Genomic DNA, 57,367 nt, shown 5'->3' with positions numbered 1-57,367 from the left:
CCTAGACTACTAATCTAAACCGTTGAATCATTCCAATCCAATGGTATAATTTTTTTTTTTTTTTTTGAAGTTTCCTTCAATCAAATATGAAATATGGTTCTAATTATGTTATTCAAAAATAATTGTAGGGACCGTACATGAAGGATCCAAAATTGCAATATATGGAATCACATATTAAAATAAATTGATACCATAGAAATACTAATTTTGTTTAGATGATATAAATTATAAAAATCTAAAACCAAATTTTTAAATAAAGCAAAAACAAAGTCTTCATAGCATTATAAAAAAATAGCTATACTTGATGTAGTTTTAACTATCCAAAAAATGAAAAGTGCAGATAATTAAGAATGCTATTGTTTGGAATGAAAGAGTCGTATTTTTCAAAACTCTAAAAAATCAAGTATATTAGGTTGTTTAAAAACAAAAATAATAGCTTAAGTAATCATAAATAATTTAGGAATATATCAAGTCTCAGCCATGACTTCTTCTTATTCCTCGCATCGAGGGTTGATATGTTGCTTCTTTTTTGTATGTTGCTCCAAGTACAACTGCTTTGACTGTGTAGAGTTTTGACTCGGGATTTGGTAGCAAACACATACTGTATAGAATCAACCAAAGCCAAGATTCTGCACCTCTTCATACTGCTTCTTTATAACAAAGCCAAGAATCTAGCAACAATATGTTCTCTTTCTAACAACAATAAATTCATCTCAACAATGGTGGAACAAAAAGAGTAGTAATAGAAACAACTGAAAATATAATCTCATACCAAACAACTTTTTCATTTATACAATGACATCATAACAAAAACGTAACTGTCACTGTGATTACAACCTTCGGAAGAGGATTCAGACACATGTTACTTACCAAAAAGATCATATGTTAGCTACATTCATGAGAGAACGATGGACTTTGCACAAAAAAACACACTTGGCTATTACACTAACATAGCCTTCTACGTCCCCTTGGACCAATTCCTTCACTCCTTCCACTTTCTGAGCCATAGATGGGGAGACCTCTTCCAATAGGTTCTTCATCTCCCGGTAAAAGAGGGACTTATTTTTGAAGCACCAAGAGCTGATAAATCAGATTTGGAAATATCAAGCATGTCTCCAAATCTGTTACACGGGCCATGTCGATAACTTGTTCATACACAAGCTGGCCAAAGTCGATTTCTTTGCGTTTAGACACAGCATACAGGAGGCGGAGACGCTTTTTCATCATCAAATCAGAATCCGGACCTGGAAGCCAGTTGCGCTCACACACACGGTACATAACTTGGAAGGGATTGAGCAGAGCATTTAAATTGAATCTTGTCCATCCAGAGCATTGACCCCTGGTGAGGTGTGTGATTGCCTGCTTCAGCACAACGTCTTTCCACTGAAAGGAGTGTTCAACAGACGGTGTCATCATCAATTGGTTGATCACCGTGGGGGAGAAACGGTACACAAATCCCCGAATAAGAGCTCCATCCTCGTTGAATGGTTTGTTAGAGATGAACTCTCTCACAACTCTAGGACAGAACGGGTTCACATGCAACACCGTGTAACACCACCCTATGTTATCAATAACCCTAAAGACATCCTCTAAAAGACGATTCCTAGGATCTAGAGAACCTTGAACCTTAAAACCTCAGAGACAAAGAGAGCGATACCCGATGGTGGCTTCGTGGCTGTGATGACGCCGAGAGTAACCCCCGATTGGCAGGACGTTCCCTGAGAATATGAATCGACTTTCTTGTAGACGTTCATCAAACGACTTGAACGGGGCTCGCGATCGGAATTAGAAGTGTTCGCCATATGCGTTATCAATCTCGATAAACCTCCGAATCCTAGTTCGAACAAAGGAAGAAGGATTTTGATCAGCCATGGCGAAGAGATTGGATTGAAAGGCAGTTGAAATATACAAGAGGAAGGGTCGAGTTTTCCCTCGTTAAAAAGGAAGAAGAAGCAATTAAATCTTCCCGAGCGGTTCATATATATGTTTAGTGTTTGTCATATATTAGCAATGTGTGTCTTTAGTCTATCGGTAGAGTAGCCTTTGCATAAGCTCTTGGCTAGGGTTCGAATCCTGATATCAACATGTGTTCTTATTTTCGGCAAAATTTCTATTTTTGGCTTATATAAAGAGTTAATGTATTTAATCATTCATGGGTGTCTACCTATAATTATAATTATTATGTTTTTGATGGAATGAGTTAAAGAACTTAGTCCTAAGCAATGCTAACTAATCATCTAATACATATTCTCAAATCACACGGCAAACTTGAGAAATTCTAAACTAATTCTACTATAATTAAATAAAAACCAGATGATCAATCCGGTATAGTAGTTGTAAATTGAATTCGGAATTTGAAATATTTTTGAATTGGTTTGTTATTTACCAATTGATGTGGTAAATATATAGATATTATCATTTTTTTGTTTCTATAAAGATTACAAAGATCACATTACATAGTTAGCCGTCATTATATTTTGATCTACACATATTCCAATAAGAAAAAATATTCAAATTCTTAAATTAAATTGATCAAATAAAGCGATTGCAAAATGTAAAATAGACCAAGAAATGAAAACCGGTTACACTTGTCTCATTTTTATTTATTTTTTAAATGTGTTTGCCTAGATTAAAATAACAACATAAACAATTATATTTTCATAACTAAATTTAAACTACATAGATCACAAATACAAATACGGCTTGATCCTTCTCTCCTGTCTCGACCACGGGTTCTGGGGGTTCGAGAGGAAGCACCTTTGTCACAGTTAAAGTCTGGGATTTGCCATTCAAATTGTGATCTGATACCTTCACAATGAACTTCCTTGTTTGCCCGAGGGTATCAATCATGGCTTGAGGCACTGGAACTATGTGATCCTCTCCCACATCCTCATTGGCCTAACATATATGTAGACATTATCAGAATACATTTCCAAAGTTTTAGTAATAATCTCTTTCTAAATCTTATAAATATACATGTTTCCAATTACCTGATAGTATCTTTCAACTAGCTCAGCAGCTTTCTTTCCAGTCAACTCCTCACCAGCATCCCCAAGAACAACAAATACGGCTTGATCCTTTTGGTCATAAACAGAGGGTTTAGACAGGTACCTGTAATAGAGAGACATTAATAAACGTTGCAGTCAAAGAATGTATATAACTATATATAAACCACTTACTGCGCCACACCATCAATCTCACTCTTCCCACATTTCTTACACATGAGGGTTGTAGGTCCCTTGGTCGCCTTGGTATGGCACACACCGCAGCCTGTATAATACCACCCAGAACCGTGCACAACATCATCAATAGTTGTTGTGCACTCAAACCAAGCAACCTGGAAACACGTTTGAAATTAAATGCGAGCATTAGATAATCTTATCAATGCATCAGAAACTGAGACTATAATTCCTTAGCGGCTGCCTGATTCATATAGGAAAAGAGGTCTCCCAAAGTCGCTAACTCAGGCTTGGTGACCACCTCTGCATTAACCATGTTGGCAACATCTAAGTTCGAGTCCAGCCTAGTGGAAAAAGTCAAATCAGAAATTATGATATCGTAATAACTGCACTGATATTCCAAATCATGAAACATAAACATTACCAGCTGAGATAAGACCAGGTTTCTTGGACATCACTATCCAGAAATACCCGTGAAGACGCCATAGAAGATAGAGAGAGGAATCCTACAACAGAAATATGACATGATATATAAGCAAAATTATGACATACCTAAAGTAAGAGAATATGTATATCAATACAGAATGTGTAATCAGTTCAGGCCTTGCTCAGTCTACTAATAAATATTCACATATATTTTAAATGCTTCATACCTAACAAACTCTAGAGTCAATTAAAAAACAGTTCTGTCAGCCTATATCAATAATTATGCACCACATAAAATAATGCCTATTATAAACCACCATGACATATACGATCCGAACCATAACTAACAGCTTAAACAACAATAAAAAGTTAGTATTACAAACCTCCAAACCGTTTCGGGTTTAAGGTGGTCACTAAGATAACACGGGCAGTGCCTACAGATGCCTTGAACTTCTTACAGAACTGGAAGGCAGCCTTGTCCCAGAGGTATAACTTCAGAATGGGGTCGCTGTAACAACACAAACCATTCGGTAAGATAAACCATATGTGTATGCTGAAGAAGTTAGATAACAACTCACTCATGTGTTTGAACATGAAGTTCAACTCGGCGGGATGCAGCTATCTCTGTTTCATCAAGAAGGGGACCGTCACTGAGAACTTGCCCATTCACAAGTTTGATATGGCCTATATAATCTGCAAAGAAGACAATAAAAATCAATGTTTTATATCTTATAAACCCAAGCAATAAAACCTAAATTTATGAGTCTGTATGAAAACACTATCCTAGGCAACACTCTAGAATCAATTAAAACATCTATGTGGATTAAAGCTGGTGAGAACTTACCATAAAGATCACCTCTTTGATCAGAGGCAGCCTCGAATTCTCTGTAACCATGGATCCGGAACCGATCCTCAGGGAAGTTAATGGAACTGTCCTCGAGATTATAGAGGACAGAGTTCCATGAGAAGCTAATGGTGACATCTGGTTCAGCTACCCGATAAATAGGCTTGCTCTTTGATCCAAAAAACTTGTTGAGTCGGTAAGTACCACCGGCCTTCATGTGACACAAGTGAGTCTCAATCCTTCCATTAGGGATGAAATCCTGGATAACATTTTCCTGTTACAAAAGAGAAGTAGTTAGAGAAGCTAGCCAAGATAACTTGAGTCGAAACAAAATTTACTTATACATCTAACCCACAAAAATATACTCATGATGATGCTAACAACAACTTAGTTATTAGGGTGCTGGATGTTGTTCAGATATAATAAGACATTTATAGCAAATATTTGGTTTAAACCGCTGATAAAGAAACAATTGCATAAACTATAATTGCAAAAAGATATCGGTTTCTACCTCTTCATCGATGAGGATCATCTCGAGGCCAATAAGCACCTTCGTCTGAACATTCCAAACCTCCCACAAATGGATCAGAAGAAACCGTATCTCGCCGTCATATGGCCCGAACGTCACGTCTCTGAAGGTGATCGCCTTCCCAACGATAGCCTTGCCTTTATCGCGGGAAGAGACAAAGGCTTTGTACTTAGCGCCGATGTTGAGGCCGGCAGAAACACCGGCTTTGCCGATTGACTTGCTCGGACCGGAGGAGGCCGCAGAGAGAACTTCTGATTTCACGGAACTGACATCGCCGGCTTTTTCATCGCCGGAAAAGACACTGGTTTGATTGACGGGTTTGACCGGAACAGAGGGAACCGTAGCTTCACCGCTCGCTTTCACTGACTCGGAAACATCGGATAACATCATCGCGGAGGGTATAGTATAATCGTGAGGAGGGAATAAGATTTGGTGAAGATAAGAGGTGTAGTGCGAGATCTAAATAGAACCTCAGATTGGGAAAGCCAAAAGGTTCCATTAATGAGATCAAATAGTGTATATAAATGGAGAGGGGATTGATTGCTGGGGACGGGATTGATTGCTAGTAAGCCAGAACGGTGAACACATGAAACAAAGACGACGGAGAAGACGAAGAGAAAGGGGCCGATACTCGATTTTGGACATCGCGTGTCTGATGTGGCGGAGAGCTGTTCTCCTATTAACCGATTTTTTAATCTGACGTGGACACTCTACTCCTCATATAACCCTTTTAGTATTAGTTAGATTAGATAGCCAGAAAACCATTATAACCATATCAGTAAACATTATCTGATTCTATTTATCTAGCTTGTATTAAGTTTATGTAAATTACTAGAAAATTCTAACATAATCCATATATATTAAGTAAAGATTAAAATCTTATAATTAATAAAAAAAGCTTTAATCAAAATAATAACTAGCGAAAGATATCCTCATGTCATACAAGAAACTACTGACGACAGATGATGTCCTATTATTTTTATTAAAACCTGCTGCCATAAGCGGACGCTTCATTTTTCACTATGGAGGGACGCCTCTGAGAACACCTTTGCTATTTTTCTTTTGTTCTGTAATAAATTTGTTTTAATCTTTGTATAATTTTTATCCTTCTCCTGAAAAGCCTTTTATTACAACACGTGGATAGTGTAGTACACATTAAAGCCTTTTATTACAAGTGGATAGTTTAGTGCAAAAAAATTATGTTACGTGCACGCAAGTGACTAACAAAACAACAAAAACTGAATTCATGAAATTTATTATTTATTATGATGGAGATGGGTTTTACATGGAAACAATTTAAAATCAGATCCTTGAGAGCAGATAGTAGATCTCGCCTTCTTTCAGCTTCTTCCTCAGTGGTGAACTGAAAGTATCCTTCAACATCTTCTCTGGTCCATAGATTAAATCCTCTGTTTTCAGAACAAAGAAAGGTCCAGCCGAGTGCCTTGTGTTTGTTAGTTGTTATCATCCTTGCCCACTCCTTGATTTCATATAGGAACCCGACCGTTAGAAATACCTATTAAACATATTTTAATGTCGGTACTATAAAAAATTGCATACTTTGTAACTTAAGCATGTATACTAAACCAAATCCAGTTTCTAATGTAGTATTGTAGTTTCCATCGAGCCTAAAGCTCTCCACTATCATTCTACGGGTCATGAAGCTATATCTGCTTTACTGAACAAGGCCACAAACCATCCTTAGTTTTCTAGATCTTTTTCGGACATTTCCTCTCACTGAGTCCCACTCGACAGTTCCCACCCACTGGGAGATGAAGAGCAAGTTTGGTGTCAAAACTCATCATTTCTTGCGTCACAAGCTTGTTCTAATTCAGATCTTTATCTCTTTGTTTTCTTATATCAGCTTTTGATGACCGCTAGGTTCGCTATTAAACATTAGTAACTAGGGTTACCATATCTTCATGTGATCTTAAACCTAGTCTTCACAATGAAATTTTATCTTCATTTTTTTTTTTGTCATTGAAAATTCATTAAAAGCTGAAAATAGAGATTAGGCCCAAAACGATGGCCCATCAGTGGAGATGGGTTTACGTAAAAAGTTTTAAACAGCAAATCAAACAAGTTTCTTTTTATTCTTTTTTTTTTTTTGAAGAAAGACGATATTATTGTATTCTCAAAGGCCACAATAACCCCCGAGTGCAGCTACATCTCTCCTTTCGGGCCCCTCAGTGGTGAACTGAAAGTATGCTTCAAAATCAAATGGCTTATACAAGCGAGGATGCTCAGCATCAACCAATTCCTCTGGTGCATATATCAAATCCTCTATTTTCGGAACCGAGAACAATCCAGCTGAGAATCTTGTGTTCGTTCCCATCCTCATCACTCGGTGAACACCAGTAAGCACCCGACCATTAAGAAGCACCTGAACACATACTTGTTACGTCACTAATATTGTTGGGGAAAGTCACACGGCGCAGCGGAAATACTAATGGTCGTGTTCCCCTGACCTTGTGTGAACCTGTGAAGAAAATACTTCGACGATGGTGGGATGTAATATGCAGAAAAACGTAAATGAGACACACAATTTTTACGTGGAAAACCTCCTCGATGTGAGAAGGAAAAACCACGGGACCGTAGTCCACTCAAAAATCCACTATATAAATGGTATGAGTACAACCACGTCCTCTCTGTTCAACAGCCTGAACAGAACAGAGAGTCTAGCTACAAAGAGCTATCTCCAACACAAACAACAACAACAAGAGAGCAACACAAAGCTTCAAAATCGGCAGCAACCAAACGACCTCAGTTCACAAGGATTCCGGCATCCAGAGACTAATCTAACCGTACAAATCCAAGATAAACAAGTCAAAAATACTTCCACCAAATTTCAGCTCAAGAAGAGAAGATCTCACCGTCGGTTTTACCAAACACCCAAGACTGTCCCGCTGAAGAACTGTGACGACCAGCTTCACTAAAACCCAGACAACAGAAGATCCAACCGTTGAAATCCAAATCCCTTCGGTGAATCTCTAACCCACTGACTGAAGAAGCTTCCCACAAAATATCAGTCCGGTCAAGTTCCGTTTGATCCTCCAAAACCAGTCTTGAAATAACCTGACGAGTTTTCTCCTCCTTCTCTCTTCTTTCTCTCTTTTGTCTCTCTCTCTAAACTCTATTATTGTGTGTCTACAGTGCAAAGGGTCATGAGAATTATTATTATGTCTCATGCCCACTTGGTTCTCTCCATCTAGGAGGGACCCAACAAACTCCCCTCCGACTAGATTGAAGAAACAACCATTCCGGCTATCTCTCGGTATACCTCAAGCTTCCCCCTCGGTAATGACTTCGTCATCATATCAGCTCCATTATCATCCGTATGAACTTTCTCAAGTTCCACTTCCTTAGAAGCAACCACATCACGTATCCAATGATACCTCCTCTGAATGTGTTTTGACTTCGAATGAAATGTAGAATTCTTCCCGAGACAAATAGCGCTTTGACTATCACAAAGCAACACATACTTTTCTTGCTTGAAACCGATCTCTTCACAGAATTTCTTCATCCACAACAGCTCTTTACAAGCTTCAACTGCAGCAATGAACTCTGCCTCAGTGGTAGATAGTGCAAAACACTTTTGCAACCTTGACTGCCATGCCACAACTCCACCCGCAAATGTTACCAAGTAACCCGAAGTAGATTTGCTAGAATCAGCATCTCCCGACATGTCAGAATCAGTGTAATTGACAAGCAATGACTTCTTACCTCCAAATGTAATCTTCAAATTAGAAGTCCCTCTGAGATATCTCAAAATCCACTTCACAACATTCCAATGTTCTCTTCCCGGATTGGAGAGAAACCTACTGACAACTCCAACGGCGTAGGCTAAATCTGGTCTTGTACAGACCATGGCATACATCAAACTACCCACTTACAGACCATGGCATACATCAAACTACCCACTGCAGAAGCATACGGAACCTTCGCCATATCTTCCTTCTCCGTATATGTCTTCGGACTTTGTTGACTGCTCAGTCTTAAGTGTGGAGCAAGAGGAGTACTCAACACTTTAGACTTGTCCATGTGAAACCGCTTAAGTACTTTTTCAATGTACTTTTCCTGAGATAAGTGAATCAGCTTCTCACCTCTATCCCGAATAATTCTCATACCAAGAATCTGTTTCGCTGGACCCATATCTTTCATGGCAAAGGACTCACTGAGCTGCTCTTTCAACTCCTTAATTCTGTCCATGTTCCTGCCCACAATCAACATATCATCGACATACAGCAACAAGATGATAAAATCATCCTCACTGAACACCTTCACAAATACACAATGGTCTGAATCAGTCTCTGCATAACCATGCTCCCCCATAACAGACTTGAACTTCATGTACCACTGCCTTGGTGCTTGCTTCAATCCATAAAGGCTTTTCTTCAAGCGGCAAACCAAATTTTCTTTGCCCTTTTGCACATAGCCTTCCGGTTGTTCCATGTAGATCTCTTCCTCCAAATTACCATGAAGGAAAGCAGTCTTCACGTCCATTTGCTCAACCTCTAGATCAAGGCTCGCTGCCAATCCAAGTACAACCCGAATGGATGACATCTTCACAACAGGAGAAAAGATTTCATCATAATCAATTCCCTTCTTTTGGCTGTAGCCTTTCACAACCAATCTAGCCTTGTGTCGAGGTGGCAAATTGTCATCCTCATGCTTAATTCTGTACACCCACTTATTAAGCAGAGCCTTCTTGCCCTTAGGCAATTCCACCAACTCAAAAGTATGGTTCTCCTCAAAAAAATCCATCTCCTCATCCATGGCTCCAAACCACTTATCCTTGTGTTCATCCTCCAAAGCTTCATCATAGCTTTCAGGCTCTCCCCCATCAGTAAGTAATACATACTCACTAGGATCATACCTTGTCGACGGTTTAAGACCTCTCTCGGATCTTCTAACAATAGTGGGTTGGTTCTCAGCAGCTGGTGTCTCACCATGATCGTCACCATGATCACCACTACCATCTTCATGTGCGGGAGCATCTGCACTGGGTGTATTATCCTGAACTTCAACCTCAACCTCACCGTCAACCGATGTAGAAGGAGTAGCCTCTGTATCGATCAAACCCTCAAAAATCTGAGTTGGCTTTTTGGACTTGTCAATGTCCTTAATCGTTTGATCTTCCATAAACACAACATCTCTGCTCCTTACGAGCTTCCTCTCAACGGGATCATAAAATCTGTACCCGAACTCATCATGACCATAACCGATGAACACACACTGCCGCGACTTCATCTCAAGCTTCGATCTATCAACCTTGGGAATATGAACAAATGCCTTACACCCAAAGACCCTCAAGTGACTGTAAGAAACATCCTTACCAGTCCAAACCCTCTCTGGAACATCACCATCCAATGGAGCACTTGGTGACAAATTCAGCACATGAACCACCGTGTTCAAAGCTTCTGCCCAGAAAGTCATCGATAAGCCTGACTGTGAGATCAAACATCTCATCCTCTCGACAATCGTCCGATTCATCCTTTCAGCCAACCCATTCAACTGTGGAGTATGAGGTGGCGTGAACTGATGCCTTATTCCATGCTCTTTGCAATAAGCATCAAATGGTCCAAGATACTCTCCACCATTATCACTGCGGATACACTTCAGCTTCTTCCCCGTTTGTCTCTCAACCAATGCCACAAAGTGCTTGAAATATCCCAGCACCTGATCCTTCGTCCTCATAGGAAATACCCACGACTTCCTTGAATGATCATCAATAAAAGTCACATAATATGATGCGCCACCAAGAGATCTTGTCTTCATTGGACCACACACATCTGAGTGTACCAAATCCAGTACCTCGGGTTTCCTAGAAGGTGCGGAAGACTTGAAAGATACCCTGTGTTGTTTTCCCGCAAAGCAATGCGAACACTTCTGTAGGTGCAAACCAGAGATTCCTGGAATCACCTCATTCTTAGACAACACAACCATTCCTTTCTCACTCATGTGACCGAGTCTCTTATGCCATAACTCCATGGCATTATCATTCTCCACCGCATTAACAACATCTTTGGAGACCTTAGCCTGCATCCAATAGAAAGATGAAGACTTCTCACCTCGAGCCACAATCAAAGAACCGCGAGAGAGCTTCCATTTACCACCACCGTGCAAACTGAAATAGCCCTCATCATCAAGTCTTCCCGTCGATATCAGATTCATCCTAATATCAGGAACATGCTTAACATCCTTAAGCACCAGCCTAGTACCAAGACTAGTCTCCAAGCAAACATCACCAATGCCAGCAACCTGAGCCATCGCATCATTCCCCATCTTCACAGAACCATAATTACCCGTAGTATAGGTAGAAAACAAATCCCGCTGTGATGTAGCATGAGTAGTAGCTCCACTGTCAATCACCCAACTGGTGTCCTGGCATGCGACATTAATGGCATCACCCTCAAGAAGAATGAGAAACTGATCTTCGGTGAGAGTCACCCGATCCACCTTTTCTTCTTGATTTCCTTGCTGCTTGTTTTTCAACTTCCAGCAATCCTTCTTCATGTGCCCTTTCTTATGACAGAAGTAGCACTCCATATTAGCAAATCTATTAGACTTGCTCCTGCTCCTGTTCTTGTCTCTCTTGGGATCTCTACTTGTACTTCTCCCCCTTGACTCAGTAACAAAGACATCTGAACGCGAACTGCTAGCATTCGACTGCCTTCTTGCTTCCTCATTAAGAACACTGTTCTTCACTGAATCCATCGAAATAACACCTTCCGACGCGGAGTTACAAAGAGACATCCTGAAAACCTCCCAAGAGTCCGGTAAAGTACCGAGAAGCCACAGACCGTGAATCTCATCATCAAACTTGATGCCCATATCAGACAACTTGTTGAGCAATCCCTGAAACGCATTCAAGTGATCTGTCATCGGAGTCCCCTCCTGATACCTCAGCTCAATCAACTTCTTGATCATGTACATCTTGTTGTTTCCGGTCTTCCTAGCATATAACTGCTCCAGCTTCTTCCACAAAGAACGAGCATCCGTCTCAGTCTCAATGTGATGCAACACATTATCATCTACCCACTGCCTTATCAACCCACACACTTGGCCATGCTGCAGCTTCCACTCTTCATCCGTCTTCTTCTCAGGTTTCTGCTCCTCGAAGACTGGAACATGGAATTCTTTAACAAAGAGCAAATCCTCCATCTTGCCCTTCCATAGATGATAGTTAACACCATTCAAGCTTATCATCCTGCTCATATTTTTCCATCTTTCACACAAGCAAATAACAACCCAAAGTTATCAAAACCAAAGCTCTAAAACCAGAAGCTCTGATACCACTCAGTTGGGAAAAGTCACACGGCGCAGCGGAAATACTAATGGTCGTGTTCCCCTGACCTTGTGTGAACCTGTGAAGAAAATACTTCGACGATGGCGGGATGTAATATGCAGAAAAACGTAAATGAGACACACAATTTTTACGTGGAAAACCTCCTCGATGTGAGAAGGAAAAACCACGGGATCGTAGTCCACTCAAAAATCCACTATATAAATGGTATGAGTACAACCACGTCCTCTATGTTCAACAGCCTGAACAGAACAGAGAGTCTAGCTACAAAGAGCTATCTCCAACACAAACAACAACAACAAGAGAGCAACACAAAGCTTCAAAACCGGCAGCAACCAAACGACCTCAGTTCACAAGGATTTCGGCATCCAGAGACTAATCTAACCGTACAAATCCAAGATAAACAAGTCAAAAATACTTCCGCCAAATTTCAGCTCAAGAAGAGAAGATCTCACCGTCGGATTTACCAAACACCCAAGACTGTCCCGCTGAAGAACTGTGACGACCAGCTTCACTAAAACCCAGACAACAGAAGATCCAACCTTTGAAATCCAAATCCCTTTGGTGAATCTCTAACCCACTGACTGAAGAAGCTTCCCACAAAATATCAGCCCGATCAAGTTCCGTTTGATCCTCCAAAACCAGTTTTGAAATAACCTGACGAGTTTTCTCCTCCTTCTCTCTTCTTTTTCTCTTTTGTCTCTCTCTCTAAACTCTATTATTGTGTGTCTACAGTGCAAAGGGTCATGAGAATTATTATTATGTCTCATGCCCACTTGGTTCTCTCCATCTAGGAGGGACCCAACAAATATCAAAATAAAAATCTTGGTTTTGAGCTTACGTGTAGTGTAGCTCCTCCAAGAACAATGAATGAAGAATCTTGGGAAGGATTGGCTTTGATCCATTGCTTATCATCACTAGTTCTCACTTCTAGTCCGTCTTTTACATCGTTCTGACAGAGTATGGTGAGCATGTTTCTGTCTGTATGAGCCTCCATACCTAACTCTTCTTCTTTTTCTTCAACTCCTTGGTACTTCATCATTCTCACAAGACATTTGGTCGAGTTCAAATGTTTCTCAATGTAGTTTTCATTGACCCCAAAACACTCCATTATCATTCTCCTGGTCATGAAGTCCAGTTCTGACACTTTCTTCGCAAATGACATGACCGCCTCACTGCAGAAACATAGTGATTTTAGAGTTTTTCAAATTAAGAAAGAGAATAAAAGGTTTTAAGAACCTAAACCTGAAACTTCCATTGCCTTGGGGCCAAAGCTTGTGAGTAAATTCATTGACTTTATCTTCATTTTCTGCAAAGTCAACACCCATGACTTCAAAAAGGGGCAAAGATGGAATCTGACCCACATATCCTCTATATTTTCTCTTTGACACAACTCTCTTTTTGATCTCTACAGGTAGCTGAAAAGCCTCCTCAGAAACATCAAAAACCGCCTTTCAAAGTTCGACAGGAACTTTGTCGAACAAGGCCTTAAAACATCCATACTCTTCTAAAGCTCTTCGGACATCGCCTCTCACTGAGTCCCATTCTACAGTTCCTGGTTTTAGGTTTGGACTTGTGAAGTCGATGACCGGGAGCTGAAGAGCAGGAGTGGTTTCCAAACTAACCATCTTTTTCTTTTAGAAACTTGTTGTGTGTTTAGATATGTCTCTATGTGTTCTTATATAAGGTTTTGAAGACCACCTGATGTTTAAAAAATATTATCATATTTTTAGGTTTCACTACAAATTTATGGTCCCTGGCAACACTTTTTTGTTTTAAATCGTTGTAATGTAGAAAAAAAACGTAATTTGACACTTATTGTTGTAATTTACAACTTTATAACGGTTTGATTGGCTCAAATAATATATAAATGATCTGAACTTTTTATCCTACCTTGTTGAAAATGAAACTTTGTAAGTACGGAGCCAATCAAGTAACATTCAGATATATAAAACATTATCATTTTGATCAATGGGATACCATTCAGATTCAACATTATCACTTTGCATCAAATTTTCTCCGTATAGATGCGTTTAAGATACCTCAATATGCTTTTTGGACTCACGGCTTTCTTTGGTTGCGTAGAATTTTATGAGAGCTATGCTCTCGAATGGCTTATACATATGAGGATGTTCATCATCCATAAGTTCTTCAGGAACCCGAAACCGTGCCCGTGACAAACGAGAAAACGGCTAACTTGTAGTGTGTCTTCTCACCAGCCATTGTCACTATGTTCACAAGAATGAATAATGCCGTTCCTCCAAACCGTGTTAAATCTATATGATTTTTTATAAACAAATCCAAAGTTCGTTGTAAGATATTAGAAAGGTACGTGGGGTATCATCTTAAAATCAATTGGGAGATGTCACCGGCCATGAAGACATATGAATTGGATGGGATTTTCAGTGAAATCCATTTACCGTTCTTTAGTTTAATTTCTAAACCATTCATATCAATATTCTTTATGGTGGAATTTCACTACATATGATATATGGTCATTTCTATATGAGCTGTGAGTTTCAGTTTAGTTACTCTTATTAGGCTCAAATTCGTGAGTCCAATTGTGATATATTCTTATATTTCTTGTGCTTTTGTAAGTTTTATATAATCTTAAATACCTTCAACTTCCAATGATAAACCCTCTCTCTTTTACTTGTAAATGTAACCACGTTAAATTTTTGTGTACGTTTACTTTATGAATCTCTACACTGTTTTCTTGCATCCGTTATAAAATTATATTGAAGTAAGTGTGCTCATGAAGAGATAGCGTGGAAGTAGATTCATGTGGAGTTAAAAGCATTTCCATCGGTAAATCTGTTAAAGAGTTTTTTTCAAATAAAAGTAAACTAAAAATATATTTTAAAATAGGGAATATAAAGAAAAGGACAACCTCTTCTTTAACACAAGTTGCTAATTTTTTTATAGAAATTCTCAACATTTGTCAATAATGCATTGGTTAATATTATTTTATTGTGAAAAACTTCCCCTCTTTCATGTCTCAATTATCCTACTTCTCTTCCCTCTCCTCTCCTTACCCCATCCCTCCATTTAACCCTTAAAATGATTAAGCTGCAAAATGATTTTTAAGACGAGAAGATTGGCACAGAGAAGCGTACTAATACAAAAAAAAACTCACTAAATATTAATTACCAGAAGCTGCTCAAGGAAACAGAAGTACGCAAGCATGAAAAACTTATAGATTATATAGACTAATGCTGATGGCCTAAGCCGGACGAACCTGAGCAGATGAAACTATGATTCAATGTGCTCTGAGCATCTTCTTTGTTCGTAACATAGCCAATTGCAAGACCTTCTAGAAGAGGGAACACGTGCGCTGTCTACTCTTGCCAACGTACGGCTTCTCGACACATTAATCTTCTCTGTCTCATTTGGTTTCAGGTGTTGGCTTGTGAGATCAAGAACTGGGACCTTAGAGCACCTCCATCAGAGGTTGCTAAGCAAGGGTTCTCTGAAAAAAAGTTCAAAAAATAAATCAAAAAGGAAAAAAGTGGTAGCAACCGGTTCCTAAAATACAGTTTTTAGGATTGGTAAAAACCCCTAACGTGTCCACCTTTTATTGGTTCTTGTGTCTCTCTCTCTCTCGCCTCTTTCTCTCTTTGTCCTCTCTTTCTCTCTTTGGTATTTTCTGGTAAATCAATTCTTCCCCATAGATTCCAAACCTTATTAATTTAAAGATTTTGATGTTCTGATTTGGAAATTTAGGTTTATTCAAAGGGCAAATCTCCAAAATAGCACATTTCTAAGTTTATATCACAAAAATAGCACTCAAAAACTAAAATGACCAAAATAGCACCTTTCTAAGTTTATCCTTTGAAAATTTTAATTTTTTTTATTTTTCAAAATTTGAAATCTTATCCCCAAAACCTCATTTCTCAACTCTAAACCCTAAACCCTAAACTCTAAACCCTAAACCCTAAACCATAAACCCTAAACCCTAAACTCTAAACCCTAAACCATAAACTCTAAACCCTAAACCCTAAAATCTAAACCCTAAACCCTAAACTCTAAACCCTAAACCCTAAACCCTAAATCCTAAACCCCACCCTTTAACTCTAAATCCTAAGTTTGTTACTTTTGATAAAACATTAAGTGCTATTTTTGTGACTTTTGACCTTGAGTGCTAGTTTGGGAACATAAACTTGATTTAGTGCTATTTTTGTCTTTTTCTCTTATTCAAATTTGGGAATCTGCAATCTAAGAAAAGAGACATTAACACTTGTCTTGAGAGAATCCTTGGTGGTTTCCCTGAAAATCTCTAGAAAAGAGACGTTACACTTGCCTCTGCAGGGTTAACTCTTTCGATCAAGGCACCAAGGTTCGTCTACTTCATTCGCTCTTTTTCTCTGTAATCAAAAATCAAAATTTGTCAGTTTTATTTTCTGAGAAAGTTAAGGAATTGTATTGAATCTGCAGAAGGTATGGATAGATAAAAGAACTAGTGGTGTTGTCTTTGTTTTTCTTTTGTTGAGTTTTTCGTTTCTTCTTTTGTTGTTGTCTTTGTTTTTGAGACAAAACCACGAGAGATTTCAAAACAATGTCATTACAATGCCACATATACACATACATATCTCTCGTATTCTTCTATTTTTCTCTTTGTAACTCATTCCAAACTTAAATTATTCTTGTTCTTGTACATCTTAAGAAAATGTTCTACCACTAAAACACTAATCTTTCTTAAGAACCCATGAGGAGTTTTGTACCATTGGACATGATAAAATGTTACAGCTCTAAAAAAAATTTAATTTTCAAAATTTTGAAAACTTATAATTAAAATAAAGATAAGCATCTATGAGAGGTTCTTACCGATGGAGATGGTCTTAGCACTCAAAGACTGATTCCATTATGGTTGTTGTTTTTATATATTGGAGGCCTTTCAACTTGAAGTATATATAGAAATTGAATTTCAGAAAATATGAGTATAATGCAGTCCAAGGGCCATGATTATGAATAGTTAATAACATCAGTATAATGTTTTGTTGTTACTATAAACGGTCACTGATTCAAGATCCCTTTGAAACATTCTTACAGTAAACATACAAAACCTATTTTCATCTGTTATAATTTTCCATTTTCACTAATCGGAGATTTATATACACATAAGATATGATACATAAGACCCATACTGAAAATGAACTTAAAATGTCTTCTGAACTTAGACTTTCAAGAGAAAATTCGAACCCTGGCACAAAGCAACGAAAATCAACATGCAAAATATTCAACCAGAACAAGAAGAGTATGGATGGTTGAACATATTATAGTAGAGCAGAGTGAGAGAACCAGTAAGATGGCATTTAGATTTATAAAATTGGCAACTTGATCAATCGTCTGACTGTAAAGCTGCTTTTTAGATACAACAATATGCTTTGAGAGTTGACTTCGCTTCACGGCCTTCTTTGGTTGCATAGAAATTTATGAGAGCGATGTTATCGAAAGGCTTGTACATGAGAGGATGTTCGTCGTCCACAAGCTCCCCAGGGACCGAAACCAATCCCTTGATAAAAGAGAAAAGACCTAAAGTGTACCTTGTCTTGTCGCCTTCCATTGTTACTCTATGCTCACAAGAACGTATCCTGTCATTGCTCCAACCCTAAGCATATAAACAATAATGAATATTCATGGGTTTGTATCATAATTACCGATTAAGCTATAAGTAAATAACTATTTTGCGCTGGTTGGTCTCGTTTGGTTGTCTACGTTATATTTACTGTTTTTTTTAAATCAAAAACCTTTTGTCAAAGATAACCTTATCAAATAACAATTTTAAGTATATAAGCAAAACTTTTTTGTTAATTACAAACGAAAACGCAAGGAGAACATTAAGTTTGCCTTTGGCGTTTGTGCATTTCTTCTGTAAAAGTTAATATGAAAAACTTTTAATATTTTATACTTACAAAATATATATGGTTTCTGTTTTCATTTTTTCAAAACTTTCTCATGCAAACGTAAACGCAGAAGTTGGCTTCAAAGTCAAAACAATCGGAGTATTAAATCGAATATTATTTCAGTTACCATAGAGATGTCACCAGCCATGACAACGTATGACTTCGGTGGGAGATGAAGAGAAATCCATCCACCGTCCTTTGATTTCACCTCTAAACCATTCACACCATTTTGGTGAAGTATTGATAAGAAGGTCTTGTCCGTGTGCTGAGGAAAAGCTGGCATTGAGATTGACTCTGGTGGAGCCAAGTACTTCAGGAATTTGAGTAAGTAAGTCTTTGACCCTTCATGTGAATCATAGTGTTTCTCCACACCGTAGTTCTCAAATATCATCCTCACAACTAGTCGGTCCAATTCCGCAACGGAGTTTGAGAAACCGTGAGCGGTTTCGCTACAAAGTTTCAAGTTCAAACAAATAAAATGGTTCTGCTTCAAACCTATTGAGTTAGAATTTCAAAAACAAAGCAATATATATACATAAAAAGTATTCAAAATTTGAAGGAAAGATGACCTAAACACTAAACTAGAGTAGAAGACACGGCTAGCCAAAACTCAGAGTTGGATATAGCAAAGTTAACTATTAACTTAGTACTCCTAAATATTTAAAAATCAACATACATAGATAGTCTCTTAAAGGGAAATTGCACTGTATAACAAACAAAAAAATTATAATTCACCATCTAACTAAAAAGTAAGTTGACCATGATATTCAACATATTTTCTATCTTATTTGCCAAAATACCCTCTTAAAGTCACCGATGCAACCGTTTTGTGTTTTTTTTTTCCATTAATTTTTTTCTCCTTTCAAATCTTTGATTCTCGCAAACATATTTTTGATTTTTCACTATGGTTTTGCTTTTGTAAGCAAAACTGGAAATATGATTACATCAGACTGATTCCACCTATTATTCAGATCTAGTGGTGGTGAGGGTTAACGATAATGAACCGGCTGCAGATCAACGGATCAGAAAAAGAATAAGAGATGAAGAAGATAGCTTGCCAACAATATATGGTAGTAAGTAATAATGACAGTGAGCTGGCGAATGAGTGTCATTACTTCTGAAAAGAGAAGTAGATGAGTTCATAGACTATACTATAATGGGTATAAAAAAACTTTAGTATAGTATATTTTTTTTAGTACTGTAACTTTCTATGTAAAGTTACTATACTATTTAATATACAGTATTATGTTTTTCACGTATTTCTAGATTATTTCTTTTAAATTAAACAATCGGTTTTGTTTCTCTTCTATGTCATTTTGTATTTTTTTTCTTGGGATATAAAATTTGTTTTGTTCCAATGTTAGAAGATGTTATGTTGAATGTTAGGATCATGTGTAGTTCGAAGATATTATTTTCATCAACAAATGCTCTTATTTCTTTTTATACTATTTTACATATGATGCTTAATTAATGTAAATAGAACATACATTTATATACTATTTTGTATAAGATCCATACTATGTATTATTTATTGAACAAGTAAATGTGATTTCAAATGTAATTTATAGATTGTATTTGGGTTTATAGGATCCTACCTAGGGTTTAGATTTACTAAGTAGGGGTTTGGGTATAGGAGGGTTCGGTGGTTCATTATTTACGTATGTTGTGTTACATCTATATTATATTTGCATTATCTATAGGATTATGTTTTATTTGAAGTTACTTACTATACTGTATATTTGTTTTCCATTCTGTTTGACAAGTGTGTTGTCTTTTTCTGCATATGGTAAATAAATTGGTGATGTTGCCTTCGGTCTCTCACGTGATGCTAAACCACCACGTCATCTCTACCAGTAACTGGCAACCTGTACGTTGAAAGGACAAAAGTTCGGTTTTCTTTACCTAAATGTTAGCGAATTAATTATGTCAAAATCACTGATATATTCTTAATTTCCATTAGTGTTTTGTATATTGAGCAAATTCTCCCTCTTTTAAATGAGAAATTCTTGGGTTCACACCATCCAATAGTGTTTGAGTATTTGATATTTGATATCTTTTAAAAAAGTAAATAAAATTAAATATCCAAATTAGATTATATTTTTTAAATAAAATAATAAAAATACATAAAAATAGTTACAAAAAATAAATTAATTAATATTGTTAAGTCTTCAGCAAAATACTAAACCCTATACCCTAAATACTAAACCCTAAACCCTAACTTAAACTTTGGATAAACTCTAAACCGTTGGAAAATCTTAAACCCTAAATCATACATTAAAAACTAAATTTTAATAACACTAAACCCTAAATCCTAATCACTAAACCCTAAACCCTTGGGTAAACTCTGAACCCTTGGATAAATCATAAACTCTAGGGTTTAATTTTAAATATTTTTGATTTAGAGTTTATGATTTATCCAAGGGTTCAGGGAGGTTTATCCAAAGGTTTAGGGTTTAGTGATTAGGGTTTAGGGTTTAGTGTTATTAACATTTAGTTTTTAATGTATGATTTAGGGTTTAAAATTTTCCAATGGTTTACGGTTTATCCAAGATTTAAGGTTTATAATTTATGGTTTGAAGTTTAGGATTTAGAGTATAGGATTTAATATTTTGCTAACGGTTTAACAATATTTATTTTTATTTTTTTTGTAACTATTTTTATGTATTTTTATTGTTTTATTTTAAAAATATAATCTTACTTGGAAATTCAATTTTGTTTTCTTTTTTAAAAGATATCAAATATCAAATACTCAAACACTATTGGTTGGTGAATCTAGAGGTTCACCCTAGGGGATGAATCTAGAGGTTCACCCTAGGGGGGTGAATCTAGAGGTTAACCCAAGAATTTCTCCATTTAAATTGGTTACAATTTTTTTTATTAACTGTTTTTCTAAAAATAATTTGTCTCCGAAATTTCAGGGTCGGTCTTGCCAAAACGAAACCATTAACCGTGAACAATCAAGCTCTAAACATACCAAAATTGGTGGTTTCCTCGAGGCCACATGAGATGAGTGAATCTTTGAGCCTCTTCTTTGTTTGTAACATAGTCAATACCAAGACCTTCATGAAGAGGGATCACAGGCATTTGACCAACATAGCCATGGTACGGCTTCTCGTTCACGTTCTTCCTCTTTGTGTCAGTCGGGAGATCGAACAGTTCCTCAGCAGCGGCGAAGATTGAATCATCTAGCTCCTGCGTTACTCCGTCGTACAAGGCCACGAAACAGCCGTATTCCTCCAAGGCTTCACAGGCTTCTCTAGAAATGGAACGCCACGTGGACGTGTTTGGGTTCAAGTCCTGTCGGCTCGTGAGATCAAGAACTGGAACTTTAGAAGAAGACTTCATGGATGATCCCATTTGGATGCTATGTTTCTAATGTCTCTCTTGAATTTGTCATCACCAACTTATATAATTTCTAAACAATTTATTTACAAATAATCTTTTTTTTTTGTAACACAGACTTCCATTTATTTACAAATAATCATATGACTTTTTTCGTTGTAAAAAAAAAAAATCATATGAGTATGACTTTATATAATTAGGGGGTCCAGTCCTGATTAACGAACCGAACCAAAAACTGGAACAAAATCTAACCGAAACCGAATTGATTTTTAATATGGATAAATATAGTGGTAAATCTTTTTTCTATATTCGAAAATTAGAACTACACCCCAAACAAATCATAATCATAAAGGTAAAATTATACCAAAAAGTCGAACCCTAGTTTAATTTTCATAAAAAAATATGAAGGCCTTTGATCTTTTTTTTTGTTTTTCCAAAAATATGAAGGCCTTTGATCAAAACGCAAATCTAACGTAAAACCAAACCTAACCAAATTGTTCCATGCTATATCTAAAACCGAAATTTTGGAAAATGTGAACCGAAACAAACCAAAATCGAATTGGATATTATATTTCTATATTGTGGTCCACCAAGTGTGATGACTAGTGGATATTAATAGACAACGTGGTCCAACAATTTTGATGACTAGAAAATATTATTATATAACATGGTCCACAGATTTTGGTGACTAACTATGTGGTCCATAGGTTCCGCTGACTAATACTATATTGGTATCAATATAGTGATGTTTTGTTTATACTCTAAACGAATAATTGAAAACTAAGAAGTAAGATCCCTTCTTGTAATGAACATCCAAAATCCATTTTCATCTTTTAGAGGATATTCCATATGTAGTTGTTTGACATTATATATATTCATAAGACATGATCCATGAGAAAACACACCTAAATCTTGAAAAAATAGAACAAATAAAATGTCTTCTAAGATCCCTACCTTAGATTTCTCAAGAGAAGATCTGAAACCAGGCACGAAGTATTGGAAATCAACAAGCAAGAACATAAGACAAGCACTTGAGGAATATGGATGTTTCATCATAGATCTTCAAGACAAGACTCCTTTAGATCTTCTTGACCAAGTCTTTGGTTCTTTGGTCCAGTTGTTTGATCTCCCAACACAAACCAAAATGAAGAACAAATACGATAAGCCTTTAAATGGCTATGTTGGTCAGATTCCAGCTCTTCCTCTTCATGAAAGTCTTGGTATTGATAATGCCACTTCTTTAGAAGCAACCAGAAGCTTCACCGGTTTGATGTGGCCACAAGGAAACAAACACTTCAGGTATATGTATAGAAAGATCTATCAAGTTTGAATTCTAAGCTATTACTTTTTTTATATATTCTTAAACTTGGCTTGTGCTAGTGAATGTGTGCACAAGTATGCGGAGTTTGCAGCCAAGCTTGATCAAATGGTGACACGGATGGTTTTTGAAAGCTATAACGTCGAGAAACACTACAAACCATACATTGAATCAACCACTTACCTTCTCCGTGTGCTGAAAAATAGTGCACCGAACAACGATAAACCTAACTTAGGATTTGTCACACATACAGACAAGAGCTTCACAACAATACTTCACCAGAATCAAGTCAATGGTCTCGAAATGGAAACTAGAGAAGGAGAGAAAATCAATATCAATCTATCATCACCTTCACTGTTCATGATCGTCGCAGGCGATGCCTTGATGGTAAATTTAGGTTATATAATACAATTTTTCAAATGTATAGTCCATAAACATCGATTGAACTAACTAAAGTGTATATACTTTTAGGCATGGAGCAATGATAGGGTTTGGTCTCCAAGACACCAAGTTCTAGTGAGCGGCGAGACAGACCGATACTCTCTTGGAATGTTTTCATTCAACAATGGAACACTTCAAGTACCAGAAGAGCTTATTGATCATCAACATCCTCTTATGTATAAGCCCTTTGATCATATTGGTCTACTTCGATTTTACCGTACTGACATAGGTTACAAATCAGAATGTCCTATCAAAGCCTATTGTGGTATTTGAATCACTTATGTATCCACTATCTAAAGCTTCATATATGTGAAATGCAATAGTCTAATAAGAGAAAAATAAGTGTAATTTCAGGGGGAAAAGAACATACCTCCGCTCCAAAATATAAGATGTTTTTATGTAAAAAGCACATATTCAAAAGTTATATATTTTATTTTATAAACATCATTAAAAATATAAATTAAATAATACTTAATTAATTGTAAAATAGATTATAAAATCATATACTACCTCCGTTCCCGAAAGTAAGATGTTTTAGATTTTTTTCTTGTTCCACAAAGATAGATTTTATATATTGTTAAGGTACTTTTTTATACTTTTGAGGAACATTAATTGAGAATATTTGAATTGATTAAATTTCATTGGTGAAAAGTTATTGGAAAGTGCATAATAAAGTAAAAAATAAATTAAATTATAAACATTTATTAAATTCTTAATAAACGTGCATACTCTAGAAAATCTTACTTTCAGGAACAGAGGGAGTATATAATGGGGGACTTTTCTCTGTTCTAAGAGCATCCACGTATGCAAATAATAAAGATTGTGGGTCCCATTTATTGTCCGGTTTTGTTTGGTCGACTGGGTTATGAGTTTGGTCTGATTTCTGAGTTTAGCGTTTGGTTTGATAGATTAGTGAAACTCACGTTTAATGTTATCTTTTCTTCCAGAACTTAACCTCACCGTCTCCGCTATTCCTAATCTCATCTCTTTGTCTTCCCAGTCGTTATCTCTTGACCTTCCATGTGGTTAAATGTTTTTTTTTTAATTCTGCCATAATTGTTATTCACATTGAATTCAGTATTCACGTCGACGCCTCCGATTCCTTCATCTGAAATCTATAAAAAAAGAAGAAAAGAAGAAAAAATGCAGCGATCACGAAATTGCAAGATCTGTGGGAACGAAGCCATACACTCTTGCCGTATTCCGATCCCTAATCTCAAAGCTCTGTTCGTTTTTGAGTCGTCGCTATTGAATAATTCGATCTCGTGTTTTTACAATGAGTTGATACGATAAGGTTCGCTCCAATCTCTGTAGATTTTCAAATTTCCTCTTTTATCAGATCGTTTAGTTGATCTTTTCACGAATTTTGGAAATCTGTTCTGTTTCTTCAATGGATAAGAATATTTCGTTTACCGATGATCTTCCTGATGGTAATTGAGATTTTACATTCCGGTTTTAGTTTAAAATCAAATCTGTGTGTTAGGGTTGTATGCGGTGTGTATATGTTTCTGCTTTCCAAATCTGATAATCTTCCTGGTACAAGAACATTTTTTTCTTTAATTTGGAAAGAGATTTGATGAATGATTCATTGTAACATGTCTTGCAGGCACGATCTCAGCGCTTCTCCAGACGCAGAACAATGTGGTGCAGTCTTCCGAGATCGTGATTGGGAGTGGTATATCTGCTAGGAACCTCTCTGAAGCTTCTATTAACGTGACTGTTCTCGAATCACACGATAGGATTGGTGGTCGATCCACACTGATTACTCCTTTGGTTGTCCTGTTGATATGGGAGCTTCTTGGTGAACTTTTTTTTTAATCTATATGTGATGTATACGTTTTGAACAGCCTCGCATTCTAAAGCCTTTCTCAAACGTTGTCTAGGTTACATGGAGTCTCCAACGACACCCCTTGGCTCCTATTATACGCCGTCTAGGGGTCACTCTATACCGAACTAGCGGGAAACACTCCATCTTGTAGATCATTGATATCTTGTGAATTTACATGTTTTTAACTTCTTATTCTTGCATTGTTTGGTCATTTAGAGCATCATTTAGGCACACTTAGGTTGCATATCATTGCATTTGTACATATCAGGTGTTGGAGAGCACCATGGATGAATTAGAGGACCATTGGTGGGATTTTGAGTGCAATTGGAGTCCAAAAGAAATGTTAAAAGTGATCATTGGGCGAGCACCTTACCAGAGCGACCAGCTGGGAGCGACACCGTCAAGTCGCTCTGATCTCCCTATCAGAGCGACCTTACTAGAGCGACAGGGAAGAGTCGCTCGCGTATTGATCACCCGGAGACAACGAATCCGGAGCGACCTCTCGCAGCGACACAGCGAGGTCGCTCCCGAATCCGGAGAGTGAAAGATGAACACGGATGAAAGCCTTAAAGATCTTTTCTGAAGCTGAAAATTTGTGGAGACACTGGAAATTGAGTTAGCTTTCCAATGGAAGTGGTTTCAAGTCATTTGGAGCTGTATTGGATAAGTTATAATCGATTTACTACAGGTGTATCAACCCTTGCCGGGGACCACTGGAAAGTTGATGGGATTAACCAACTTCCCACTTTCTTCCACCCACCTTTCCTTTGCACGATTTTTCCTACTTTTATGTATAATATCTGCTTTCTTTTTATCATAAGAGTGGGCAAGAAACATCATTATCCAACTTTGTAATAATTTAACTTGTCAAAACTCTCTCTCTTTGAAATATCATTGTTCTTAGTGTTCTTGAGCTGTTCTTCAATTGTTCATCATCTGTTCTTGAGTTTTAATTTCGTTTTGCTTATTTAATCCTTGTTTATCTTTATTCTCTGTTGTATCTACTTGAATATGCTTCAATCTATTATGAGATTAAGTGTTTTCATGAAGATTAGTGAGTAGTTTCCTTAAGAATTCATGGGTTAGGGAGATTAGAGTAACTTAGTGAAGATCTATGGTGTTATTGTATTAGATCCTTGTATGAACTTGCTTGTTGAGTATTTTTAATGCTTGTTTAGTCTTGATCACTCTAAACCTGATTTCTAAACACTTCTCATCAGACATGATTAGATGAAGTGTTTGAATCAACTCAACTAAGCTCTAGTGAGATTAGCCAAGGACACTTGATGTTAAAATTGCTAGATAGTTATTAAACTTGAACTTAAAGATTGCTTGATTGAATTAAGCCAAAGACATTTGATGTTTAATGATTTCTAAGCAAATGGACATTTACCTAGACATAGGACTTGTCTAAAATTGTGTTTAGACTTAAGAGATTACTTTGATTGAAAGCTTGTCACCTAGATTGGATCTTAGTTACTTGAAGTCAATTCCCTTAGCCCATGGATTCACTTGTTTATATTTCTAGGATATTAGTTTGTTACAAATCATCTATCTTCTTGTTTGCTTAGATTAGGAAGGTTTGTGTATTCTTGGTGTTATAAGTCTCTAGTTCTCTGTGGATTCGATCCTAAAATGCTACAATGACATACCATTCGATTGTGGTATTGTTGGCACATTAGGTTAATTGGTGTGTGCTTAAACGCGTAATCAATTTGGCGCCGTTGCCGGGGAACTAAGTAGATTTGTCATTAAGATTTCAAACTTTCTTGAGATTAAGCTTTATTTTCTTATGCTTTGTTTTGCCTTTGTATAGCTACTAACCTCTTCTTCTAGCTTTTGTTATTTGTAGAGATGGCTTCAAGCTACTCTGAGAAGCCACAAGAAGAGGAAGAGACATTTGAAGATCGCATTGAAGATCAGCCATATGTGAAGCCACCACCCTTTGATATACGCATACTCACACCAGACCAAAGGGATGAGTTGCATCGGCTTCAGAGAATGAAAGAGAATCGGGACAAGACAAAGAGAAACCTAGCACAACTTATCCGGATACACCTCATTAGGGACCGAGCAGAGTTTGAAGAAAGGGAGGTTACCCAGTATGAGTTAGCTGCTTGTGCCCTTAATGAGGTAATGTATTGGGCTCCACCACTCCAACTGGAAGGTATAGAAATTTCCACTTTAAAACTTCAACTCGAGGAAATATGCTTGCCTTGTGGTGAGAATAATATCTCTGGTCTTAATTCTCTTGTGCTCATGAATGAATGTCTTGATCTGATATGTGAAACTAAGAAACTAGATGAGTTGAGAATAGAAAAACTTGTTAGAGATCATATTGAAGTTTGTTTTGACAAGAGCTATCTATGTGCTTCATTTGATCTTGAATCTGAGTTTTTCATTCTTGATGAACCTAGACCTCTTCTTGAACTTCCTGATGTAGGGGATGAACTTGATGTGGATAAGCTCTTGCTTGAGATAGAAAACCCCAATGCTGAAAACTATCATGAGAATGTGAACATTGTGTATTATTTGATTGATGGAGATAGAGTTGACTACTTTGTTAAAACCTCATTTGAACATGTAGTTGATTTTGTGTTTCCACCTAATGCTTTTGATTCTCATGATCATCTGAACCTCAAGGAGCATTTCATAACTCATGTCATATCTTTAGTGAAGCTCTTTGAGGAAAAATCTGTCTATTTTCTATGGACAGTAGTGTGCTCCTTTGCATACTTGGTTCCTTGTTCTTGGAGGAGAGGGACCAAAGGTGCATTGGCTCAACCTTTTGATACTTATGATTAGCAAGCACACAAAGTCAAGCTAGAGACTTAAAACAAGCTCACTTGGGAGGAAATCTCAAGAGTATCCTTTGTATATATGTGTGAATGTTTTTAATAAATTGTGTGAACTATCCTTGTTTGTGTGTTTGTTTGTGTGAATTGTGTGTCATTTCAGTTTGGAAGGTGCTCAGGAAAAGGAAAGGATTCAAAAGAGGCTAGGAAAGAAACACAAGTGCTGTGGAGACATGCTCATAGCGACATATCCATAGTGACATGCTCAAGTCGCTACAGTCACAAGGTAAGTACTCTAATCCGGTTTAAAATCTCTCCACATCTCTAGTAATTTTTATTTTACTTATCATGTAAACCACTCCAAATTCAAAGTCACACAAGAGACTGTGTGATTCGAGTGTGGTGGGGGTACTATAAAAACTGATCATTTTGCTTGGTTTTATTTGGATGATTTGCATTTGACATATCTAGCACTTTGCATCTGTGTGGATTTTAATGATTTGCATTTTGGATTTTCTTGTGATTTCTAAAAAAAAAAAAAAAAAAAAAAAAAAAAAAAAAAAAAAATTAAAAAAGAGTTGTGAGTTTTGAATTATGCATAGGGAGCCATGATTGAAATTGCCATGAAAAGAACATATCTACAAGCATCTCTTGAGCCTTGAAAACTCTTTTTGAAACATGTTGCTCATATGATATTGACATTGTTCTTGAAACCAATTACAAACTGAACTTGAGCATAATGAATTTAATCTCTCTTGCATATGGGCACTTGCATACTTGATCATGGATTTCATACACATTTGGGTTATCTTATTCCATGTCTTATCCTTTGATTAACCCAAATAGCACTCCCCTACCCTTGAACCCTTGCCATTCTTTGAAACCAATATCGATTTGTTGAGTGAGGTCTCTTATTGATAGCTTGTCATGTGCAAAATCTTGAGAGTATTGGGAGCGACATATGTTTGTTCTCATCTATTGCTAGCATAAGATCCTCATTTGAACTAGCATCTAGGATAATGAGTGAGTTTGTGTGTTTTTAAGTTGTTATATCTTGGGTTTGAGAGAAGAGAAAAAGATCAAAGAGTGTCAATAAGAAAAGAAAACCAATAGGAACCAAGAAAATAAAAGAAGAAAAACTCTTAAGTGTGTCAATTAGAATTCCCCAAAGTAAAAAAAAAAAAAAAAAAAAATGAATGAAAGATCATAATGGGGAAAGAAAAAGAGTGTCAAGTTCTTAGTTGGTTGATCATGTAAAAAAAAAAAAAAAAGAGTTCACTTGGTGAGAAATGTGAGTGAAGTGTATATACTTGGGTTTTGAAATATAAAAGATGGGTAGAATTTGTAATCACTTAGGAAGAAGAGTAGAATGATGAGAATGAGCTATGTATGCATGAATTGCTCCTAGTCTTAGATAAATTTTGCATAATGATCATGCTCCTTGTTCTTGAGTGATTGCCACCATTAAAAAGATTGTATTTGAACCTTTCTTTTTATTCATAAAAGACCATTAATCTACCAAGCCAAGTGATTGAGATCATGTGCCCATTTGTGAGAATCCACCTTGTGTGTGTGTGTGAATGAATGTGAGAATTGGTTGAAGTTACTTGTTGATTGATGAGCATTGCACTTTGTATAAAGAAATAAAAAGAGGTTGATAGGCATTGAGAAGCTAGACTGATAAAAGAATGACCAATGATTGTTTGCTATGATCATTTGGAATGTTGTAGAAGAGCTAAGATGTGTGTCTTTTGGCTATGAGCTCCCTTTTTCAAACTTCTTCCTTCTTAGGACTTGAAAGTTTACTTGAGGACAAGTAAAGGACTAGTGTGGGGGAGTTGATATCTTGTGAATTTACATGTTTTTAACTTCTTATTCTTGCATTGTTTGGTCATTTAGAGCATCATTTAGGCACACTTAGGTTGCATATCATTGCATTTGTACATATCAGGTGTTGGAGAGCACCATGGATGAATTAGAGGACCATTGGTGGGATTTTGAGTGCAATTGGAGTCCAAAAGAAATGTTAAAAGTGATCATTGGGCGAGCACCTTACCAGAGCGACCAGCTGGGAGCGACACCGTCAAGTCGCTCTGATCTCCCTATCAGAGCGACCTTACTAGAGCGACAGGGAAGAGTCGCTCGCGTATTGATCACCCGGAGACAACGAATCCGGAGCGACCTCTCGCAGCGACACAGCGAGGTCGCTCCCGAATCCGGAGAGTGAAAGATGAACACGGATGAAAGCCTTAAAGATCTTTTCTGAAGCTGAAAATTTGTGGAGACACTGGAAATTGAGTTAGCTTTCCAATGGAAGTGGTTTCAAGTCATTTGGAGCTGTATTGGATAAGTTATAATCGATTTACTACAGGTGTATCAACCCTTGCCGGGGACCACTGGAAAGTTGATGGGATTAACCAACTTCCCACTTTCTTCCACCCACCTTTCCTTTGCACGATTTTTCCTACTTTTATGTATAATATCTGCTTTCTTTTTATCATAAGAGTGGGCAAGAAACATCATTATCCAACTTTGTAATAATTTAACTTGTCAAAACTCTCTCTCTTTGAAATATCATTGTTCTTAGTGTTCTTGAGCTGTTCTTCAATTGTTCATCATCTGTTCTTGAGTTTTAATTTCGTTTTGCTTATTTAATCCTTGTTTATCTTTATTCTCTGTTGTATCTACTTGAATATGCTTCAATCTATTATGAGATTAAGTGTTTTCATGAAGATTAGTGAGTAGTTTCCTTAAGAATTCATGGGTTAGGGAGATTAGAGTAACTTAGTGAAGATCTATGGTGTTATTGTATTAGATCCTTGTATGAACTTGCTTGTTGAGTATTTTTAATGCTTGTTTAGTCTTGATCACTCTAAACCTGATTTCTAAACACTTCTCATCAGACATGATTAGATGAAGTGTTTGAATCAACTCAACTAAGCTCTAGTGAGATTAGCCAAGGACACTTGATGTTAAAATTGCTAGATAGTTATTAAACTTGAACTTAAAGATTGCTTGATTGAATTAAGCCAAAGACATTTGATGTTTAATGATTTCTAAGCAAATGGACATTTACCTAGACATAGGACTTGTCTAAAATTGTGTTTAGACTTAAGAGATTACTTTGATTGAAAGCTTGTCACCTAGATTGGATCTTAGTTACTTGAAGTCAATTCCCTTAGCCCATGGATTCACTTGTTTATATTTCTAGGATATTAGTTTGTTACAAATCATCTATCTTCTTGTTTGCTTAGATTAGGAAGGTTTGTGTATTCTTGGTGTTATAAGTCTCTAGTTCTCTGTGGATTCGATCCTAAAATGCTACAATGACATATCATTCGATTGTGGTATTGTTGGCACATTAGGTTAATTGGTGTGTGCTTAAACGCGTAATCAATCATGATCTCGAAAGACCCCCTTTTCCTGCATGTACGTCCTATTATTTTAACGAGTTATTTTTTTGTCATAAAAATCAACGCTTATAAGTATAATCTGGCTTTTTCCTATCTCAGTTATCGACTTTATGACATGCACGGGAATAAAATTCCGCCGCAGTTGGTCACTCAAGTTGGAGATGCATTCAAGAGAATTCTCCAAGAGGTAAAAGCTTTGCATTTTTGCTTGAGTTAAATTTTAGAATTAGCATATCCTTTTGTCGTAAATAGAATTTGACACATGCTAGCTTGATTCTAGACGGAGAAAATTCGGGATGAAACTGTTACGAGCAGGTACCTAATAGGCTTCCCTTAAAGTTAAAATATGTTTCATCTTTAAATTTTAATATTAAATGGTACATTCTCTTGGTGAACACACAGGAATTTTATTTTATTTACAAGGTTCAGATTCTCGAGGTCTTGAGCCAAAATGGCTGGTACTATGTCTCTTGCACTCGCTGCAGCAAAAAACTAGACAGATCTGCCGCATCTCTCCGCTGCAACCAATGTGTTAATCACAATGTCACCAATGTAGTAAAGTAAGAACTTTACATACTCATAAAAAAACAATATACACTAATTTTAGCATTTCGATCACTCATGTTTTGTTTATTCAGGTACCATGTTGAATTATTGGTTGATGATGGGAATAACTATGCCACTTTTGTTGTGTTCGACAAGGAGATGCTTATGCTCGCTAAGCAAGATCAGCTGCTCTTCTTCTTGATGAGGTTTTTGTGGTGTCGACAAGAAACTCAAGGCAGAACTTGGAGGGACAGATTTAGATTTCCATATACGTGTCACTCCACACAATTTCTCCCCAGACCACTGCACCTTCACCGTTTCCGCAGCCAGTGACAGTTTTAACACCGAGGTATTACAGTCTATACTCAACTAAATTTTTTCATGCGACTCATGTTTAAAATACCTCATCTGAACCTCTCTCCAGAGTTGCAACATCAATGAAACACCATTTGTTGAAGGGAAGTGTGGGGACGCATCCACTTCCGCTTCTGCCAGCAACACATCTACGGCTGATGTGAAAGGTGGACGCATACACCCCCATGAATGAGAGTTTTTAAGCAATGAAAACGTGAACCCAAACTCTGCTTGCGTTTGTTTATAATTTCTTATATTACTATGCATATCCTATTTCATACTCTCCAGTTTTTCCCTATTTCCATGTTTTTTCAAAGCCATTTACGGCTACAGACCTTATCCGACGAAAACAGTTTATAAGTTTTAATTGTTTAAAGGATTGACTTAAAATTTAGTATTACGGTTACAAAATACGATGATACACCTTAACATAAGTAAACATGCAGTATAGAAATATACATCCCCTTCGCATGCGCTATCTTCATTAGCATTTTCATTTAAATAGAATTTCCAACATTATACATGTGCATAACTATGAATTTACACATCTCTACCCTTCTTATTCATCTCTTCTGATAATCACTACAAGTATACTAACCAAACACTTGACTCCACCTCCTATAACAATTTCACAAACACTTGACTCCACCTCCTATAACAATTTCACGTACAACATCTATCTTTAACATCCCGCACTTGCGCGGATCTCCGCCCCTAGTATAATTAGTAATACAGTTTCTAATAAAGATTCATAAAATATGAAAACATTTACATATTGAAACATCAAAAATCTTTTTAAAACAGTAGTTACATGGTAGGTCACAAGGACATAATCCATTACTTGGTATGGAATCAATCAAGACATCAATATTAGCACAACAACATCAAGAAGAAGAAAATAACTCATTCTTCATCACTGTGGTTTCCATTGACAGAGACTCTAGAAACCATCTCTGATTCAGACATTACTCTCTCGTACTTAACAGATCTAGAAGGGAGAATCCTAAACCGACCAAAGCTTAAAGCCTGAGACAGCTTGTCATAGTCCCATCTCTGCTGAACAAACACAACAACTGCAAGCATAATCGCGGTAACTGGTATAGCAACATCCCCAAACTTGGAGAAGAAATCGAGATTTGGATTAACAAACTCGTGTTCTTCTCCAATGAAGTAAGGATCAGGAACAGAGCCAACGAAGTAGTCATAGACGTGAGGGAAAAGCCTCACTAGCGTGATCCCCAAGTAATACAGCTTCCTTAGCGGCTGCTTTGAATCAATCTGCCATATAAAGTTAGCAATCACCTGAGGAAGCAAGAAGAAGTCTTGAACCAAACCAATGTACTCCTCTGTTTCGGTTTGCCACCAGTTTGTAGCACCAGGCGTGTAGCTTCCATACACTTGAGTAAACCTCTCTGTCCTCGCTGGATGAAGAGCCAAAGCTAGTATGTAACCTAGCGCGTGTAAGAACAAGGAAACCAGAAGCACACGCCTATCACTTGGAACTTTATGCGGTTCTTGAGGTGTTGCTCTAGTGAAGAGCCTGACACGAGACTTCCACACTTTCTGACAAAGCCTTAGCGTTAGTAGAAAGCAAACCATCACAAGGAGCTTCACAGTGTAGTCAATCACATTAAACCACTGACTCCTCTGTAGATCATACGACGGCGTTTCATAGGCCGTTCCTGAAGCTGATGCTTTTCTTTTAAAGAGAGCTTCTGCGCCAGTGATCAACGGCAAGCTGTAACCAATAGCTTGAACTCCAAGCATCACAAGCGAAACGAAAGGAACCGAATCTGGACTGGTTCCGAAGTAAAACAGCTGGCTAGCGATGCAACCAATAGAGAAGGTAAGCGTGAGAACCCTGAGGATCCCTTCAACGCCTGCACGCGAAAGAATGTCCTCACGCTGTCTTCTGTAGAAAATCGGCGTTGTCTTAAGCTTCAGCGGTTTGAAGTAGAGAGGATCATCGTCCGGTCTTCTGCTGGATATCGAAACCTTAGCCGTCGGATCAGCTAACCATCTCGACTTAATGGGAGGATAAGAAACCACCACGTACATCAAACAGTCTAGCCCGGATTCAAGATCGCCGCTAGCGGACAAGACTTCCCATGAGGCTCTCACGTCTCTGCATCCCACAAGATACATTCTACCCGTATGCTCGTCGTACAGACCTTCTAAGAAGATCTTAGAGAAGTTACCACTTGTGAGTGAGATTTGAGCTGAAACATTCAGAAGAAGCTGCTTCTCAGTGTACTGATCTTTTGTCTTGTAGGGAGTTTGCTCGTCAATGGAGGCATTAGAACTCCTCCAGAAGAGTCCAAACAACGGACCAAGAGAGAGAACATCCATCCCAAAGTTTGTCATCAGTGTCTTCTTCTCGGTGAAAGCAGGCGTATGGAATGTCAGATCCTCAGCAAGAAGAGACAGACTCGAAAGAGAGTCATCGGAGTCTTCCAGCTTCGGAAACTTCATCACCGACTTCTTGATAATAGTAGTGAAAGAGAACTCCTGGTTCCTCTCGAGGATGCTCCCAGCTTCGTCCGTCTTCGAGTAGCTGTAAGACGGATGCGTAACGGAAGAAGACTGGAAGTAGTTCTGCATATCCATAGGCTCCACTAACTTCTCAAACGATAAAGGAGAGAAAGACAGAGTCAGATTCTTCTCCGTGTTGAGACAAGAGAACGTCCCAACGAGTATACTCCTCTGCCGTATGGAAAACGTCGTCGGAATATACAAACAAACACGAGCGTTGCATCCGTCTGCCTCCCCACGCCTACAAGCAACCATACATAACTGCCCGCTCGACGGCGTCCAAACCCCTTCGGCTATAACAGTCATGTTGTCAAGCCCTGACCTCCTCCCCGAGAGGTAAAGATTCTCACTAGGGTGAACCGCGCGGAACACGGCAGAGACTTTCGTCACAGCATTGGCGTGAGACTTAGCTGCAGTTTCTTCTTCGCAGTGTATGTTTTGCATATAAAGGCTCACGTCTTTAAATCCGCCGTCTGTTGATTTGATGTCTCCATCGGACGCGAAAGGACCTAACTTCCTGCAGAACTCATCGGTGCCGTTGCATTTCCAGTTAGGTAGGACTGCGAAAGGCGCGTTATAACTAACTCTTTGAAGAAGATTGCAAAAGCCTTTCCCTTTATAGACATCAATTCCAGTAATAGTACTAATGGTTCCATTTGCACAAGCCTTTGATACTAACTCATCAGAGACGAAGCTGTATTGAGCTGAATTACTTAACTGAGAGGAGATACTGATCTTGTCGAAGAACTTTAGGTTAGGTTTCTGGTTAAGACTCTTAACCTCTCCTTGGATCACCCTTGTGGTCAACGTGAATGCTTTCGGGTAACGAAGAATGAGTCGGATCTGATCATCTTGGAGAAGCGGAGGAGCCTCGTGCTCCTTAACCCATTTCCACGGATCGGAAGGAGACTCAGAGTCCCGGGAAGGGAGCATTGTCTCCCCGAGCATACACAAGACTCGTTCTCCATCGTTATCGTTCTCAACGTAGACTCCTTGGAAATTGATTTTAAGCTGAGTGTGACTCGGCCAGAGCTCGAACTCGCGCGCTCCTCTCGAGGCTAGATCGTCGAACGTCGAGATCGCTAAGAGGAGGACGCCGTTGACGCCGACGTATCTCTTGGTTCGGTGCGGGAGATCTAGATCTGTTACGCGGAAGGAGACGAGGTTCAGAGGCTTTGTTGTTGGTGATGATGATGTGTTGGTTGAGCGGAAGGGGAGGATCGGAGAGTCGCCGCCGGGGGGTTGCGACCAGTCTCCGTTGCGAAAGGAGAGGCTTTTCTTGGCTTTGCGGAGATCTCGGGAGATTGAGTCGATGTTTAGCTCGGAGGCTGAGGATAAGACTGATTTGCAGTTTCTTCGTACCTCGATGAGCCGATCGTAGCTGATCTTCGGGGAGGGTTGGGCTTCGTTGTACTCGCCGAATGATGCCGGTGAAGAATCGTACACGGTTGAGTAGCCTAACTCCGAGAAGGCAGCGAGTGTTACTGGGGAAGAGGAGAGAAGAGAGGAGAAGAAGATCAAAGGAAGGAGATTTAGTGTTTTCATAGTGACATTAACAGAGGAAGAAGAAGAAGTCTTTGGTCGGAAGGAAAAGGAAAAAAAAAAGACACGAGCTTGCGAGTTCCGACAAGTTGATTTTAGGACAAAGATGGAAACTTTGAGTAAGGGTATGACAGCGAGGAAGAAGTCTTTGTTCTTCTGCAATGTTCGATTTGGTGAAAAGCTTGCATCAATGACATTGATCGAGATCGAGAGAGAGAGAGACGATTACACTCGAAGTCGCGTCGCATTGAGCAGAACAGTGAACAAAGAAAAGTCTTTTAATTCTTTTCCTCTTAATTGTGTTTTTTTTTAATCGGAAAATTAATATACTACTGTGGTGACCTTTTTCAATAATAATTTTATAAATCAATCAGAATGGGATAACAGTTTGTATTACAAGCCGACTCAAACAAATTTACCTAGTTTAAAAGATTATTAGTTAGTTTTGACCTATCATTCTAACACATTCCGCTAGTTAGTTATCTTAATCTTTTTTTTTTGACGTCATTTGTTATCTTAATCTTTAAAAGTGTCGATTGCGTTCTCTTTATTGACGGGAACGAATATGTTTCATACAATTAGAAAACTAATGATTTTATGTTTTTTCTATTTATTAATACACCTTCCGTTCTACTTTAGTTGTCATTTTAGGTTTATGCATACAAATTAAAAAAAATTAATTTTGGATATTTCCAAAATAAAAACACTATTATCTATCAGAGCCATGACAAAGATTTTGTGTGTCACATGCCACATAAATAAATATCTTTAACTTTTACTAATTTCTTCCACAGTGAAATAATACAAAAATGATTTTTGTAAAATAAAAATTTCATAGAAAATTTTACTGAAGAATACTTCTTATTTTTATATTAAACTTTTAAAAGCTATAACACACCAAAATATAATCTTTAGTAGAAATAGTATTTACTACTATTTTTCAATCACAAAAACATTTTATAATTTTGAATAAATGATAATATTCAAAGAGTTATCTAACGATATTAATAGTGATTTCTATTCAAAAAGATATGTTTTATGGTAACACTTCATAACATATGAAAAATATCATATTCAGATGGTATAAAAAAGTAAAAAATAATATATATATATATATATATTAAAAAGAAATGTAGACATAGTTGTAGTTAATCGTTTTTACAATTAAGTTGTGATTGTATAAAAAAGGATCTTAAGAATACTAGTAATAATTTGGATTTAAGTTTAAGACCTTAGAAAATAGTTATCAATAGACCAACTTTGTAAAATATGCTTTATATGTAAATTTTCATAAAATGATGCTCTTGGCCAATGCTTCAAAAAAATTTTACTAGTCACGGCTATGTTACTTATACACCTAATCATATTTCAACCAGTAAACTGTATAATATCGTTAATAATTTTTGCATTGGAAACATAAAATAACATTTAAAAATGAAACAATATTTTAATTCTAAAACGACAATTAATGTAAAACGAAAGGAGTATTATGTGCATCAAGACTATGTTATTCTAAAACCCTACTGTCTAAATTTATGCTAAAAATAATAATACTCTAAATGGTTATAACCATCAAGATGCTCAACGGTTTTTTTTTTATTTCAGCTTTACATACTTTACATTAATCAGCTTATATGCACGTTAGCGCATCCCCTTGCTAACATGTGAGTATCTAAAAAAAATACAAATAAATATTAAATGAGTATGTTAAAATTTGAGAAACCCATCTAATAATTTGTTTATTTAATATTTTATGATTATACTCACTCACATACTAGCAATGAAGAATGTCTAACTACAAAATAATATTAGTACAAGTAAACCCCCCAGATTAATATGTTGGAAACCAAAATTTTATATTGAACTCATGATTAACGTCTAAAGAATTTTAGACATAAAGTAATTGATTATGATCTATTAAATGATCGTTATCACAATTGGGATCAATATAGTTTTCAGTGAGTGGTTGACTTGACTTATAAAGATGCAGGAGGCGTGTTCGACGGGATATGGGTTAATGCGATTCCATCGAAGTTGACATACTTTTCTAACCATAAACTATTCCATCGTTTCATTTAATTATAGTTTTATATTTGGATACACGTACCGTAAAACTTCTATAAACTAATATTGTTGGGACTTTAAAATTTTATTAATTTATAAAGATATTAATTTACAAAATTTTCCTTATTTAGTTTTTTTATTTTAAGATATATTTATTCTAAGATAAGAAAAAATATTTGATATTAGTATATAGACATTAATTTTTATTTTTTAATATTTGATATTTATATTAATTTTATTACATTCTATGGTGTATATAATATATATTGCATAGAACTTAAATGTAGTTTTAAATATAATATTACTAAATCTTATCAAAATATATTAAGTGTTAAGAAAATATAAAAATAATTCTACTGTGAATATAAAACAAACAATATAATAATATGTTCTTAATTATATAAAATATATATACATATAAATTATTAATTTATAATTTTAACGGGACCATATATTTACATATAATGTTCTAAAAAATTATTATCTTATTATTTTATCGATTTGTGTCAAATTTTGAACCGGCCCAAGTTGGGACCAGTGAAATTTATTAATTTATAGATATTATTAATTTACCGAGTATTGATTTATAGAGGTTCTACTGTATTAAAATTCAATTAATTTTGTACATTTTTGTTAAATAAAAATATTATTACTAATAAATCTAACCACATTTCAACTAATAAAAAAATACATTGAAATATAAATTTAATAAATTTTATATTAAAATTATAAAATGACATTTATTTTGAAACGAAAAATTTTATTTTACAACGACAACTACACTGAGACGAAGGGAGTATAATTCTAGGTTTTCATTCGTTCATACATAATTCAAAAGTAGGTTTATTCCAAATAACTCATTAACTTATAGCTTTTCGATGGAAAAACAAACTGAGAAAGACATCTTATAATGGTTTCAAATCTAGTTCAACGTTAGGGGATTCAATTTGTTTACTTTTAATCTGGGATATTAGATAAAATTAAATTAATTTATCTTAGAAACCCTAATCTATTAATTTTATATTATGGCGTTGATTCTTTCAAATACATAAAACTATAAAGGTTTCAAATACATATATAGAAGTATATAACTAACCTAAAACATGATATTCTTAACCAAATCAATGGTAGTATGGTAATAAAGGTTGAAAGACGGAAACTGGTTAGTTCGCTGACGTACAAATTATTCACTTGCCTGCAATTCTGAATTACCTAATTAATTTTAGTAGATCGTTTTTCCCTAGGTCGCTTTTCCCATTGCTTTACAACTCGTTTACTTTCTCGATATTTACTGCTTTCTTATTATTGATTTAGCTTAATCTGAAACCAATATTCTAGACCCGAGTCTCTGTAGATTCAAGCCATAAGTGCTACATCGCACTATGAAATTGCAGAGGTTACATTTAAGCATGTCAATATCATTAATCTTTGATATATCTTTTTCTTGCAAAGGTTACATTTATTTGTGAAATGGATTATATGGTATAGATCTGTTGGATGAGCTATATATAAAAATGCCTTATAAATTATTTGACTGAAGTTAGATGGGGAGAAATATGTTTCAATCATTCTATTGTATCTTATTTATTAGAACAAAGCTTCTGCACTATATAATTTCAAACTTATCCAATAATAAATGCTAAGTTATTTTTAAATTTTTTCTTATGAAAAAATATAAACAAAAAATAAGATATTCCTATATGTATTAAAAACTTTTATGACTTAGACAAGAATTCTTTTTATCCGATTAATATTATCACTAGGTAAAGATTCGCTTCTTGCATGGATGTAGACGGTTCTTAAAATATTAACGTTCTGTAATAACTCGTGCTATGCGTAGAGTGAGATATTTTATAAAATATTTTTCAAATAAAAAGGCTTTTAAAAATTTTGAAATAATAAAAAGATACGTAACATATATTTTAATGATTTGATCAAATTAAAATTGTAAAATATTTAGTTTTTATCAATTCAAATGATACCTTTATCTTAAATTTTGAAATTAGAATAATTATATATATTTATATGGCATATAGTTTAACTTAAAAAATTTAAAATAGATATATGTTTTAATAAGAATATATATTAAATGAAACTTCCTACTCATATAGGTTTACGATCATGTGTATTTTTCTATAACAACAAAATTTGGAAAATTGATTACAAAACTTTTCAAACCGAGATTTTTAACAGTTTTAGTAATTTATAGTCGTTTTTAAAAATTCAAATATAACATATACAAAGAATCTAAGTTTTAACAGTTTTATTATATGATTAATATTATTTTTTAATTTATTTTATTAATATAAACAAAAATGATAAATGATACACAAAATTTTATCAAATCTTTTATTATTCCAAATAATTAATTGTCAAAGATATTTTAAGCATATTAGGTAATTCTATAGCTTTTGTTTAAGAAAATAAAAATAATATTTTTTGAATTACTAATTGATTTTATAGTTATTTTTTGGGAAGTATATTATATGTTTAGATGGACAAACTTATTTCTCTAAGGATTCTAAGTATGATTTTAGTGATGAAACATGTCATAACTCACAAGTTATAATGTTTCTCAAATAATACATAAGGGATATGTACATATATAAGAAAATCATTTTTCTTATTTTGCAACCTTATCAAAAAGTTGTGTAAGAATTTGACACATACACATATTTTCAACATAATAAATTGTTTCAAATTCTCATATTCTTATTATTTAAATAAAACCTATTAAGAAAACATGTAATAATCCATAAGTTTTTTTAAATTAGAATTACATTAAAATTCCAAGGACATTATGGCCGTGTATGTTTGTGCGTAGTTGAGGACAACCCTCAGAGGTTTAGGTGTGAGTGACAGATTATAGTGTATTGTAGTTCAGTTATATTGTTTCTGGACTTCGGTTAAAGAGGTACTATTGAGTCAAACCTGTTAACTATAGCCTAACATAAAAGACACAACATCCTAATAAAAATCAATCATAAAACAAGCTGATGTGGTGTCATTACAATGCTTGAGGAATATAACGCATCACATTCTAAAGAGCTGGATTAACTTTATCTATATAGATTTCTTTCATGAGTTGGCATTAATTTTCATTTTTGACACTATATCAATTGAATTTATATGATTCAAATTACCTCAATTTTAGATAAAATTACTTAAAAATACTTATTCTGGTTAAACTAATTTGTTTTGGCAAATATGTATTTGAATCCAACAATTTTCTACAATATCTGGAAAATCAATTTTAGAAGAATAAAATGAATTATTCAAATATTTTCAAACTTAGTCAAAATCATCATCTTTTTTTTGAATGAATGTAAAATTTATTCAATTAAATTTTGTGTTACATCAAGTGCGTCTATGCTATGAATGTTTTAAAGAATGAACAAATGAAATTTTCAAATCATCTTCATCTACTCAAAACTATGTATAATGATCTGTAATAGTCCAAATACATGAATCAACATACCACTACACAATATAGTGAGAGTGTTCTTTGTTAAAATTAATTTAGTGATCGTTCATGTAGTGATTTAAAATATATTGATAGCCATATCTAAAGAGTACACTATATATATGCGTTAACTTAATCATATTTAATATTTATTCATCCGTTTTTTCTGTTAATAGCCTTAAATTATCTGCTATCATTCGATTATATATTTGAAAATAAATCTAGACAAGACTAGTTTATCAAATTACTTATGTTATGAGAAAATTCATACTACCCCAAATTGTAGCTGTTTAGTGTATTAAATCATTAAATGTATATTAGATCAACTTAGAGATTTTTATTAAAATTTTTGATAAAAAGAAAGAAACATATACATTTTATTAGTTTCTTTTATTCTAAAAAGAAATCAGATGAAAAAGAATTAAAACAGAACTTAGATTATTATAATATATACAGGAGGATAATTATACAACATGTTTTAGCTTTTTGCAATGGAAATTCTTAATTATTAAAATATAAAAAGATAATATCATCTCTATTTATTGGATAATAATAATAATAACAACAACAACAACAACAACAACAATAATAATAATAATAATAATAAAGATAAAGAGAAATAAAGATGAAGAGAACGATATGAAATTATGCCAACATTTTCATACATCCACTTTCAGCTTTCTTCTTTTTTGATTCTTCTTTCATTTTTTATTTTTTTCACCGGTCATTTTTTTCTTGTCTTTATTGGCCTTCAATTGTTTTCCATCATCCTTGATATTTATTCCATCGGCTTTCAATTGTTTTTCTCGACATTCTTCGGTACAATAAGGAGCGTCACTGTATTTTTATAATACAAAATTATAATATTTTATTCATCTACCGTAAATCAACTAATACAAATAATAAAATAAAAAATACGTACTTGTACATGTAGATATCTGATTTATTTGGATCTATCTTTTTCTTGCAAAGGATACATTGATTTGTGAAATAGCTTATGTTGTGTGGATCTCTTCGATGAGCCATAAGAATGCCTTACAAATTATTTGACTGAAGTTAGATGGGAAGAAAGATGTTTCAATCATTAGTGTATCTTATATACTAAAACAAAGCTAGCCAACTATATCATTTTCAAACTTATCCAATAATAAATGGTAAGTTATTTTTAGATTTGTTTCTTAAATATATATATTAGTTTAAGTCATATTAAATATTTCTGTATAAGTAAAATTAAAAATAAAGAATAAGATATTCTTCTATGTATGAAATTTTTTTATGAAGCAGACATAACAAAATTATATAATATTAATATTATCATATGTATATATATAATAAGATTTCATTTTTCTTATGTTGCAACCTTATCAAAAGTTTCCTAACAACTTGACACACTAAGCATAATTTTTTAAACATATATAATAAATTTTCTAAAATTCTCATCTTCTTATTATTTAAACCAAAGCTATTAAGAAAACATGTAATAACCCATAAATTTGTAAATCAAAATTATATTTTAATTCCAATGACATTATGGCTGTGTATGTTTGCACGTAATTGAGGATGGCGCTAAAAGGTTGAAGTGTGGGTGACATATTATAGTGGATTATAGTTCAGTTATCTTGTTTATGGACCTCGAGTAAAGAGGTTTTATGAGTCAAGTCTATTGACTAAGGCCTAGCATGAAAGACACTAACATCCTAATAAAAATCAATCAAACCAAGCTGATGTGGCATCACAACAATGGTCGAGAAATATGACATATCACATTCTAAAGAGATGGAGTAACTTTATTTATGTAGATTTCTTTCATGGGTTAGCTTTAGTTTTCATTTGACACTATATCATGTGAATTTATATGACTGAATTTTGGGATAAAAGTAATTAATAATGCTTATTATAGTTAAACTAATTTTTTTCTCAAATATGTATATGAATCCAACAATTTTCTACAATATATGGACCAGTGGCGGATCCAAGAATGCATTTAAAAGGTGTCAAAAATATTTAAAGGTGTCATCATTGGGTTTCGAACTGAGGTTTGAAGGTGTCAAGAGGAGAATTTTTCCAACAGAACTGCTGATTTTGCAGTGTTTATATGAACAAATTTTTATTTATAGGGATTTAAGATGTGTCAGCTGACACCTTATTGAATCAAGTAGATCCGCCACTGATATGTACTATCAATTTTAGAAGAAGAAAATGAATTGTTTAAATATTTTCAAAATTAATCAAAATCATCCTCAGCTACTCAAAACTATGTATAGTGATTTAAAGTCATATCTTCTTTTTTATCATCAACTTATACATACTCACATTGACTCTGTGAACCAAACCGATAGCTCTTGATCCATGCGAACGAAGAAAATATTATATGCATTATATATGTGTGTGTGTATTAATATTTATTTTAATATTAATTCATCTGTATTTTAAGCCAGATCTTAAAAGTACATTATATATATATGCATTAACTTAATCTGTATTTTAATATTTATTCATCTGCTTTTTCTGTTCATATAGCTTTAACTTATCTGCTATCACTCAACTGTATATTTGAAAATGAACCTAGTCTAGTTTATCAAATTTACCTTTTTTATGGAAAAATTTCATACTACCCCATATTTTAGTTGTTAAATTTACTAAATGTATATTTGAAAAACTTAGAGATTTTTCATACAATAATTATGAACAAAAAATATACATTTTATTATTTTTTTCTAAATAGAAATTGGATGCACCTAAACTAAAAGAGAACATAAATTTGAATAATATATACAAGAAGATAATTATATGACGGGTTTTAACTTTTTGGAATAGAAATTATTAATTATTTAAATATAAAAATATAATATCATCTTTATTATTGGATAATAATAAAAATGATAATAATAATATTATTATTATTATTATTAAGAGGAAGATGTTATATGAAAATGTCAACATTGTTACTGGTTCACTTTCAACTTTATTCATGTTTAATTCATCTTCTCTTGTTTTCACTTTTTTCCATCGACCGTTTTTTTGTCTTCATCGGCCTTCAACTGTTTTTCATCGGCCTTCAATTGTTTTTTATCGACATTCGTTGTTAGTGAAGGAGCGTCACTCTATTTTTATGATACAACAAAAGAATCTTTAACTCAACTACCATAAAGCACTAATGCAAATAACAAAATGAAAATACGTATTTGTATATGTAGATATATCAATATGTGGATCTTTCTTTTTCCTGCAAAGGCTACATTGATTTTTCAAATAGCTTATGTGGTATAGATCTGTTGAATTAACCATAAGAATGTCTTATAAATTATTTGACTGAAGTTAGATGGGGATAACTATATACTACAACAAAGCTTGTGAACTATATCATTTTTCAAACTTATCAATAATAATGCTTTTTTTTTTTGCTTAACTATGTATATTAGTTGAAGTCATATTAAATACTTCTATATAAGTGAAATTAAAAACAAAGAATAAGATACTCCTATATGTTCTAAAAATAAATATGACTCAGACATGAATTTTTTTTATCCAATTAATATTATCATATGTATACATATATAGTAAATTTTCATTTTTCTCATGTTGCAATCTTATCAAAGGTTGGGTAACTTGACATATAAGCATAATTTTTTAAACATAATGGATTGTCTCAAATTCTCATCTTCTTATTATTTAAATCAAAAATATTAAGAATACATGTAATAATCATGTTTTTTTAAATCAAAATTACATTTGAATTAAAATGACATGATGGCGGTGTATGTGTACCCGTAGTTAAGGACGGCGTTAAAATGTTGAGGTGTGAGTGACAGATTATAGTGGATTGTAGTTCAGTTATGTTTTTTTCTGGACCTCGAGTGAAGTTATAAGTTAAGCATGTTAATTAAGGCCTAACAAAAAACACAATATATCCTAATAAAAATCTATCATTAACTAAGTTGATGTGGCGTCACTAGAACGCTTTAGGGATATGATGTATCCCGCTCTAAAGAGTTGGAGTAACTTTATTTATTTAGATTTCTCTCATGAGTTAGCATTAATTTCACTTGACACTATATCATTTGAATTTATATGATTCAAATTACCTGAATTTTTGGATAACAGTGATTAAAATACTTATTCTGGTTAAGTTAATTTGGTTTAGCAGCTATGAATACGAATCCAACAATTTTATACGATATCTCGACTATCAATTTTAGAAGGAGAAAATAAATTATTCAATTTTAAAAAAAGTTAATCAAACTCACCCTCGGCAACTCAAAACTATGTATATTGATCCGTAACTGTCGAATTACATGAATCAACATACCACTACTCAATATAGTGACAGTGTTCTTTGTTAAAATCAATCTAGTGATCGTTCATCTAGTGATTTAAAATATATTAATGGATTTAGTTAACCTTTATTCATATGCTTTTCTATTCATAGTCTTAACTTATCTGCTATCACTCTATTTTTTTTTTTTTGACAACAACGAAGAGACTCATGTAGCTTCTGAAAACTAAAAAGGTTGCTCTGCATCCATATGGACAACGAAAGACAGCTGTCTCCTGGCACCCGGTGCTAGTCTATCCGCCTTTTTATTTTGCGTCCGCGAGATATGAATGATCTGTGAGCTATGAAAACTATCCTTCAAAATCTTGAGATCTTCCAAGTAAGATTCAAAAGTTGGTCATTCCTCTGGTTCTGAAACCATCTTCACCAATTGTGAACAATCTGCTGCAAATGTGACCTGAAATTGACGTAAGTTTCGCATACATTCCATAGCCCAAAGTAGTGCTTCCATCTCCGCGTGAAAGGGAGACAGAGGAGTCCTAACATTCCTTGCACCCATCAAACCGTCAAAACCTTCTAAAGTGCTAAACCAACCTTGTCCGGCCATTGGGTCACATTCTTTCCAGGATGCATCCACAAAACACCATCATCCTGGAATTGATGGTAAATTCCCCACTTCTATGTTTGGTACCACCTTTGTATGCAGAGTTTGTGCCTCCGCCCATAGAGTGGATTCGACCTCTGCCAAATTAAGAGTATCCCTGGGGTCTATATCAATATTACTAAAGACTTTATTATTCCTGCCTTTCCAGATATACCATAGAATCCATGCAAATTGGTGATCATCCATTTTCGGAATAACTCTCGAAAATAGATGATTCATATTTGTGAAAAGCGAGCTTGTTGGAAAGATAGCCGGATTTGATGGTATTTTGGAGAGCGCCCACACCTGAATCGCTGGAGGACACTCAAAAAAACACATGGTTTATTGATTCTTCGGGATCTCCACATCTCGCACAACACACATCCCCTTTTATTCCTCTCGCATTCAGATTCTTTTTAACCGCTATACACCCTGAAACCAGCTGCCACAAGAAATGTTTTAACTTTGGTGGACATCGTATAGTCCAACAGAGCGCTTTCAAAACATCCACTGTGGGCCCAAACACAGTCAATGGTCTTTCCCTATCTGGATAAGCCCGTTCCACCTGGGAGCCCGATTTAACCGTGTATCTCCCATTATTTGTGAAATTCCATCCATCTTTATTAGTACCCTGAATCCTATTCAAAGGTATACTTTCAATTATTTTCACATCCTGGGATCAACTAAAACCCGAAGAGCCTGTGAGTTCCAAGTTCGCGAAGTAGGATCTATTAAAGAGTCTACTGTAAGGTTTGGATAGTTATCGTGCAGATTTTTAGTTGCTGGTCTCGGGCGGGAGGTTGGGAGCCAAGGATCATTTCATACAGAGATGGATGAACCTGGTCCCACCCTTTTGATGAGTCCTTTGCTTACCAGAGATCTAGCTGAAATAATACTCCGCCAACCAGATGATGGGGAATATGAGCGAATCGGCTCCAGGGGTGATGCATTCCTGTAATACCGACCTTTAAAAACGCGTGCAAATAAAGTGTTTGGCTTGTCTATCAAGCGCCATAACTGCTTGCCGAGCATTGCCGTGTTAAAGTCTGTTATGTCCTTAAAACCCAATCCTCCCTCCTCCTTGCTGACACAAATTTTGTCCCATGATTTCCAATGCATACCTTTTGTACTCCCACCTGGACTCCACCAAAACTGAGCTACTGCAGCGGTTAATTTCTTCGCGGTTGCCTTTGGTAATTAGTAACAGGACATAACATGATTTGGTAGTGCCATAACTACTGATATGATGATTACCTCCTTCCCTCTTTTTGAAAAGAATTTGAAAGTCCACCCATTTATCCTATTTGCCAATCGTTCCTGTACAAAGCTGAAAACCTGTATCTTTGATCCGCCAATATTCTATGGCAGACCCAGATAGGATCCCATTCCTCCTAGGTTTTGTATACCCAAAATGTCTCTCATTTCTTGTCTCTTAGATTCCCCAATCTTGTGTCCAAATTGGATCGAAGATTTTTGGAAATTAATAAGTTGGCCAGAAACCTCCTCATACTCCTTTAGAATCCGTAGTATTGTTTGACACTCCTCTCTTTGTGCCTTGCAGAAGAAAAGACTATCATCTGCAAAAAGCAGATGAGAGAACGGGGGCATGCTCTTGCCACTTTCATACCGATTATTTATTTTTCTCTCTCTGCCTTTTTGATATTTGCTATTAATGCCTCAATACACATAATTAAAAGATATGAGGATAATGGACCCCCTTGCCTTAAACCTCTGTTTGGAATTATGAGCCCCCTCGGTTGACCATTAAGTAGAACCCGATATTGCACCGACGATATGCACTCCCTCATTAGTTTAATCCAATGGGAGTCAAAAACCATTTTCTGCAGTAAAGCATAGATAAAACTTCATTCCGCTCTATCATACGCCTTACTCATGTCCGTTTTGATTGCCATATATTTTCCTTTGCATGCCTTATTGGTACGCAGCCCATGAAACATCTCCTGTGCTATTAGAATATTATCAGAAATTAATCTTCCTGCCACAAATGTCGATTGAGTTTCCGAAATAAGAGAGGGAAGACAATATTTCAAGCGTTGGCACAAAACCTTTGAGATAATCTTGTATCGTACATTGCATAAACTTATTGGTCTTAGCTCTGTCATCCTCGTGGGTCTCTCCGTTTTTGGAATCATACATATATTCATTATATTTAACCTTGGGTCCAGTTCCTCGGTAACCAGAAAGTTGTTTACCATCTCCACTAAATTGTCTTTAATTATAGGCCATGAATGTTGGAAGAAGAGAGCCGTCATTCCGTCTGGTCCTGGTGCCTTCTCTGGATGCATCATAAACAAAGTTTGTCTTACCTATTCCTCCGTTGCTAACCTCAAAAGCCTTTGATTCATTTGTGCCGTAATACCTGGTGGTACCTCTGCAAGAAAACTATCGAACTCCGCTGGGTTTGTAGTACTAAATAGTTTGTCAAAATAGTCTACTGCCACTTTTTCAACCCCATCGTCCTCTGTGATCCAATTACCCGCCTCATCATGGAGACCCACTATCCTATTGCGGGCTCGTCGTTGTTTCGTTAATGCATGATAAAATTTTACCAAACCAGGGAAGCTAGGTCCAACCATTACCCTTTTCGAGCAGCTCTTTCAACTGTTGTATTCAGATCACCGGATGTGTACCACATATTCCTGCTTTTCTGATACCAGTATTCCTCTCCATCTTTATATGCATCCGGTAGTTTCCTGGAAACTTCCAATATTTCCTCCTGAGATCTATTATCATTAGTCTGCACCTCTTCCAAGGCTTGTTGAAGATCTTTTATCTATCCTTCCCATACGGTGGATTGGCTTTCCGCCATTTTGAAATCTCGTGACGGCAATTAGTAGTTTTACTGGCAAAATCCCTTGTTTCCGCATTGCCATCCTTAGACCAGCCTAAAGTGATTGATTCAATGAGTCCCTCCTGGCCAAGCCATCTTTTGTCAAACCGAAATTGTCCTTTTTTCCTTGTTACTTTATCCTCAAGGTAGGCCACCACAGGCCGGTGATCAGACCCAACCAGTCCTAGATATTCTGTATAAGAACATGGGAATAAGGTGTGCCATTCTTCGTTCGCCAGAGCCCGATCTAACCGGCATCGAACCGTCACTGCCCCTTTCCCTTTACCTCGACGGCCTTGGCAGGACATTTTATTACCCTTCGCTGGAAACTCTATTAAACCACTGTTTCTGATCATATTATTAAAAGGAACAAAAGAGTCGGCACTCCTGACAGCTCCCCCATATTTTTCGTGATTACCGATAATCTCATTTAGATCGCCAATAATGAACCAAGGTTCGGTACGTGCGAGCCCATATCTAGTTAACCTTTCCCATACATGCTCCCGCATCTTCTGTACTGGATCTCCATATACAAAGGTTAAAAAAAAATTTTTACCCAGTGTCACCGCTTCCACGTCTATCATTCTATTGCTTGTATATAAAATGTTAATTTGAAACTCATTATTATAAAAAAGCACCAGACCACCACTTTGTCCAATTGGGTCCACTGTAACCATATTATCATAGCGAAAATGAGATTGAAAATACTGAACAAAATTTGTATCTTGTTTTGTTTCAGATAAAAATAAAAAAGTCTGGTTTATGCTTATGTCATATTTCCCTGAAATACTTGATGGTCCACTTACTTTCCACTCTGCAATTCCAACTTAGAACTCTCGTTTAAAAAGAAAATCTGGTTGCTCCGTGAAGCTAGAGACTTCTAATTTAATGAAATTCTTAGTCTCATTGTTTCCCTTTCCAACCAAACACCAAAATCCATTCATCCTTATGATTTTCCTTGTATTTATCATCCCCGACCATTCCCTCAAATATTCCAGTTGCCCATAGCGTTTATATACTAAAAAAATTGTGAGGTAATCCCTGACCTTCCAACGTTTACTAATAAAAGAGCTCTCATTTAAAAAATTAAGTAGTTTTCTCTGAATCCATATAACCAAAATATGGTCCCACACAATATTCCCATAATAAACAGATTTGCCACCAATAATACAACTTACAAAAACCACACTCCGTTAAAAACACAAAACACCACACTCGGTTGAAACCTTTCTCCGGTACGGTAATACCTTCAAACCCAAGCAACCTACTTACCACATTCCAACCGTCATGGGAGTATTCTCTCCAACACTGCCATCCGATCAGGTAAATGAATGTGTTTAAAGAGACACAATTCATATCCCTTTCCATCCTCCCTTGCATCTCCCATATAAAAACCTTTATAAACGAGAACCTAAACTCGATCTTGTCTCTCAACATCGACTGAGCTTGTGTATCTACGCCCCCTGCTCCCACCCAAGATGCGACTTTCCTACTCTCCCCCAGCAAACCGTAATAGCGCCTTAACCAAAAACCAACAATACATGCCTGATACCATAGAGTGATTATCCAAAGTGATCCAATAGTCCTGGCCGATCTCCTATTAAAGTACCCATCCCAAATCGAACCCAAACTACAGAGTCCATACCAATGCTAAGCTTAAGGAGTATACCGTAGGCCTTAAGGAACCAAGAAGAATCACAACACCACAAAGCCAAAGAAACAATATCATTCCATTGCAAACACGTAAAGAAGACCTTAAACGGGACAAAACCCTCAAGACCCATAAATCCCAAAGACAAACAAATACTCATAGAGCTTATTTTGAAAATAAAAACCCCCACCCACTGCTTGCTAGATACTAGTAAGACTTGATCCATAAAAATTAACTCTCTGCAGGTTTTCAGAGTTCGGGTTTGACGGTCCCTTGCATCTCCTCTCCATCCAGAAAGATACTCAGTTGGAGGGAATGAAAGGTATTACCTTTAAATGCAATCGATTTCATCTTGAAGATGATTGAAATCGAATTTTGTTCCCCAACAAACCCAATCTTCCAGATCTCCTCCGAGATATCCACTCGGAATTCCATTACCATACATCGATGGTGTGATGAAAATCGTCTTCCCGTATCTGTGCGAACCTTGATTTGATCAAGATTCCCTCCGATCCATTCACCGTTGGTAATCCTCGGATCCCATCTTCGAGAAAACATGAAACCCTAAATCGCCTTGCTCATCACCGTCCACACTCCTTGTCTAATGCTATCACTCTATTATATATTTGAAAATGAACCTAGTCAACAAAGACTATTTTATCAAATTATTTTTGTTATGGGAAAATTCAGATTACCTCATATTTTAGTTGTTAAATTTATTAAATATATATTAGAGAAAATTAAAGATTTTTATTTTAAAAAATCATTATAAAAAAAAACATATATCCGCTTCACTCGATTATATATTGGAAAATGAACTTAGTCAACATAGACTATTTTATCAAATTACTTTTGTTATGAGAAAATTCAGATTATCCCAAATTTTAGTTGTTAAATTTATTAAATGCATATTATAGAAACTTAGAGATTTTTATTTACAAAAATTATGATCAAAAAGAAAGAAACATATATATTTTGTTACTTTTTATAAATTTAAATCTTTTGCATATGAATTAAAACAGAACCTAAGTTTTTACAGAAATTCTTAATTATTTAAATATAAAAATCTAATATCATCTCTAATTATTGGATAAAAAAAAAAAAAAATAGTAATAATAGTAAAAATAATAATAATTAAGAGGACGGTGTTATGTGAAATTATGCGACCATTGTCATTGGTCCACTTTTAATATCTTCTTTTTATTCATCTTCTCTCATTTTCTCTTCTTTTTTTGCCTTTTTCTTCTTTTCTTAATCGGCCTTCAACGTTTTTTTCAAACATTATTTGGTACAAACTGTATTTTTTAATAATACAACAACACAATCTTTAATTGAACTACTGGTTTTTGTTTTTTGCGACACTGTGAAAAAGAACTACTGTAAAACCACATTTATAAAATGAAGATGAAAAATACATCCTTGCAAAAGTTACATTAATTTGTTAAATAGATTATGTGGTGTGGATCTGTTGGATGAGCCATAAAAGACTGCCTTATAAATTATTTGACTGAAGAGAAAGATTTTTTTGTCATAAGATTGTATCTTATAAACTAAAACAAAGCTTGTGAGCTAAGTTATCCAATTATAGATGCTAAGTTATTTTAGATTTGTTTCATAATTAGGTATACTAGTGTAAGTCACATGTTAAATATTTTTCTATAAGTAAAATAAAAACAAAGAATAAGATATTTCAATATGTATTAAAAATTATGACTCAGACATGACAAAATTTTCTCCAATTAATAATACCATATATATATAAAGTAAGATTTATTTTCTCATGTTGCTACCTTATCAAAAGATTGTGTATTAACTTGACACGTAGACATATTTTTTAAAAAAATTAATAAATTGTCTCAAATTTAAACTAAACCTATTTAAAAAACGTAATAATCGATAAATTTTTTTAAATCAGAATTACATTTTAATTTCAATGACATGATGGTGGGTGTATGTGTGTGTGTGTAACTACGTTAAGAGGTTAAGGTGTGAGTGATAGATTATAGTGGATTGTATATATGGACTTCGAGTAAAGGGGTTTTTAGTGTGTCAATCTTGTTAGCTAAAGCCTAACACGAAAGATACAATATCCTAATAAAAAAATCAATCACAAACCAAGCTGACAAGAAATATGACGTGTTTCACGCTCTAAAGAGATGAGTAACTTTATTTATATTAGATAGATTGGATACAAATTGTTCAAATATTAATTTTAACTTAGAAAACCTAATGTTTTTACTTCTAACTTTGAGATTATAAAATTAAATTACAAATGACAGATAGTTACGCCAAGAATGTTTTGGGCTTGCATTTTACCCATGTATACCCAGTTACCCACTTTGCAGCTGATGCCGAAAGCTTGAAGAGGACATGTAATGCTTTGAAACCATGTGGTTGAAGGTTTTTTTTTTTTTTTGAAATACATACTTCAATTACTAGAAAAGAGAGTTAGTTGGGAGCAATGAAAGCATCACCAACCACCATGGTTCTAGATACAGCTAGTGCATCTTTGGCCAAACAATCTGCTACAACATTCTTCTCACGAGGTATCCAAGAGAAAGAAACAGAATCAAAAGCTGAAGCAAAAAAGTGAACATCAGCCAAAATTCCATAAAGTTCAGTAGTGCAGACTTCAGTCTTGACTGTTTTGATGAGTTGTGCCGAGTCAGATTCGAAGACAACCGTCTTCAACCCCAGATTTACGCAAGAACGAACTGCCTCTCGAAGGGCTAATCCTTTCGCCGCAAGCGGTGAGCCAACATACTTAATTGGAGACTTGAACGATCGGGTGCCAGCGTCTGAGATGATGATACAACCCAGCCCGGCGTCGTGAGTGTGAGCAGACCAAGCAGCATCCGATCGGATTACAACTGCGCCGGAAGTCGTCGTACCCGTCAGGGGAGGGTGGCGTGAGCCAGTGGCCAGTTCTGTCTTCATCTCCATAGCCCATTCCCTTGCTAGCTTTATGGCCGACGAAAGTGTGTCCTCTGGAGAGGCGGAGTAACCCTCAAACACAAACTTGTTTCTAGCTTTCCAAAGAGTCCAGACTATCCAAGGAGCCAAAGACCCGCTCGTGATTCCTGAAGGAGGTAGGCATTTACGCGCACATAGAGCATCCCAGCTAGACATTAAATTTATTATTCCGCTAGTATCCATGTCAATTGAGTAGGGGGCAAGCTGCCACACCCGTTGAGAAAACTGACATTGGTACATAAGATGAGTAATAGATTCTGAACAGCCACATCGCTTACAGAGGGGGTCAACTGGAACATGCCTTTCCACCAGTCTTTCACTGACAGGGAGAGCCCCTTTAAGTAGTTTCCATGAAAAGAGTTTGACCTTAGGCGCACAAGGCAGATTCCATACGCTGTTCTTCCACTTGAAGCTCACCGCGTTAGGTGGGAGGTTCCTTCTATCCTCATCGTATACAGCGGTGTAGTAGCCGGACTTTGTAGAGTACTCACCTGATTTGGTGCCTAGCCACACAAGCTTATCAGGAATCCCCGTAGGCTTGGTTTAATTAGCAGAATTTGCTCTTCAAAGTCTGGTAGGATGCGTTTGATTTTTGCTACATCCCAATCCCCTGTGGCAGGGAGCAAGAAGTCCGAAACAGAGAAGCCAAGGTGTTGCACGTTCGGAGGGCCCATCGGTCTATGCTGGTTGGTTAGAGACAGCCAAGGATCGTCCCAGACATTGATGTTTTTTCCATCGCCCACAACCCAGCCGAGGTTCTGAACCAGGAGGTCTCTTCCCAATAAGACGCTTCTCCACCCATGTGAGATCGCCGAAGTTGCAGTAGCGTGTAGAATGTTGTTGTTATCCGGGCAGTATTTGCCAAAACGAACCTTTCCTAGGAGGCTGTGCGGGTTTTGGAGAAGCCTCCAGCTAAATTTTGCTAACAGAGAGACGTTAAAGTTCTGGAAATCCCGGAGTCCTAGGCCTCCTAGTGCTTTTGGTTTTGCCATGCTGTCCCAAGAGATCCAAGCCATGCTTCTCGAGTTCTCATTATGGTCCCACCAGTAGCGGGTTACTGCAGATTGGATTCGCTTACAAAACTAAACCGGCAGACTGAAGCAAGTCATAGTATATGATGGAATGGCTGAGAGTACACTTTGGAGCATGACGAGTTTACCCACGGCGGAGAGGAATTTGTTGGTCCAACCCCTCACTTTCTGTTTGATTCGATATACAATTGAGGAGAAGAGATCCTTCTTGCGTCTACCGAAATTCTCAGGAAGGCCTCTTTTACCAGATATTTCAGCGACGATGGCGCTTTTCGGGAAAAGGAGATAGCATATTTATCTTTGTTTATTGACTGCTCCGATGCCTGCTCTTATTTGTTCAGGATGGACTTGGAGTTGCACAGTTCTCCTTATCATCTTGGAGGAAGAACATTGTATCGTCCGCAAAGAAGAGATAAGTTAGCCGAGGACTGCCTCTAGCCACTTTTAGGCCCTGGAGTAGGCCTTCTTCTTACGCTCGGTTACACAATCCCGAGAGGACCTCACTACACATGATGAATATGTAGGGAGAAAGAGGGTCGCCTTGGCGGATTCCTCTACTCGGTACTACCTTCCCTCTAGGCAAGCCGTTAATGAGGAAGGAGTATGTAAGTGAAGTGATACAATGCATAATGCAATTGATCAAGTTTTGGTGGAATCCCAACCGGTTTAGAACTAACGAGATAAATTCCCATTCGAGGCGATCATAGGCCTTGCTCATGTCCGTCTTAACTGCCATGGCGCACCGCTGTTCAGCCTTTGAGGCTTTGAGGTAGTGGAGAACCTCGTGGGTGATAAGGACATTGTCTCCTATAGCCCGGCCCGGGACAAAGGCTGATTGGTTTTCCGAGATCAGTTTCTCCATCAGCGGTTGGAGTCTCCTGGTGAGGATCTTCGAATAGATCTTATAGTAAACGTTAAACAGCGCGATCGGCCAGTAATCCGACACCTTCTGAGGATGGGTGATCTTCAGAATGAGGCATATGTGAGTGTCGTTTATATTATCTGGCAGAGGCTTACCCATAAAGAAGCCATGAACTTCCTTAATGACATCCGGGGCTATCTCCTCCCAATGAGTGTGGAAGAAGCCTGCAGAGAATCCGTCCGGGCAAGGGGCTTTGTCTGCGTTTATCGAGAATGCAGCTTCCTTAATTTCACTCGCAGACGGCAAGGCGGTGAGCATCATATTGTCCTCGGCAGAGACAATAGGATGGAGCGCTTGTCTAACAGTCTCCTCTCTTTCTCCAGGCTGCGAGGTGAAGAGGTTCTCAAAGTAATTGCCTATGACTGCAACGATCTCTTCCTCCTTATGCACCATCGTTCCATCCTCCTTTTCAGTGACCGAGAATCCATTGGCCCGCTTCCTAGATTTGGTTATAGCATGAAAGAACCCTGTATTGCGATCACCAAGTTTCAGCCAGAGTAAATGGCCGGCCTGGTTTGCGTTTAGCAATGTTTTGGCCACTAATGGGTTCATTGGTAGCGGCCATATGTGGGGCTGCTCCCAGGCGCATAGCTGCAGGGATTCTCTCACGGCTTAGTTCAGTTTGATGTGTCATTTTCATTACGCCTTTGGGCTTCGGCTTACAGAGAGAGGCCGAGGCGGAGAGAGACAGGGAGTCTTTCACGAGGTCCAGATAGAGGTTCCATTGTTATCACTCCCGTAGTTGCATCTTGTAACGGGGGGTTTGGACCCAGCCGTTGTGAGGCTGGGGTGCGTTCCAGGGGCGCTATTTGGTTCGCACTGGGTGAGGTAAGAGAGGCTCTAACCATGTGAATTGCTGCTTCTTCATTTGGCCTCTCTCCTCTGCCTGCCTTACTCTTTCCTTCCTAGCTTCTCGCTCAGTACACATTGTGTACTGTAACATAACATCACGCACTTCCCCCATAGCTTCATTTAAAGCCTCCTGAGGTAGGGAGTCGTGGTTGTTCTCCTGGGGAAACCCCCTTACAGGCACCTCTGGAGGGGCCTTCGAAGCGCTAGATCCAGAGCCCTTTGCTTCAGAGAAGGTCTTTGGTTTTTCCCGATAGTAGCTTCTGCTAGGAGGAGCAGGGAGAGAGCGGTGGCTGGAGAAATCACGGTGCGACCGTGATGAGCGTTCATACGCAGCCCGTTCACG

General features: G+C 36.3%; 4 protein-coding genes and 2 long non-coding RNA genes across 6 annotated transcripts; 2 read left to right on the top strand and 4 right to left on the bottom strand.

Annotated features, from left to right (window-relative positions):
- Positions 1-2,670: 2,670 nt before the first annotated feature.
- On the bottom strand, positions 2,671-5,365 carry LOC125588326. Its single transcript, XM_048759620.1, has 9 exons — positions 4,961-5,365; positions 4,450-4,723; positions 4,184-4,298; positions 3,989-4,113; positions 3,604-3,685; positions 3,424-3,523; positions 3,180-3,337; positions 2,991-3,111; positions 2,671-2,898 (listed from the first exon to the last, which is right to left on the bottom strand). Exons 1-9 carry the CDS (start codon positions 5,363-5,365, stop codon positions 2,671-2,673), a joined length of 1,608 nt encoding a protein of 535 aa, XP_048615577.1.
- Positions 5,366-17,436: 12,071 nt separating this feature from the next.
- On the bottom strand, positions 17,437-21,642 carry LOC106403159 (deoxypodophyllotoxin synthase). The gene is made up of 3 exons (XM_013844001.3): positions 21,162-21,642; positions 18,315-18,636; positions 17,437-17,892 (listed from the first exon to the last, which is right to left on the bottom strand). Exons 1-3 carry the CDS (start codon positions 21,542-21,544, stop codon positions 17,650-17,652), a joined length of 948 nt encoding a protein of 315 aa, XP_013699455.2. The 5' UTR covers positions 21,545-21,642; the 3' UTR covers positions 17,437-17,649.
- Positions 21,643-22,144: 502 nt separating this feature from the next.
- On the top strand, positions 22,145-23,730 carry LOC106405098 (2-oxoglutarate-dependent dioxygenase AOP3). The gene is made up of 3 exons (XM_048760476.1): positions 22,145-22,828; positions 22,910-23,234; positions 23,319-23,730. Exons 1-3 carry the CDS (start codon positions 22,464-22,466, stop codon positions 23,559-23,561), a joined length of 933 nt encoding a protein of 310 aa, XP_048616433.1. The 5' UTR covers positions 22,145-22,463; the 3' UTR covers positions 23,562-23,730.
- Positions 23,731-31,254: 7,524 nt separating this feature from the next.
- Positions 31,255-32,600, top strand: LOC106403118. Its single transcript, XR_002659253.2, has 6 exons — positions 31,255-31,340; positions 31,424-31,511; positions 31,605-31,639; positions 31,727-31,884; positions 31,963-32,219; positions 32,295-32,600. It is a non-coding gene; the product is annotated as an uncharacterized LOC106403118 (long non-coding RNA).
- A 397-nt stretch (positions 32,601-32,997) lies between these two features.
- Positions 32,998-36,914, bottom strand: LOC111207097. Its single transcript, XM_022704730.2, has one exon. It carries the CDS (start codon positions 36,299-36,301, stop codon positions 33,128-33,130), a length of 3,174 nt encoding a protein of 1,057 aa, XP_022560451.1. The 5' UTR covers positions 36,302-36,914; the 3' UTR covers positions 32,998-33,127.
- A 5,427-nt stretch (positions 36,915-42,341) lies between these two features.
- Positions 42,342-44,184, bottom strand: LOC125588741. The gene is made up of 2 exons (XR_007324881.1): positions 42,748-44,184; positions 42,342-42,662 (listed from the first exon to the last, which is right to left on the bottom strand). It is a non-coding gene; the product is annotated as an uncharacterized LOC125588741 (long non-coding RNA).
- Between the last annotated feature and the right edge of the window lie 13,183 nt (positions 44,185-57,367).

The sequence above is a fragment of the Brassica napus genome, chromosome C6 (genome assembly GCF_020379485.1).
Source record: "Brassica napus cultivar Da-Ae chromosome C6, Da-Ae, whole genome shotgun sequence".
Lineage (NCBI taxonomy): Eukaryota > Viridiplantae > Streptophyta > Magnoliopsida > Brassicales > Brassicaceae > Brassica > Brassica napus.
Note: the sequence above shows the minus strand (reverse complement) of the source record. Positions and strands in the feature narration are given on the sequence as shown.

Excerpts from the sequence above, each read along its gene's own strand:
- LOC125588326 (XM_048759620.1), bottom strand. The coding sequence starts at position 5,365 with ATGTTATCCGATGTTTCCGAGTCAGTGAAAGCGAGCGGTGAAGCTACG. Across the intron at positions 4,114-4,183 it reads CTTCATGTTCAAACACATGA|CGACCCCATTCTGAAGTTAT; the intron begins GTGAGTTGTTAT and ends GTGTTGTTACAG. Across the intron at positions 2,899-2,990 it reads TAGTTGAAAGATACTATCAG|GCCAATGAGGATGTGGGAGA; the intron begins GTAATTGGAAAC and ends CATATATGTTAG.
- LOC106403159 (XM_013844001.3), bottom strand. The coding sequence starts at position 21,544 with ATGGGATCATCCATGAAGTCTTCTTCTAAAGTTCCAGTTCTTGATCTC. Across the intron at positions 18,637-21,161 it reads CGAGGAAACCACCAATTTTG|CGAAACCGCTCACGGTTTCT; the intron begins GTATGTTTAGAG and ends GAAACTTTGTAG. Across the intron at positions 17,893-18,314 it reads TGGCTGGTGACATCTCTATG|GGTTGGAGCAATGACAGGAT; the intron begins GTAACTGAAATA and ends TTATATGCTTAG.
- LOC106405098 (XM_048760476.1), top strand. The coding sequence starts at position 22,464 with ATGTCTTCTAAGATCCCTACCTTAGATTTCTCAAGAGAAGATCTGAAA. Across the intron at positions 22,829-22,909 it reads CAAGGAAACAAACACTTCAG|TGAATGTGTGCACAAGTATG; the intron begins GTATATGTATAG and ends GGCTTGTGCTAG. Across the intron at positions 23,235-23,318 it reads TCGCAGGCGATGCCTTGATG|GCATGGAGCAATGATAGGGT; the intron begins GTAAATTTAGGT and ends ATATACTTTTAG.
- LOC111207097 (XM_022704730.2), bottom strand. The coding sequence starts at position 36,301 with ATGAAAACACTAAATCTCCTTCCTTTGATCTTCTTCTCCTCTCTTCTC.